This window comes from Notothenia rossii (assembly GCF_949606895.1).
Source record: "Notothenia rossii genome assembly, chromosome: 1".
Taxonomy (NCBI): domain Eukaryota; kingdom Metazoa; phylum Chordata; class Actinopteri; order Perciformes; family Nototheniidae; genus Notothenia; species Notothenia rossii.
Window position 1 is genome coordinate 29,277,434 of NC_136912.1, and position 69,865 is coordinate 29,347,298.

The 69,865-nt window shown below is 42.0% G+C and overlaps 7 protein-coding genes and 1 long non-coding RNA gene across 10 annotated transcripts in view; 2 read left to right on the plus strand and 6 right to left on the minus strand.

The window, feature by feature from the left end:
- Positions 1-944, minus strand: part of LOC307032000 (uncharacterized protein) — a 4,110-nt gene extending 3,166 nt beyond the window's left edge. The window contains exon 1 of the mRNA XM_079669660.1: positions 1-944. This exon is cut by the window's left edge and continues 90 nt beyond it. Within this exon, the coding sequence (XP_079525786.1) occupies positions 1-463 (463 nt within the window). The 5' untranslated portion in view covers positions 464-944.
- A 1,799-nt stretch (positions 945-2,743) lies between these two features.
- On the minus strand, positions 2,744-3,323 carry LOC307013313. Its single transcript, XR_013800939.1, has 2 exons — positions 3,078-3,323; positions 2,744-2,957 (listed from the first exon to the last, which is right to left on the minus strand). It is a non-coding gene; the product is annotated as an uncharacterized lncRNA (long non-coding RNA).
- Positions 3,324-11,857: 8,534 nt separating this feature from the next.
- On the minus strand, positions 11,858-19,055 carry pi4k2a (phosphatidylinositol 4-kinase type 2 alpha). Its single transcript, XM_079651729.1, has 9 exons — positions 17,549-19,055; positions 15,900-16,100; positions 15,676-15,807; positions 14,734-14,887; positions 14,470-14,531; positions 14,267-14,366; positions 13,883-14,016; positions 13,633-13,692; positions 11,858-12,989 (listed from the first exon to the last, which is right to left on the minus strand). Exons 1-9 carry the CDS (start codon positions 17,879-17,881, stop codon positions 12,828-12,830), a joined length of 1,338 nt encoding a protein of 445 aa, XP_079507855.1. The 5' UTR covers positions 17,882-19,055; the 3' UTR covers positions 11,858-12,827.
- Positions 19,056-19,294: 239 nt separating this feature from the next.
- On the plus strand, positions 19,295-22,008 carry pgam1b (phosphoglycerate mutase 1b). Its single transcript, XM_079651849.1, has 4 exons — positions 19,295-19,631; positions 20,585-20,859; positions 20,957-21,137; positions 21,382-22,008. Exons 1-4 carry the CDS (start codon positions 19,493-19,495, stop codon positions 21,549-21,551), a joined length of 765 nt encoding a protein of 254 aa, XP_079507975.1. The 5' UTR covers positions 19,295-19,492; the 3' UTR covers positions 21,552-22,008.
- Positions 22,009-22,534: 526 nt separating this feature from the next.
- On the plus strand, positions 22,535-29,273 carry exosc1 (exosome component 1). Its single transcript, XM_079653730.1, has 8 exons — positions 22,535-22,672; positions 25,342-25,457; positions 25,712-25,786; positions 25,900-25,988; positions 26,514-26,547; positions 26,646-26,696; positions 27,243-27,327; positions 28,342-29,273. Exons 1-8 carry the CDS (start codon positions 22,645-22,647, stop codon positions 28,446-28,448), a joined length of 585 nt encoding a protein of 194 aa, XP_079509856.1. The 5' UTR covers positions 22,535-22,644; the 3' UTR covers positions 28,449-29,273.
- Positions 28,993-32,983, minus strand: knop1 (lysine-rich nucleolar protein 1). Its single transcript, XM_079653719.1, has 6 exons — positions 32,888-32,983; positions 32,190-32,250; positions 30,968-32,106; positions 30,797-30,871; positions 30,342-30,404; positions 28,993-29,665 (listed from the first exon to the last, which is right to left on the minus strand). The coding sequence occupies exons 3-6, from the start codon at positions 32,072-32,074 to the stop codon at positions 29,360-29,362; spliced, it is 1,551 nt and encodes a 516-aa protein (XP_079509845.1). The 5' UTR covers positions 32,075-32,106; positions 32,190-32,250; positions 32,888-32,983; the 3' UTR covers positions 28,993-29,359.
- Positions 32,984-34,560: 1,577 nt separating this feature from the next.
- gprc5bb (G protein-coupled receptor, class C, group 5, member Bb) lies at positions 34,561-42,997 on the minus strand. The gene is made up of 4 exons (XM_079680365.1): positions 42,524-42,997; positions 40,591-41,686; positions 38,161-38,273; positions 34,561-38,059 (listed from the first exon to the last, which is right to left on the minus strand). Exons 2-4 carry the CDS (start codon positions 41,684-41,686, stop codon positions 38,015-38,017), a joined length of 1,254 nt encoding a protein of 417 aa, XP_079536491.1. The 5' UTR covers positions 42,524-42,997; the 3' UTR covers positions 34,561-38,014.
- Positions 42,998-51,604: 8,607 nt separating this feature from the next.
- LOC307018122 (lipopolysaccharide-induced tumor necrosis factor-alpha factor homolog) lies at positions 51,605-57,455 on the minus strand. Of its 3 annotated transcripts, XM_079648223.1 has the most exons (8): positions 57,391-57,441; positions 57,209-57,251; positions 56,763-57,106; positions 55,453-55,515; positions 53,323-53,475; positions 53,149-53,202; positions 52,866-53,013; positions 51,605-52,184 (listed from the first exon to the last, which is right to left on the minus strand). In XM_079648223.1, exons 5-8 carry the CDS (start codon positions 53,465-53,467, stop codon positions 52,079-52,081), a joined length of 453 nt encoding a protein of 150 aa, XP_079504349.1. In that variant the 5' UTR covers positions 53,468-53,475; positions 55,453-55,515; positions 56,763-57,106; positions 57,209-57,251; positions 57,391-57,441; the 3' UTR covers positions 51,605-52,078. The 3 variants fall into 3 exon arrangements, with proteins under 3 accessions (XP_079504349.1, XP_079504348.1, XP_079504347.1); XM_079648222.1 differs by lacking the exon at positions 57,209-57,251 and having other exon boundaries at positions 57,391-57,455; XM_079648221.1 differs by lacking the exon at positions 55,453-55,515 and having other exon boundaries at positions 56,763-57,251; positions 57,391-57,455.
- Positions 57,456-69,865: the final 12,410 nt, after the last annotated feature.

Consider the following 69,865-nt stretch of genomic DNA (forward strand, 5'->3'; position numbering starts at 1 on the left):
CTGATCTCTGCTCCTCGTGTGTTGACTGGGGGTCAGGGAACTGGTGTACACGGCTGTGAGTCTGACCTACTACAGGAGAATGATCCTTGACCCCAGTGCCACTAAACACGATGTCCACATTGGGATTAGAGCTTTTCTGATTGCATTTCAGGTGAGGTGGTTGATCTGTGCGGCTTGTGGCGTTCAAGTGCTGCTTGGTACGAGGAGAGCTACCACCTCTTTCCTCCAGCTTAGCTTCAGCTCTCTGCAGTCTTTGTTTGAGTGACTCGTTCTCTCGTTGTATCTCCACATAGGCATCTCCAGTGGCCTCACTTACGAGCTTTGTCACCTCTCGAACTGCGATTTCCACAGCCACTTCAAACGCGCCATGTATGGCTGCCACAAGCTCCTGTTGCAGAGACAGAGCCGCCTCGGATCCGGCTGCTTTCAGGCGCTTCTTGGCCCCTGCCAGCTGAGGCTTCATGGTGCATTCAAAGGCAGTTTAACCCGGTGGAGGGATATTGTTTTATTTGGAAAATCTCCTTTCGGATCACTCGATTTCTCAGCTGTAGATTCCTTGTGGCGATACCTCCTGTTTGTGAGCACGCACTTCCGCCGACAGCTTCTGACACCTACCGGTGCAGAGTCGCAACTGCACCAGACACAGCCCCCCACCCCCACACAGGCACGTGTCGAAAATGTTTGGGGGGCAGGGGCCCAAATTCAAAAAGGGAACCCTGGCGATTTCTGTTACTTTTGTATAAATCTTTCCTGGAATAGCTAATTTTGTGACAGTTTTAATGCATATTAAAAAGATATGTATTCAAAATAATACATTGGATATGTACGGTGGCCGGCAGGTGCAAACGCTGAACAACGGCTAAAAACGCATACATAAGCAGTCTGCAAATAATGAAATAAAAAACAAACAAACCCTGAAAACAAATACAACAAAAAAATGCTGCATTTACAGAAATGATGCAAGCTAAATACAACACACAAACCCTGAAAACACACGCAACAGAAAAACACTGCAAATACAAAAATGATATGCAAAGTCAAAAACACATACAAACCCAAAAACACATTAAAAAAAACATACCGGAAGTGCTCCACCTCCAGGCCTCAGACAGGGGGTGTTTCTCAATGTCAAGGAAAGCTGCTCCAGAGCCACTATTTCAAGCATACTACGCCGTCACCAGCCGCCACGACCTCGCCACTCCAGCCGGATTCTACTCCCCGCATCTCGTCCACTAATAAACACTTTTTCAACACTCTGCCGTGACCTGCGTTTGGGTCCTCAGATACCGTAACAAACGTGATATACGGCTGATACTTGCGCATTAGTTTCTGCTATGGATCAGTATCAACAGTCCTGCCCGTAACGTTAATATATTATCAATACTACTTTAATTATAGCCTGATATATGATAGCTAACTTTACAATGTTGCGATGTGACCGACGTTAGCTAACATTAACTGTAGCTAACCCCGGTCACTCACCAAGACAGCTGCCCTGTTCTCCACTGTTTCTCTTCACACCACAGCTCCATTTCTCGCGATCTTTATTTCTTCTAATCCTTGGCTGCTCCTGGTCTCTTGGACGCCTAACAGGCTCATAATTATATGGTTGTGGTCCGTCATATGCATTGGAATATTTATTTTCAACCTCTTCTGTGTCAAAACTAGCATTGTGATCCATGTTTATTACTACGTTAGACCGGCCGCTCTCCCCCATCTGACGTTACACGTGGGAGGTCACATGGGGAGGCTTTTTTTATGCGCAAGTAAAAATGTCTTACAAAAACGACGCCAGATGTCACTGTAGTGTATATTTATGTATATTTTTGGGAAAATTGATTCTAGTGTACATAATTTTCCTACACATTTATGGTTTCTCTAACCTGCAAATTGCTCTTTAAGTATTTCCATTTTATGCTACTTTGTACTTCTACTTCACTACATTTCATACGTAAATCGCATACTTTTACTTTACAGATTTGGATTAATGATGTGAAATATAATCAACACTTAAGACTTTAGACAAACCTGGAGTAAATTCACAAGCTACCCTGCAGTAAACAGTCATTACAACTATAGCTGCACCTTTACCAGCTCTGATAACACTTTAATCAGTTTAATGAATCAATAATTATAATCAAAACATATATTATTCTGAAATGGACCAATCTGCATCGTGATTACTTTTGGTTCTTTAAGTATATTTTGATGCCATTACTTTTGAACTTGTGTAACATTTTCAAAGCAGGATTTTTACTTGTAACAGAGTATTCCTACACTGGTACTTGTACTTTAAAGGTGGGCTAGGTAATTCACTTCAGAAACACTTTGTTATATTCCATGGAATGCTCTTAACATCCCGATAGGCAATGAATACATTAAATGCTTTGACAATGAACCATCAATAAACATTAAAAAAATGTCATCTGTGGAAGCCGTGGTGCTGTAAAAAGCACGACCAATCATCTGAGCCGGCTAAAATAACTGGATGGCCTACCTGCCTGTCAGCCTTCCATCTCGTGCACAAACTTATCTGGTGCCCTCATTGGTCATGTGCGCGTCCCTGTGTGTGTTGGAGGACGAGGGGAAGTCTGAAGGAAGGCGCAGATTTGTTCCGGTTGTGTACTTTCAAATTCTAGCGCACTCGAGCTGGTTTTTCCATTCTTAAAAGTACACGATATGAGTATTTGTCCCACCTCTGCTGCCAGGTAAGGACACAAATAGAAACAAACTGACAACGTGAAATTGAGAAACTACTTTTTATTATGTTTACAAAATATCGAGAGATTCAAATAGCATTTTTGACATCAGGAAATCTGGCTTTAACACATGTAGGTAAACTGCGTTCATGGCCTCGTCCATTAGCCCCGGCTTTTATAATAGTCCAAGTGCGCCAGTATCCAACCAGAAGGCCCGAGGATGGTCACAGTCATCACAGTCAGCACGAACATAGATTCCTGCGAGAAAAGAGACATTTCACAATTTTTTTAAAAAACTTCTTCAGCTACACTTGAAAGGGGGGACAGTTAGCATGTAGGCCACTGAAAAACGTATCAGGGCTAATTTAGCAAACTTACCGCAGCGCCGATCTTATCTTTCGGTGGTTTGGACTTGATATACGTTGCTCGTTGTCTAATCATCACACCTGCTCGGTTAGCAAGAGTCCATCGAGCCCTCAACAGTCCGGCAAAAAGTCCACTCATGTTTGGCTTTAAAAGACACAGGCCTGTTTCTGCTTCTGAAACCAGATAAACCACCCACCGTTGGAGGTTTTTAGGGGAATCCTCCCTCCACGCACACCTGAAGTAACAATGACTCACCTGTTAAACATCTGATTTTAATTAGGTTGCCTTCAGGCTCTATATGAACAAAACTAAAAAAATGAATGATTAGTTCAGGGTCCAGGCAGTTCTGTGTGACAGAAACGGTTCTTGTTCTACATTTTCTTAACAGCATTAGCCTGTATTCAAAGAACATATTTAAATTATTTTTTGTTTAACCTTTTACACTCGTGCCAAGCTACCTTTCCACCTTTTTTATTTTTTAAACAAATACGTCTGACACTCCCTCTACACTTTTAACTTTATTGTTTTACTTATTCTTAATGCACCATGTGCCTTAAATATATTTATATTCAGGGTACAGGCTGGAGTCTGAGTAGCCAAATTCCCAAATTAAACACATGGTCATCACCATAACAGTGATTGTAGGCTATATGAAAATGGCGCCTCTACTTGGTGGCCAATTGTTACACAGAGGTAAATGTATACTATGTATCACAAAGGCTATCTTTATTATGTGTTTTAAAAGTTCTTCCAACCTATTTGTCTTTAGGATAATAAAGTTAAGCTGTCACAAATGTAAGCCGAAACAGTGCTTTAGCTTTAGCTTACTTCTACTTATTTAAAGGGAATATAATAACAACTTTGCAAATATAAATGCTAAATAGGCCAAGAAAACTAAGATGACATTATATTTTAATTACTTTGACTTCCCTTGCATCTCTCGATGTAATTAGCTGCAGTTTTTGTAGAAAGTGAAAACAAAAATATCAGAAACCAAAAAAGTAATGTCAACGCTGACGTAATTAATGGATTACTTCTCTTGATTATTCTTTCCCTTTCCCAACCCGCTCGGTGTACCATTGACTGTTGAAAGTGGGTCGGCTCAGCATTAGCTTGTGTGAAGGTTAAACCTAAATGCTGCGTTGATGACTGTCTTAAGGTCGGTTTTTTTGCCTGTGGTACGCTACATTGTGTCATTAGTAGAAGGGAAGGGAAGCACGTTCATTATCATCACGGTGCTTAAAATATTTACACAGGTTTTTCTTTTAAAATAAAAGTTATTTTAACATAATGGTACTTGATAAGGTAGGCTACAGCTTTAAAAAAAAAAAAGGAAGAAGAAAGAAACTGAAAAGTAAAATAGCAAGGACTCTGTAAAAAAGTTAATTAAAGGAGATGTTAAAAGGAAATTACATAAAACATAAAAACTGAACATTTGCAAAACCATGTGAAGCTTCTTGTGGTTTACTTAGCCTAACAATGTAATACTTTTACTATTCTATAGCTATCCACTTGAATGTACGCCATATACTGTAAGCTACTATGCTGCGGAAAAATCTATCTTGTTTCCCTTTTATTGTCAGTATCTCCAAAAAGCTAAGTATAGATAAGTCTACCAATTTTAGCTTCTCAAATCCGACATTTTCAGTGTTGTTCTGTCCATATCGACGTTAGATTACATCTCTTTGGGTTTCGACAGTAGAACAATGTCAAAGTAAAACAATTTGGGCTATGGAAAACTGTGAAAGGCATTGCTGGTTGTTTTATACATTGTATGTCCATTTAATGGCTAAACTTTAATCAAGAAAATGGCTGACCACCTAAATAAATTACTAATGAGATCAGACTTTATCAGGGGGAAAAAAGTAATATTTTGGTTGCAGCCATGGAAACGTGCTGGGTGAAGGCTTGAGCTGTACTTGTGTCTGTGATCTCATTACTTGGACCAATTTGGTCTCTCTCCTTCCCCTCCTCAGCCACCTCCCCCTTGATATTGTCCTCCTGTCCTTAAATAACCACATGGAAGCTGTCCATCTTTGCAACATGGCCCAGTATGCACTTCCTTTGAGGTGAATTAGGAAGTCTGGATGCTCGTACATCTTTACAGCTGGTTTGGCGAGGGTCGGAAGCTATGGGATTAGTTTTGTATCATAAAGATAAAGCAACACTTTCTCAGAATAAAGCAAAACTATGAGTTTAAAAGAAAAAAAAACAGTCAAGCAAAATAAAATAAATTTCAAAAATAATACTATAAGTTGCAAACAAATCATTTGTGTAATCATGTAAACTATAAGTATTTTTTCTTTGTTTTAACATAGGTTTTTGTTTGCAGTTCTTGTTTCTTCTTTCGCAATGATCAGACTTTTGCTCTCGCTGCAGCTTTCTCGTTTGCGCTCCCTCGTTTTTTGTTTGAGATTTTGACACAAACATCCCAGGTGGGCGGGACTTTCAGGGGTGTGTCCCCATTGGCTACTCAGTTTTTGAGTGACAGCCCAGTACACCACAGATCATACAGTGCAACTCATGCAGCAAACTCCGGAGTCCACTCGGCCAGTGTCGGTGTCTCCTGGGGAGTTTCATGAACATATCGGACTTCTCTTATGGATTGCTGTGCATTATACTTGTGATGTGTAGTTCATACTTTATTCCAACTTTAAATATTTTCATACCTGAACACACTGCTGCTGTTAAATAATTCCCCAATTTGGGATTGATAAAGTGTCTGTCTATTTATTTTATAGATAAAAAAAACACATCTATGTATTTTCAAGCTAAAGGTGATACACAATATAAACTGTATACTATTATTTTTCAAAGACATGTTACATTTCAAAAGCATATATTGCTATGTTTAGGACAAACAATTAAAGACTGCTTTAATTTAACAAATTCTGCAATATAAAAGTGGCAGATTTGCTTTATTAAACAGACCAGACCTACAGTAGGCTGCATACCAACACAATTAGGAACATGCTCACATCTTACTATGTTGGTCTGAAGAGCTGAAGCATTCATACACAATGGACAAAACCGGTGTTGTTTCATTCTATATCCTGTGAGAAAATGATATACATTTAGCATTAAAAATTCGACATACTATTCCTAGCCTGAGGAAGATATGAATAATCAACAGATTTGAATGGAATCTCTAACATTTTCATGTAGAATAAAGACAAAAGAGCGATTATACAAATTACATTTATTGAAATTTGAACCAGAAGATGAAGTCTCAAAGAATGTTTTAAATAAAAGGACATAAAACAAAAAGGTGGATGATAATAAAATATATTAAATGTATATGTAAAGACATTTGGTCAAATGAAATTACACTGAGCAAGTTATAACAGTGTGGATGAAGCTGGTGCAGTTCTTTCTTCATGCCCCCCTCCATGCTGTCCCCTCAGAGGAAGTGGGAAAACGGGATAAGACCTCTGGAAGCCACGCTGTCTCAATGATCCACACTGTTAATATGAGAGGAAAATAAATGTTTTAGGAAATGAAAAATATGAAGTTAAAGTCCATGTAATGTCCAAAATAAATGTTATTCTGTGTTAATAAATCGCTTCATCACTTTCCACTGTTTCATTTGACATATCAACATCAATGATTCTTTCCATAAATACCCCCCAAATAACATGAAATGTGTGCCACTTTCCCGTGTTATTCCGCTCCGGTAGCAAAAAGCTTGCCAGCCATTAACCCAGCTGTGTGACGTCACACGTGGCAAACACCAGCCCCGTCTGGATTGTTTGTTTTGTATCCTTCCGCTATTTTCGCTCAACATATGTGTAACCGGACCTCGCTAAACTTTTTTTATCTAACAATTCATGATGGGGAAGCGATGTGTAATTGTGAGCTGTGAATGTTTCCTGATTGCTATAAACATTGATCATGGGTGCTGGAAGATTGTGCACAAAACTCGGGTCAGAATTAAGTTACTACAGGTGTTATGCCAGCTTGAGCTAAATGTCACCAGAGTACAGTGAACTTGCCTAGTGACTGAAATATATAAAAGTTGAAGTGAAATAAGTAAGGCCAAAAATGAATTACGTCTGAATATCTTTATTATTTTTACCACTTTTAATTATTTGTGGGCTCGCACATATACCAAAATAGACTAATGTACACTGCAATAAAGATAAAATGTTACAAGTGAAAAATTAACAAAAGAACCCTTTTTTATTTATCAAACAGTAAATTAATACAATCTTACAAATTTGCGATTTGGAAAATGTTGTTTTATTTACATGTTTCTTTGGAAAAATAATATTGTAAATGATGTACTTTGTAAATTATTTACATCATGCGAAACCATTTTAACCAGTTCAGCTGCATGACTTATGTCAAATTACAGATTTGGCCATTGAAATCCCTGATAGCGGCCTCCCGGTTCAGGGTAAGTCTTCCGTATCTCGGTTACAGCACATGCAGGCAGCGGGATTCTGATTTTTGGGCCGAGTACACCCCAGCACCAACGTACAAACTGTCGATAAGCTGTATATCGATACTTCCTAATGAAAAAAAAGTATACAGATTATAAATATATTTGGAGAAAAATAAAATGTTATGTAGTACTATTATGTAGCAATGGTTACAAATTGGCTTATAACATGATATTTGTATTTTACTTGTACAAAATAAATATGAGGTTTTACATGACTGCTTGACAGAATCATAGACCTCTTATATATTTCCTCACAGGTGTAGTTGTTTCTTTTCCCAAGCATACATTGAACTTGCATACACAGAAAAAATAAAAGCCAAGCTGTTTTTGACTGCTTGAAAGAGTTTAATGGTATCTTTAAAAGTGTACCATATCTGTAGCGACTAAAAGTATTATATGAAAGCAAAGCTGCAATAGGCAGTTGGGTCAATCAATATTTACTTACTGGTGTAGTGGGCCATCAACTGCTCTGTGTTGTTGTTTGTATTGAAGATACGCTATTTTCAGTGTCCAAACACTGAGACAGCCTTCTCTAAAGCCTGGGTGGCTAATAATGCACCTTGGTTTCTCGTCGGTGTCTTCTATCTGGCAGAGTCCTGCACGGGTCTGATTTTCAAGACCCGCTCCCGCCCCGCACCCGTGACGTGCAGTACCGAACCCGCCCCGCTACCCGCACATATTGCCAATTAGTTCTGCAACCCGACCCGACCCGCCGGCACATGATCCGCAACCCGACCCGAACCCGCATATATAGGCCTATAAGCAGTGACAACGTGCAATTATTAACACACGCAGTTGCATATTTGGCTCAAAAAGCCTGGGATGTTGTTTATTTTCTCCATCTAGGATGACACCAAAAGCCTCCCAGACGTTGGATTTCGCTCTTGAGGAAGAGTTATTGAAAATGCTGTATTCTCCCCTATAGAGAGCTTCACCTCAGCCATTCAGAATGTGGTGCGCTCAGCAGCAGATAGATGCACTGCAGAGGTTATGATTATGCTCGGTAACGCGGAGGAGAGGTCTGAGGATTTAAACATTAAACTAAATTATTATTGTTTAAATATATTTATTATGCAACACCCGCAACCGGACCCGCATCATCTTTGTTTTACCCAGAAGCGAACCCGGAAAAAAGCGTTTGAAAAAATACCACCCGCAAATCACCTTTTTTGCGGGTCACCCGTCGGGTACCCGCGGATACCCGACCCGATGCAGGACTCTGCTATCTGGTCAGTAGGTTGCAAACTGTCTATTTGTTCCATCACCTGCCAGATCTCTCTGCAGCATACACATTCATCTGCAGTGGGCATGCTTTCACAGCATTGACATGTACACCTGAATATTGTACATAACATTAAAAAACAAAACAATATCTGCCGGACGTGTGAGGAACAGATGACAAATTAAGATCGACATTTAGTGCAGGTCAAATTAAATAAAACAGAATTTACCATTCAGTATTGCCGACTCGAGTCTCGCCGGCTGCGGAATCCGCTTCTCTTTCACAAGTTTCTGCCTCGTTGTTCGATTGCTGGGCAGGAGGCTCGTACTTATAAGGCAAGATGCCTTGAAGTGAAAGGCTAGCTGGTTGACTCTCTACTTCTGTAACTGTATCCAGATAACCCACCGAATCTGAGCTTGAATGATCGCTGTCGCTGTCGCTGTCTGAAGTTATCGCGTTGCTTGCCATTCGGACTGATTTGATCAAATGGCAATGTTTGCCACGTGTGACGTCACCGCTCGTTCGGGAGTGATCGGGGGCGTACTCGGCAAACTTCGGAACCAACATCGGTTTTTAACGTATATGTCATTTAATTATGACGAAACTTTAAACATTTTTATTTATTTTTATTCTGGTGATATCTAAACTACATGTTAAAAAACACCTGTGTTAGATGCATTACATGGCCTTTAACAAATAAAACACAGCTCAGGGGCAGTCATGGACGGTAGGTTTTCCTACAAAGTTAACTCAGCCTCCATTGATTTTCATATCAAATTAGCGTTTTAATAAAATAAGCTATCATGGTTTATACTTGCATATCCAAACAGAATCATGAAAGCCTGTTGGTAGAGTCAGGCACGCCGCACACACGAGTCAGTTTGAGTGTGTGCGCCGGTGTCTGAACGCTCACTCACTGCTAGCTTTGTAGCTAACTGTTAGGCTACTTAGCTTGCATTGTTATGCATCTAAAGGTAGCAAAAGCTAACTTTCATAGCACAGCTTTACTTCTCACTTACCACAATAAAGAAACAGACCGTATAGTACAGCACAAACAACACAAATGATCAATACTTACATATATTTTCACTTGTAGTATTATAATAATTGAAATGCTGGTTCTTCTGCGGGTGTTCTATCCACGCTCAGGCAGCCACCGCACCGCAGCTGCCTGCACTGTACAATCGCTGGAGGACTGGGCTGTCACTCAAAAACTGAGTAGCCAATGGGGACGCACCCCTGAAAGTCCCGCCCACCTGGGAGGTTTGTGTCAGAATCTCAAACAAAAAATGAGGGAGCGCAAAAAAGAAAGCTGCAGCGAGAGCAAAAGTCTGATCATTGAGAAAGAGGAAACAAGAACTGCAAACAAAAACCTATGTTAAAACAAAGAAAAAATACTTATAGTTACATGATTACACAAATGATTTGTTTGCAACTTATAGTTTTATTTTTGAAATTTATTTTATTTTGCTTGACTCAGTTTTTTTTTCTTTTGAACTCTTAGTTTTGCTTTATTCTGAGAAAGTGTTGCTTTATCTTTATGATACAAAACTAATCCCATAAAGCTGATTTTAGAGGGGAGAAGAAGCAAAAGAGAAGGAAAGGGAGGACTGAGGGGAAGAGTAAGGGCTGGCCCAGGTCTTGGTGAGGCTCCAGGTTCGAGCAAGGAATAAAGCAGGTATCAGTTCAGAGAGAAAAAGAGAAAACAAGTGGCTCAAACCGTCAGCTTATCTCAGGTTAGCTACTGTGTCAAATGGCATGAGGCCAGCAAAAAGTAAAGAAAGGATGTGAAAAGTGAGAGGTAGAAGAGAGCTTCCTTTAATCTCTCTGTTCTCTATCCCATTATTTATCTTTCATTTTTATAAACTATCAGTTGAACTTAATAGTGTTTAAGGCCCAGTCTAACTTGATTCCAGACTCCTTCCATGTCATGAAATGCAGCGTGTAAATTTTCAATTTCCTAACACTCAGCATGACCTCACAAGACTCTCCTTTCCCACCCACACACACACACACACACTCATGCTTTCAACATTCCTCAGTGAGATGTTATTAGATTTGTCGGAGGAGAAATTAAGTGCCACAGAATGTCAAAATGGTGGTGCGAGTCTACAGGGCGGTGTGGTTATAACAAAATGGTGCAGTGAAACTATTTGTTCACCAAATTAGCTTCATGATGGCTCTACAGATGTGGCTCTTTCGCCCACAACTCTGCGGTATAATCTGAAATATTTTATCGGTTATTGAGTTCCCATGAAGCCTTTTACAAACTTTGATGTCCCCTTCAGGATTACTTTGGTGACCCATTATCAAAACATTCTGAGAAAAGCTGGCACCTTAGGACTTTGCAGTTGTTCAACGGTCTTTTGATCCTCTGGACAATGTGATTCTCCCATAGACTGTATACATAAGGTTTCTCCAGGATCATGTGAACTGATATGGCATCCAAGATGATTCATCCAATGCATTCTGGCTGCCTAAGAGAGAACCATCAGGCAATTGTACGTAGGTTGCATTCATGTAATTAGGGGTAACTTGGATTAAACTAAACAGGAAATGTTTGCTTCCATAATAACAGCTCTTACTCTAGCATTTAATTTAGAACATCTCTTTGGATTTTGAGGTAATTCAGAAAAACAGGTCAAATTGTAATGAGAAACACTAAACGGGACCAAAACAGAAAAGTTGCGTGCCATAAAACCAAAACAATACGGTGAAAGACGGCAGAACAATTCAAAGCGTTGAAGGGAACTGGGTCAAGTGATAATCCTCTCAGGTTCATCATTACAAATAGGTGTTACCAGCCACCTCTTTTTGCAAATGCTAAACATCTTGGGGGTAATCCTGTTGTTTTTTCCCCTCAAAATTCAGTAATGGAAACCTAGTTATTCTTTTTTTTTCTGAGTTGTTGATACAAAACTTGAAATGTAAAAGTTGATCAATGCAAACATGTTGGACAACTATCAGCATATGATTGTCGGATCATACCAAGACCAGCTAATGTAATAATTTTCAGTGTAATAACATATCATGTATCAACAGAATACAATAAAGTCTGGATGTATTTTCCATATTTGAGTACCAAGACTGTAAACTGTTCTCATCCATAAACACACAAGTCATCTGTATTAGCGGAATATGTTTAATTATAATCTATCATTAAATATTACATACAAATTATACAGTGCATTGTCACAATACATTTCATGTCAGTTCTGTACAGCAGTAAGTAACCTATGTTGTTGAGGTCCACTCTTAGAGCCAGAAAATTAACCAAAATCAAAATGTCCGTGAGAGAATAAAGGAGTTTGTGGACAGGGAATCACCGACCCCCCTCCACACCCCCCTCTTCCAGACGGTATCATTTTCTCATCTTCACAAATGATTTCACGCATCAGTGGAGGAAGGAAGGTCACAGTTATCTCAGCTTAAAAAAACAGTTTGTGTCTTTCACCAAAATGGCCTCTGCTTATCACCCAAAATGACTTGCAGATCCCAATCCGAACAGTTAAGAGGTGCAATGAGAAACTGTGAGGCCATGATAGTTCATTGTGTAATGACACAACTGAAATCCCAGTTCCTTAATCGTTTAGACGTCACCAAAATGAACACTTCTCTTATTTGTTATAAATATCTTCACCCCTGCTTTTGCCAGCCCCAGGCTTTTAACTGTGTGGGAGGGAATATGCAGGTGAATATTAAAAAAGGCGGAGATATGAAGACAAAACAAACATGAAATGCAAACACCTTCCATCCAAAAAGAAAGCATGATAGGCTGTTGACTGGCGTGTACGTGTGTGGGCAAACTTTACGTGCACTTACTCAGGAGTCCAAAAGAAAAGTCTGCACTGCACTGAAAATAGGAATGTCCTTGCAGAAATGTAAAGAATCTTTATCATTTAGGCGTTACCCTTCATTGACATCCACGCAAGGCACAAGGCAAACAGGACAGATATGTTTTTCCTCTTTTGGCCTCCTCTCTCCACCCACTGGTCGATAATCATTTTCATTTTCATGATCTTATTTTTCTCTGACAGTTTTTTCGCTCCTTCCCTCGCTCCGTATTCCTGCTGTTCCTCCTCCTTCCTCTTCACTTTTACCACCAGGTGAAGAAGGGTCTTCTGCTCTGGAAACTTTGTGTGTACGACTCGCTGTTGGCTCTTTGAGGTGCTCTGGCTGTTTCCACGATTACTGGGGGCATCTGGACCAACTGCAGGGGGGTTTTACCGTCCTTCAGGGCTTGGCACAGGTTCAGGATCTTGGGATAAAGAAGGGGAAGGAAAGAGTTTCTTTAACGCCACATTTCAACATACCTAGCTTTGTATGTATTCAGGTCTTTAAATTCCTATGGGGACATCCGTGATCTTTGAAGTGTTTGAAAAATGGCTTTCTTTTTATTCCTAATGACTATGATGGCAGTCAAATTTGATGTTGCTTAACTGTAAAAGAAACTAGTTAAGCTAGTTTTACCTCATGATGAATTTAGACTAAAATGGTTTACATAGCCCACGCCACATAAATAAAAATTCGAAAATAAAAATATCAAAAAAATAATGGACGAAAAATAACCAACTTTCTCCCATATCTGCCGTGCAGGGCCGCCCCACCCGACCACGCAGTTTTTCCCTTTTTCACTCATTTTGCGGAGGGAGCGAAGAGAGCCTCATCATATAACTTTGCGTGGGGCCACAAGATGGGGCCTTTTGATCCTTTCCTAATGAAGAGGCATTTCCCTTTTTTGGAAAAACTCAGGTGTGTACCTTGTTTACTATACGGAATGAAGGAAACAAAACTGTGTAGAAAGAAGCCCTAAAACATCAAGGCACATTTATGCCTGGTGAGATTCCTCTAGGGAATACCATTTAGTCACATGTGTGTCCAGAGGAGAGAAGAGAACTCACCTGCCCCCTCATTACAGCTACTTGTTTGTGAAACTGTCCTCTGTCGAAACCAGGGTCTTTCTGCAGGACACAGTAGACAATCAACATGTTAGAGATGATGTTTTACAGCCCCAGAACTGTCTCATCCTCTTCTCCATGTTGCATTTTCCCTTGTTATAATTTCCACAATCAAATCAACAATCTTATACTGCATTCGCTCTGATTATTTTAATGTCATTCTGTGCAAAAAGGCTGACGGGTCCCTTCATACCTTAAAAAGTTCGTACAAATCCTCTTCCAGGTCTTTGATGAAATTTGGGTCAGAGAGCTTGGGCAGGACCAGTTCTCTGATTTCTTGGGAGAAAGGAACTTTGGCTTGGGATAGCCACGCCCAGTAGAAAGGGTCTGGTGAATGGAAATTACACTGGTTCTTAATGATCATGGACGAGCTGGAGAGTTAATGATACAGAGGCGGAATAGCTTTAAAGAAACTTTGACTGCAATCAAAATATGATGAAAAAATGAACACTAAGTAAGTGTTAATAATGCCAAACAAATATAATGCCTTCACTTGACACAGATAGGTTTTTCAAATGCATCACCCTGCCGTGGGTGAGCAGTGATTGGTTAAAAACAATCACTATTAGATGCTTACAGGCTCTCCAGGAGTCCGGGTGTTTGAGGGGGAAGGCCAGGCCATTGTCTATAGCTGCCAGCTTGATGATGGGATCCTTTACTACCACCCAGTCTGTGTCCTACAGAGACAAATATTTAAAAAAAACACATATTCAGCCGTTACGGCCAACAGCATTGTAGAAAATGAACGTCAAGACTATGGCTGTTTCTGTGTGTCCTTACCTTACTCCCAACTGTGTCCATGGGACAGTCATACTTCAGCAACCAGTTATCATTTCCCCTGTCTAGAATGCAAAAAAATGAATAATTCAAATTTAAACAACCCAAATGATCATATACTTTAAAAGCTATGGAAAAGACTGTAATTGACTCTGTATGACAACATCTTAATAACTAACCCATTAAAGTACACATGTTTACTTTGCTGAGTGCATTGCCTGTTATGCTGTAAGAGCCCTGACAGCGCTGCGCAGAGTGACTACATGCCTGTGTTTCTGATGATGTAATCGAGGACTACGAGGCGCTCAAACTGCAGCTGCAGCTGACGGTTGGTGTTTTCAGGCAGAGGCTCCGCTTCAAACCTCCGCAGCCAGAAATCTGCATCCTTGTATCCATCGACGAAGAGCTGGAAGGAGCCGACCTGGTGGGAAAGCAACAGATCAGCGTTTTAATTTCACACATACTGAAGTGTGCAGCAACATTCTATGCATTGGTGTCATGTGTGAATGGGTGCAAGGATATTTAAATAGGAAAGTCGGTTTCTGTCAGTGTAGGACATGCAGAGAAAAGCACGTTAAGAATGACAAAAAGGCTGACAAATCTTCTTTAATGTGGAGCAAGCCAACAAATCATAACTCTCCACTGATGACTTGCTTGAATCTGCAACATATTTACGCTTTTAATAAGTAATGTAAAGTAATGTGCGAGTGATTTGACTTATCTCGCAAACTTGTAGTGTATTAAATACATTGGCCTAAAAACAGCACCTAGACCACCATGTTGAAAATAATGTTTGCTTCCACCAGACAGGTACAATAAGGTCCACACTGCGTCTTAAATGTTGTTCATCTGCACCATATTGAAGTGATTAAGACCTACAACAATTGTACTCCGTTACGTTTTTTGATGGCAGTTGGCATCGATACGAATTGTTGAGATAATACAATTTTATAATAATACAATATTAAAGAGGTACAAAATAATCCTGGATGTAGAGCATACAAGAATGATGAAAAAACATTTGCGGGGACAAGAAATTGTTGATGGAAATGTACCAAGAACTGTATGCGAAAGACTCTTTAGTTTAGACACAGCAAATGTTCTTCAAATAAATGTTTTTCTTTTATTGAAAGTCCCAGATCACTGGATGAATTAAAAATACACATTAAAAAAAATCACCTTAAGTACTACAAGATTTTATCATATTACCTTCGGTGGTAGTCCAATTCTGTGGAAACGCTGGCCCACTTTAGGCACCTTCTCCAGGGCTAGCCTCTTTCCTCTAGACTTCACCCTGTCTATGGCACTGTAGTTGAATGTTTCACTAGCCAAGTAAACCACCTAGAGTGCAAAAGAGTGATTAAGAGAGGCAGTACTTTTCCAAATGGTTAGTTTTTCTGCTGATGCAGAAGCAGCACTGTGTGTGTCCATACCTTGGTCCTCGGAACGATGTTGAGTTCCAGTTTCTGGTCAACAAGGCTGGCCCCGGCCTCCGAGAGGTAACCCTGGTTCAGGACCAAACAGTCACGGCCAAAACAACAGGGACAACACAGTTTCTGGAGCCACTTGGTCCACTTTGGATTCAGCTGGCCATAGGGCTCTTCATTTTTAGGTTTGAACACGCCAATGATTTTCTGTGGAGGGAGGCAGAGTGGGGACAATGAGACAGAAAACCAGGAAAGGGAGAGATGACAGGATCGGTATCCAAAAGGATTTAAGAAAAGGAACATTTAGGGATGGGTTTGGTCGAGGAATAAACAACTAAATATTTAAATTCCTTGTCATTACTCTCTTCTGCAAACTTGAAAACACATCTGAAACATACAAAGCTCTAAGAGGGACAGTGAATAGGCTGATTATCAGGAAGTGGTTTCAAATTTCACTTCTTAGAAAGTGAAACGTTGTCCATATAAACATTTACTGTAGCTGAAACGAATAGAAGTTGGCCAAAACCAAAAGAGAAGCTAGAAACTTTATTCAAACCGATTTGGGTTGTGGTGTCACTTTAAAAATGTACAACTTGTTCATTGAAGAGAATTATATCCTCACAGAGAGGAAGCACATGACTACTTGGCACACTGGTGACTAAAGAAAGAAAAGCAAAGAGGTGGGAGGGGCAAGGGACGTGGGTCATTGGACAAAAAGCTCCAACACGCAGATTAGAATATGTTTAATACTTAGAAAGAAAGCATACAAAGAAAGGCTCTATAGTTGTCCATGAGTTAATTCACTGATGTTTTTGGAAATGTGTAGCAGTTTGTGAAACTAAAACAAACAAGACATTTGGGATCAGCATCTTATTTTTGATTAGATACTGAAGACTTTGCCCTTTAACCCAGAACTGCAAGACTGGGGAAAGCGAGAAAAATCACGAGAGACAACGGAAATAATGGATGACATGCATCTTATCTATGAGCTATTGTTGACACACCATAGTGACAGCTGGTGGACTTTCACTTAAAGACTACCTGCCATAGACGGATCTGAACAGCAAAGCCACAGTTTCGTTGATGATAAGGTATTTTCATGGGGAGCAAAGCAACAGGATTAGGGAGTAAGGGAATACTAAAATGTGATGATGATGATGTTTCCAAACAGATGTGGAGACCTGGAGAGTGTGCACAACCTAAGCTCTGGTCATGCTACAAGATGAGTTTGACAACAATGAATACATTTAGCAAGTAATTTATCCAGCTAGTTTGCTCATTTTTTAGATAACTAATTTAAAATGTTCTTTTTGTTTAGACATTGCGTGTTGTAACTCAATACTTTAAGTGTTATAATACCTTTAGTAATAAATAACCTTGTTATAGGAGTTGGCCGTTTGGTAGTAAATCTCATTCCTCTTGTGTTGGCATCATAGACTGTGTATATAAAGTTGGCACAGCCTGTTTGCCATGTCATCCCAGGCTAGTTGGAAGAGGCCTTTGCCTTTCCTAGAAGCGGCCAATACTTTTTTCAAAACAGTCCTGCAGCCATTGCATCACACACACTTTAAACCAGTCATAAGACAGCTATCCCCGTTAGCCTGACAGCAACAGTGGGTGATCACTGTATGCAAGTTAGCAGCTTCTGCTCTTACCCCCTGTGAGTCTTTGACAAAGTAGCTCCCACTGGAGCCCTGGTAGATCCTCTCCGGGTAGATGCCCTCCTCAATGGCTCGCTCGGCCTTTCGGATGATGTCTCTGAACTCGGGATCCTCTGGGAACTCGTTCCTGTGCGGCTCCCGCGGCGAGCTGCCCCGGTCCAGGAGCGGCTGTCTCTCCCGGCTGCGCCCAGGACTGCCTGCCGGGATACGGACGACCGAGCCCGGGGTGCTTCCAAACGCGCCCCGGGGGCTGGTGGGCTCTGTGGGACAGTAGCTGAAATCACCCGAGTCCCGGAGCGGAGAGACGAGCGGACTCGTCTCGTCCATAATGTTGGAGGTAAATGAGAAGTTTTAACTCCTGGAGAAGGACAAGAAAGAGAAACTATGACGAAATGGAATAAGTCAGTGTGGCCGTTGTTTTGTTGGCTAATACTGAAGCTGGCTAACAAGGAAACACGGAGAAAAAAGAAAAGTCAGGTGACTGTCAGCTTCCGGGGAGAGGCGGGACCTGTTGAGTATTTTGATTTTTAACCAATCAGCGTTTAAAAGGTCCTGTCAACAACCTAATCTCTTCCGCTGATTCGTCACATTCATTCAACCCACGGAAGGCACGTGAGAACACACTTAATTCAATCAGTTACCTCAATAAAAATAAAAAAGCATTTAGTGACAAATGAATCACCCCTGACTTTTACAGTGTTGAAGAATAACTGTTTTGTTAGCCATTTTTAAACCGATAAATATTGACAAACTATGTTGGCCTTATGTCATTTAAAACGTTCTTTCTTTGAAGAAACTCATTCATCTCATTAAGTGTTTAATTATATTCTGTGTGTGTCCCTGGACAATTAAATACTATGTTAAAAAGCAGCTTTCCAATGAGAAACACATGACAAATGTACATTTAGTTGGCAAACTTAAATTGCCCCAATTGAAATGTCCAATGTCACCAATGTTAATATCAAAAGATCTTTAAATGCAGTGTCATACTCAGTTGGCACTTTGATTCTGATTTGAAGTAAGGGTTGTTGAAGGATGTTTAAACCACATGACTTGCTTTGGAAAGAAAATGTGTAAATCAGTCAGTGTTTGTCATAGTTGGGGAAGTCCATCTCACAAGTTCATGATGTCCTCATAAATCCTTGTGAGCAAACTGCAAATTAAGAATAAATACTCTTTGATGTCTCTGCCTTATACCGTTAAACGACAACACATTCAAACACATACTTTTCAAAGCTGTTTGTTTGTGTTTGTCAATGTTTGGGGCTATAAATATAAGTCAACTAATAAATGAATATGTATAATTATTGTTTAACCTACAGTATATGCTGTAGGCTATAAAGTAATGAAACATTGCTTCACCCACTACAAATTGGCAACAGTAACATTAAAGTGAAAAAAACATTGTCACATCACTAATTATCATCCACTGTTATTATTTTTTAAATTGGGCAATTTTGCATAATTGGTAGGCTACTTTAATTTCTTGATCTACACAAATCCTATGTCGGTGGTTAGATTTTGAATACAAGGCAGTTACTTCAAACAAACTACTTTTACACTGTACTTTAGTATTAGCCTACTATAAAATATCTGATACTACCACAAAAGGCAGTTTTCCAGGCCTCCAGGATGCAGTGCTGGGCGTGTGGACGTGCCTCTGTTCGCATCCTCCTCCTCCTCCGGCAGACACAGCTCGTCCTCTGATTGGTGGAAATCGACAGGAAGAGAGCTCGCGTCGTGAGATCTGTCAAGTTCGGACAGATCAGCCAACTCCTTACACAAAGTGCCAACAGAACCACAAAAATACTGCGCTCGCTTCTTTGTCCCCGTCTTGTGTGCTGCAGCGAAATCAGGACACATCTGCCGGCGTTGCTGCCCCATTTTAACCAGAGTCACTTTTCCCGGAAATACAGCGCAGAGGGCATCGGTGTGAGGATGGCTGCCTACAAGCTGGTGCTGATCCGCCATGGAGAGAGCTGCTGGAACCAGGAGAACCGATTCTGCGGCTGGTTCGACGCGGACCTGAGTGACACAGGAGAACACGAGGCAAAGAGAGGAGGGCAGGCCCTGAAAGGTACAAGATGATCAATGACACACGGCCTAATCGGGCTTTTTCTCTCGGTCATTGGATTAAGACAGGGCTTCTTATGCAACTCTGCTGAATAGGGAGACAACAGGTAGAAGGGCCCACTGCGACAAAGGACGAGCCAGCAGTGACCAATCATCTGTGTTTATTAAGCTATATGAAGTTATAACAAACTGGAGAATGTATACGCTGCAATTGCAAAATGGCTTGATCATACATTGATTCTGGCACTCACTTTCTGAGTCTTTATGTTCTTCGTGTCCAGACACTTGCAATATATTTTAGGAATTGCATAATATCAATTGTGTGGTGAAAATATAAAGTAAGTAAATGGGGAAGTCATGGTGCCATGCCATCCATCTATTAAGAAATATCCAAAAAGATTTAACTGGAATGTAGTTACATTTTCAAATGTAGCTACAGCACGTACACATCATTTGGATTAGGAAAAAGTGAGCAAGCCAGCAGATTCACTTCATTTTTATTGTTATTTTATCTAATTTTCCCCAGGGATAAATAATGTATACTGATTATAATGATTGTGTGGTCATCTGATGACATCATGATTATTGCTTCAGATCTGTCACTAAGAAACATGGGGCCAGATTGCAAAAAGGAGCCTAGTTATCAGTATAGATTACTGCTGTTGGCTGAGTGAAATGTTGCCATACACTGAGCTTCACAGTGTTTTATTTAATGTATTCCATTTCTTGTGACCCAAAGATCCTCTGCAGGCCCGTCCTGCAGTGCCCCCAGCCTGCCAGTGTCCCCTGGTGTAGCCCTGCCCCTGACTAAGCAAAAGCAAAAGATGTTGCGAGAGAAGCAATAAACAATGCTGATGTTTCCTTTGTGTTAAAAGACACATTTTATGTGTCTGCTGCCCTGCTCTTACACTTGAATGAAACCTCTCTCTTTTCACGTCTTGTCTCTGATCACTTCAGACGCCGGCTATGAATTTGATATCTGCTACACCTCTGTCCTTAAGAGGGCCATCCGCACCCTGTGGTTTGTTCTGGACAGCATCGATCAGATGTGGCTGCCCGTCCACCGGACCTGGCGCCTGAATGAGCGCCACTACGGTGGCCTGACGGGTCTGAACAAGGCTGAAACAGCAGCCATACACGGAGAGGCGCAGGTCAAGATCTGGAGGCGCTCCTTTGATATTCCTCCTCCATGCATGGATGAGGGGCATGACTTCTATCAGTCCATAAGCAAGGTGGGAGCACTGGAAAACATGTTCTGTCTTACATGCAGATATCTTTATCATGTCAGTGTAAGGCAACACAATTGACAACGTTCTTCTTCTGTTGTAGGACCGCCGTTACTCCGACCTGACAGAGGACCAGCTTCCCAGCTGTGAGAGTCTCAAGGACACCATCGCCAGGGCTCTGCCTTTCTGGAACGAAGAGATCGTTCCTCAGATCAAAGAAGGAAAGAGGGTGCTGATTGCTGCCCATGGCAACAGTCTCCGAGGCATCGTCAAGCACCTTGAGGGTAAGAGACAGAGCAGATACTTTTAAGCCACTTCCCAGTGCCATACGTTTATACCATAGACTGTATATATAAACCGTCATCTCTGTGTCAAGGTAATTCAATAGAATACTTTGCTGACCTCAGCTCATGTGAACCTGATAAACTACTTGAAATAAAACTGTTATGTCTAAGTCTAGGGAGATTTTTAAAAGCATTTCAATGCAAATAAACCCTAAACTCTGAATATCTGTTACTTTTGTACAAGGTATGTCCGAGGAGGCCATCATGGAGCTGAACCTGCCAACAGGTATCCCCATCGTGTACGAGCTGGACAAGAACCTGAAGCCTTTAGGACCCATGCAGTTCCTGGGGGATGAGGAGACTGTCAAGAAGGCCATGGAAGCTGTGGCTGCTCAGGGCAAAGCCAAGAAATAGACCCCCTTTCCTGATGAGCTAGAGTACAGATCAATCATGTGTTTTTCTGTTATTAATTTATTACCAAGTCAATTACTGTTACCGTCATTACAGACACACGATGTGCACTTTATTTTGATGACACCCAGCTTTGGCACACTAAATTAGTCTTTACTGTGTGAAATACTGAAACACACATGTCAGTATTACATAGTGGATTTCAGCTATAATATGGTTTAACTATTGACCAAAAAGCAAATTTCGGGACCAGCAAATATGAGCAAACATAGACTAACCCTGCAGTCACCCTGTTGTAATCATTCCTATTTCTGATCCGTGTAGGTGAAGCTCAGATGGAGCAGTATTACCTATAAAGAAACACTGGCTGTTGTTAAAAGGGCAGTTTGATATGATCTGCACTGCTGATATATGTTTTCTGTGGCATTGTGAGAAAATAAATAAATGTTGTGAACCATTATATTATGTTTAATCTGTGTCCAACATAATTTTCTTGCATAAATGTCCCCTATGTTTATGCATAATATAGTTAGAGTTGGTTGGGTTAAGTCCCTCAAAAAAGATTACTCAATAGGTTTTGTTTTAAAGGAAGACTACCTACTTACATGCAAATCTTTTCAGGTTTTTATTTGTAGGGTACTATGCTAAATTCAGAGACTTATCGATTCTGTAACTGTTCTTTGCCATGCTTCCCCCCCTAAAATAAATAGTTTTATTCCTAATCACACTTCAGTGCATGCCCCATATTAATAAGCAAAACCAATCCAATTAGAATATTGCTATTGCTTTCACAATTGTCATTAAAGACAGTACTTGATGTAATTCAAACTATGTATTATGAATGTATATAACATTATTAGTATGAATAATGTTGTAAACTGTTACCGTAGAAGTAGGTAACAGTCCTGTAATATATTTAATGTGTGGATGGTTCTGCTTTGCTGCATCTCTTGCGTTGACATGTGCTCATGTTTGCCTCAACAAAAATGGCCGACTGAGCCGTCCTGCTTCCGCTCAGCTTGACACAGACCAATCAGAATCGACTCAAGCTCTTCGTCATAGCCAATCGACTGGAGGATCTGCTCCTCTCGAAAACATGTCGCCCATGAAGCTGTGTGTTCCAGGTGAGTCCCGTAAATGTAATTTTACTAACAGGATGTAGTTAAACCAAACTTTGGAACATTTTGTCCTATTGTGTCAATGGTGCCTTTAGTCAATGTCTCTATGGTCCTAGAAAATATAGTCAACGATGCCGTTTGACAGTGTTAAACTCCGTTAATTATTCCCAGCTGCCATGAGTTGTTTGGGTTTTGGATTCTAGCACAGAAAACGTTACCTTTTAGTTTCTTGTAAAACTGTGGCTCGTATCAGATGACGGATATGGTCAGTTGGGCTCTTTAAGAAAATAAATGTAAGTATACCGTACTTCTGGCTCAGATCTGTGAGACTTATACTTTCTACAGCATTTCATCTCCTGCCCTGCCCATCGCCCCGGGCATACAGCAGCATTCCTTCTCACACTTGTTTTGACTCACCCAATGTAACATGCCGAGTCATATTGTGCAGAAGGAAATGTAAGAAAAAGAAGCTTAAAACCCAGCAATTATTTGAGGTCTGACCTTATTGAGTCTTTAAAGTTGCCTAGAAACACCAGAAATATAAAGTAGTTACATGTGTTCAGTGTGTCAGTCCCACAGGGTTTCATGTTATGTTATGCCAAAGTGGAGTTACTGAAAGAGACAAAATACGTTTTTTAAAAGATTAATAAATGTCCTCCTTTAGAGGAAGGACTGTTATGGAAATATTGTTGTATACAGTAAATAATATTTTATGTGCAGACAGTTTCTGGACTTGTTTTACTTTTATTCCTAATATCCATGTTGTTTCTTCTTCACAAAGTAAAAATATCACACATACAGTGGGGCAAAAAAGTATTTAGTCAGCCATCAATTGTGCAAGTTCTCCCACTTAAAAAGATGAGAGAGGCCTGTAATTTTCATCCTACGTATACCTCAACTATGAGAGACAAAATGAGAAAAAGAATCCAGAAAATCACATTGTCTGATTTTTAAAGACTTTATTTGCAAATTATGATGGAAAAAAAGTATTTGATCACCTACAAACAAACAAGATTTCTGGCTCTCACAGACCTGTAACTTCTTATTTAAGAGCCTCCTCTGTCCTCCACTTGTTAACTGTATTAATGGCACCTGTTTGAACTTGTTATCAGTATAAAAGACACCTGTCCACAACCTCAAACAGTCACACTCCAAACTCCACTATGGCCAAGACCAAAGAGCTGTCAAAGGACACCAGAAACAAAATTGTAGACCTGCACCAGGCTGGGAAGACTGAATCTGCAATAGGTAAGCAGCTTGGTGTGAAGAAATCAACTGTGGGAGCAATCATTAGAAAATGGAAGACATACAAGACCACTGATAATCTCCCTCGATCTGGGGCTCCACGCAAGATCTCACGCCGTGGGGTCAAAATGATCACAAGAACGGTGAGCAAAAATCCCAGAACCACACGGGGAGACCTAGTCAATGACCTGCAGAGAGCTGGGACCAAAGTAACAAAGGCTACCATCAGTAACACACTACGCCGCCAGGGACTCAAATCCTGCAGTGACAGACGTGTCCCCCTGCTTAAGCCAGTACATGTCCAGGCCCGTCTGAAGTTTGCTAGAGAGCATTTAGATGATCCAGAAGAGGATTGGGAGAATGTCATATGGTCAGATGAAACCAAAATAGAACTTTTTGGTAAAAACTCAACTAGACGTGTTTGGAGGAGAAAGAATGCTGAGTTGCATCCAAAGAACACCATACCTACTGTGAAACATGGGGGTGGAAACATCATGCTTTGGGGCTGTTTTTCTGCAAAGGGACCAGGACGACTGATCCGTGTAAAGGAAAGAATGAATGGGGCCATGTATCGTGAGATTTTGAGTGACAACCTCCTTCCATCAGCAAGGGCATTGAAGATGAAACGTGGCTGGGTATTTCAGCATGACAATGATCCCAAACACACCGCCCAGGCAACGAAGGAGTGGCTTCGTAAGAAGCATTTCAAGGTCCTGGGGTGGCCTAGCCAGTCTCCAGATCTCAACCCCATAGAAAATCTTTGGAGGGAGTTGAAAGTCCGTGTTGCCCAGCGACAGCCCCAAAACATCACTGCTCTAGAGGAGATCTGCATGGAGGAATGGGCCAAAATACCAGCAACAGTGTGTGAAAACCTTGTGAAGACTTACAGAAAACGTTTGACCTCTGTCATTGCCAACAAAGGGTATATAACAAAGTATTGAGATGAACTTTTGTTATTGACCAAATACTTATTTTCCACCATCATTTGCAAATAAATTCTTTAAAAATCAGACAATGTGATTTTCTGGATATTTTTTTTCTTTTCTCATTTTGTCTCTCATAGTTTTATTCCCCACTGTGTGTGTGTGTGTGTGTGTATATATATATATATATATATATATATATATATATATATAGCAGCATGAAGTCTGGGAATGCATAATAGCTATACATTGAAGTAGGAATACACACAATGCCCCGATGTCTAGTAAATAACATCTACATAATAGCCACACTCGTTATATTTTATTTTTTTTCCTTGTGAAAGCAGTACTTTGGTATTTTACTCCCTATGGTTGATATTATTCCTCACAAAACTGTATAATGTATTCAGATTCTAGCGGTGATGGTCCACCTCCACTTTTAGAAAGCTGACATAAGACCTTTTCTCCAACACTGTCTTTATTTTTCCCCTTTATTTTCATCCCTAGGTGACAAGCTATGCAGCACAGAAGACTGTATTCCCGGCACAGGAATTTATCTGCGACACGGCTGCATTTACTCCTCACTAACAGGCTATGTGCTTAAGAAAAATGAAGGAGAGGAGGTAAGGGGTGTGGTGGGTGTGTCTGTGTGTAGGAGGGAGGCAGGGGAAGCTGCAGAAGCAATGAGGAGTGCCAGAGTGTTGTGCAACATTTGTGAATGTGAATGAAGGAACAAACATATTTCTCTTCATTCAGAAATGATGCGCAACACTCTGGTGGAATGGCAACTATTTTTAGAATGACAGGTTTATTCCTCGGCCTGTTTTCTTACTTCAACAATAACTGAAATGCTGTTTGCAATGTGTCTCTTTTGAAGTTACCAGTGATCTCGGTTGTAAGGGAAACAGAAACACAACTACTACCAGATGTAGGAGCTATAGTCACCTGTAAGGTATGCAGTTGAATCGGATACTATTTTGTTACTTATGATCTGATTGTGATCCTTCATAGCTTGGATTAAGATCTGTGGTTTGTGTCAAGCCTAACTGTTTTTTGCTTGGACAGGTGACCAGCATTAACCCCAGGTTCGCAAAAGTCCACATCCTTTATGTGGGCTCCACACCGCTGAAGGACCGCTTCAGAGGAACTATCAGGTAAACTGCCCCTCTATAGCATAAAGCTGCGATCTAAACCTCCAGCTAAAGAAACAGCTACTGTCCTCATCAACAAGTCTGGGACAATCACTGTCACAGTCTTATCTCCTCCCACTGACACTGTACATTACCTTAAAGGGGCCCTATTGTGATCTTTTTCAGGTTCATATCTGTATTTTGTGACATGTTTCCATGCTTTAAAGTTCAAAAAGGTCTTTATTTTTCTCCTACTGCCTGTCTTTTCACCCTCTGTCTGAAACCAGAGCCCAGTCTGCTCTGATTGGTTAGCTGGCCGGCGCTGTTGAGATGGGTTTACTGCTTAGAGATGTAGTTGTATGTTAGTAATTCTATCGCTCAAAGTGGAGTCGAAAGAGATGAGTTTTCAGTCTGCGCCGGAAGATGTGTAAGCTATCTGCTGTCCTGATTTCAATGGGGAGCTCATTCCACCATTTTGGAGCCAGGATAGCAAACCCACATGTTTTTGTGTCATTCTCAAAACTGAGCCAATTCTTTCTGACTCTACAGGAAAGAAGATGTGCGTGCCACAGAGAAAGACAAGGTGTGTTTTAATCCATGATTTCAATCAGATCATTAGATTTTTACTTATTTAAAAGATGACATGCTTTTAGCGTTAAGCTTTTGTCTTTATTGTTACAGGTGGAGACGTACAAAAGCTTCAGACCTGGCGATATCGTCTTGGCCAAAGTTGTATCCTTCTCTCGGATCTAAGACGCACCCATAAGTAACAATCTCAAGAATGAAACTATTTGAGAGCTATGCAAAGTATTTAGCTCGCCTTTTGTTTTCATCCTTTAAACCAGTGGTTCCCAACCTGGGGGGGGCGCCAGGCCTCAGATGATTTGAGGCCGATTATCATATTTAGACTTTTTTCTTTTACATATAATTGTAAAGCAATACATGATTGTCACTAAAAGCCTTGTCTCTACATTACAATAACATATACAAAATAATTGGCTAATTAATTTTAATAAAAATTCAAGTTAGTATTAAAGGCATAAAAAGAAAGAAATGTATAATTCTTTCTTTAATAGAAATGATTCTTCTGCCCATAAAGTGTCCAAACCAAGCTTTTCTGGATAAGCACATTTTTAAAACATAGTCATTGTCCATGCCGGTTTCAGTTGGATTATTTGTCACAGTTGCTCCAATCAGATTGGTCTCCTCCATTTTGTAGATTATTTACGACTTTTGAATCCACATAAACACATTGGCAAAATCCTTGACCTGTGTCAGATTTCTCTCGGAGACGTGCAGTCAAACTACCTCTTGACAACAGCAGAGAACGAGCTGGGGGTGGTGGTGGCACACAGTGAAGCAGGTAACTTTCAAAAAACAACCTTTTTATTTTTTATTTTCCACTTCAAAACACAGCACTTCACAGATTGAACGTATCTTGTTTGAACACCAGGTGGTGCAAGACGACTGACCTGATCAGACTCAGAATAAGCTTATTCATCCCACAGAGGGGAAATGTACATTTGTTACAGCAAGTAAAGAGCCAAAGATAGCTTAATATCACTCAAGGAGCATGCATAACAAATATTAAACGATAGAAATTGCGCAATTTACAAAATACACATCAATTACCAGTAACTGTTTTGCAAATATAGCAGTCAGGTGAAAATAATATTAAATGTGGAAGTATATATTGTACAGCTATTTGCGGTAAATATATATTGCACATAGGTAGTATTGCACTACAGGGTTGTTATAGTCTTTGTTGTTATATGTGTGTGATAAACTTGAGACAGTTATTGTCACAAATATTTGCAAAGTGAGTCGTATTTATCAAACATTTGATAAACACTGTTACAGTTTGGCAGAAGTTTTGTAACTGTTTTTAGTAACCAAGCATGGTTTTGTGTAGAAATGTAAGAAAAGAAAATGACATGAGGAACAGCTTTCAATCCAAGGAAGTGATGCAAAAATGAGTGACATTTAAAGCTACAGAAGTGTTGAATGCCAGACCGCTACTGCAGACAGAAAAGTTTGATTCAAGGATTTAAATCAAGGTTTTTGAAAAGAAAATATGGGTCATTGTACGTGCTTGAATTTATATAATTTTGTAATCTATTGAAATTTTATTGTCTGTTTCTGTAAAGCCTGCTATGTTTCATTCTTAAAGTTCTCAGGGTTTTTAACAGTAATGAATCTTCATTCTTGTCCCAAACTATGTTATGTGAAGGAACTTTAGAGAACTGGGCCTGGAAAATTCTGAATTAGATTTTTGAAAAGGTGTATGAACCAATAATTGAATAATGTATATTGCTGTGGACACTGATTATAGAATATATTGTCTCTTATTTTACCTCACTTTGTCTTTGTGAATCAGGTGCCCAGATGGTTCCCATCAGCTGGTGTGAGATGCAGTGCCCGCAGACGCACAGCAAAGAATTCCGGAAAGTGGCGCGAGTGCAGCCGGAGTTTCTTCAGGCATGATGAGACGACAGATTATATCACAAGGAGCACACAGCTTCACCTCTCTCTCTCTCTCTCTCTCTCACTGACCTAACAGCCTCGCAACTCTGTTATAGATGTTTCTTTCTGAAAAAATGTATTCGGCTACTTCTATTTTTGTATAGCTCTCTGGACATGGTGTCATAGTTTGATTGGTCCAGCTGGAATACACTGAATCAACATCAGGCATATTCTAAACTATGTAGTGACTGTTGTTAGACATTTTTTGCTCAGTGCACGCATCAGCAACATTAAAGTTGCATTTAATTTGCTTGATCACAACCCTGGCTGACTTAGTGACATTGTAGCTGCCCAACTTTGTAAGTGTCCACTATGTTGAAAAGCATAAGTAAAGAAAGGACTATTTCACAAAGGCAGCATTTACTCAGTTTTGCTAACAAGTATTATGGTCGATCATCTAGTGACTCTGAGGATGAAGCAGTTGGTGCAAACACAGATTTGTAAGCAGAAATTCTTTAAAATGGCTGTTATTGGTCTGAAATGATGAGGATTTTACCAAAATTGCTGCACTTTGAAACTTCTTTTGCAACTTTTATTTTGTACATTAAAACGGGCACAAACATCCTTTCCAACTTCTGGAAAAGGTTGTCTGCAGCAGAGTGGAGTGATATGATTGAGGGCCTAATGTGTAATCAGCGTCACAGCTGGACTAACCGCCCATGTTAGTCAGATATTTCTCTTGGTTTACAGAAGATTGTCTAAATTAAATGAATGAGCCGACAATATGTAAGCAGACATTTTTCCATTCTGTCTGGAAGTTTGCAAAATAAAAAACTATAAACATTTCTAAGTTATAAAATTCTTTTGTGATATGTTTGCACAACCATACACACATGTTTTCAAGATTATACCCATTCACATACACATTTGGATCAATCATCAAAGCGAACTGATCGGCTTGAATGGATGTCAATGGAAAACTTCTTGTTCGAAGCTGGAGTGAACCCGAGTCCGGTGCCCCTGTTACTGAAGTCAATCCTACGCGACTGTGCACGTTCAAACTCTCCCACAAGCCCTTGCTGCAGCTGTTCCTGTGCGCTCTTCCCCAGCGCCATGTTTGCTGCCCCGCTGCTGTCCGATGCCGGCTGGAAACCCTTTTTGAAGCCGCCCATCAACCGGAGGAACTTCTGCTGCTTCTCAGAGCTGTTGAACTCTGCTGTGCTCCACTGGCCGAGGCCCTGAGAGAGAGAGAGAGAGTGAGAGATATTAAAAACGGAAGCACTAAGGAGCTCTCTACTGGTTTTACCCGTAATTGTTTGTCAGCAGGAGTAAAACTCGATCGATGAAAATGGTTTTAAATGTCTTCTGGAGGAGTTTTCTAAAGTCTGATCAAATAACCCTGATGTTCAGATATTCTCAGAGATTCAATTGGTTACATTTCAGGAAAAACACTCACACAAAAAGTCACGATAAAATCGTGAATTTGGAACAAAACTGGATCAACGTAACAATCGCACAGGAATGCCACAAGCGCACGTTTAGTAGGGAGCTGAAACAATGAGATATCCTTTTTCGTCCAATCAGTATTGTTTTTTTCTCTAAATTCACCACAGCAATAGCTTCTCCAGGTCTGAATGCTAATGAAAATGTGGTGATTATGGGCTAAAATCTCAAGTTTTCCCTCATTGTTAATTCTGATCGCAAAGTATAATTTGATTAGGTCATCTACGACAAGTGGCTTCCTCTGGTGTGTGATGAGGACGATCCAACCCTGCAAAGTAGGGAAAAAATGTGTAGGTCCTTAAACCTTATTTATGTATAACTCTAAAACACTGGAGTACCCTTTTAAAAGAAAACCAGCTAAAAAGGGACATCCCAGAGTTTAATTTCTCTACAAAAAGCTAAATGACATACCGTTGGTTTGGCTGGAGGTTGGGAGGCATTGTCGACTTCCATTTGTAAAGACTGTCTTCTTTCCTGTGACAAAAAACACTTTATTAAGAGTTGTGTTACTGGAACATCAAGTAGTTAACTGATTTCTTTTTTTTTTTTAAGTGTTATACAGACTTTTTTGCATTTACATGAGAAATTCTACTTCTCCCATGTTTGTATAAATATGAAATTCAGCCATGTTTCTCTCCAGTGGATTAAACAAATTACACACGTGTCACTATACAAATATTTATGTTTATTTAGTTTTACCTTTGGATAACAGCCAGTTAGCTGTTTTCAGTCTTTGTGCTAAGCTAACTGGCTGTTTATACTAGCTTTGTATTTACCAGCAAGAAAGTGAATAAGAGTATTCACAGAAATTCTATCCACAGCAATAAATATCAACCCACTGACAGACTAACTAGAGCCCTGTCTACCTGGTTGATGTTGACCTCATCAGCGTTTCCTGTTTTCTCGGACAGGAAGACCACGTCCAGGACGTTGTGTGGTTCCTGAAACACAACAAAACACAAAAAAGGTTCACTCCCTATGTAAAAACATAAAACATTAGAGCATGATATCAATCACTTCTAAGAACCAACACTCACATGTTGGTCTTCCGGCTCTTCTTTAATCTTCTTCTTCTTTTCGGCACTAGTTAAAGAACTCACATTCTCCACCGGGGTTTCCTCCTCAGTGGAGATTTTCTTCTTCTTCTTTTTGCTCTTCTTTCCTGCAGGTTCACTACAGTGCTCCTGAACTTCTTCACATTTGAGTTCTGATGCTTCTTCCTCCTCTCCCTTTCCCCTTTTCTTCTTCTTCTTCAGCTCTGTGTCCTCTACTTCACTGAACTCCACAGAAGCTTTTCTACGCTTTTCTTTTTTTCCTTTGGTCTTTGGCTCCGTCTCAACTTCATCGATGACAATAATCTCACTCTCTGCAGATTTCTTTTTCTTTTTTTTGTGTACCTTTTCTTCTGAAGCTTCTTTGCTCTTTGTGTTGTTAACTTTGTTTTGGATTGTTCCTAATTCACTTCCATCTTCTTTACTATCAGCCGATTTCTTTCTTTTTTTCACCTTAGACTCTTCTCCCTCTGGTGTTTGCAACATCACTCCATTTTTATCCACTTTGGACTTTTTATTTTTTTTGTCACCATCTACAGGTTCGATGGTTTTCTTTTTCTTTCTTTTAACTTGCTCCTCAATCTCCTCTGTACTTACTACTAAAATGTGTTTTCGCTTCTTGGCTTTCTTCTGCAAATTATACTTTACAGCATGCTTTTCTCCCTCCTCCTCATTTTCTGATTTAATCTGCTCAGACTTATTTTTAGCTTTCTTTTTCTTTTTTACTTCCTCTTCTTTCACTGAACTGAACTCTTCCTTTTCCACCTGCTTCTTCTTCTTTTTCTTTTTACTGATTTGATTGTCATTTTCTTTCTTGGCGTCAGAACCATTGACACCATTTAGAGTTTCAGAAACAACCTTTTTTTTTTTCTTCTTCTCTACCTTTTTGGTGGTGACATCCGAAGACTCCTCTTCTGAATCTATATCAATAATATCAGCTTTTTTACTTTTCTTTTCCTTCTTTTCTTTTTTCATAACATCTTGGATCCCATCTTCATCAGTTATGTTGTTATTTTCCAGCGGAGAGGTTTTTACTTTCTTGTTTTTCTTCCCCTTCTTAACACATTTCTCCTGACTCAGCTCTTCCTTCATCTTCTCCCCAAGGCAAAAGACCGCTCGCTTGTCTGGTGAAAGAAATACAATTATGGCAAGACAATACCTTTCAGGGATAGATTAGGCTCTGTGTAACGGAGAAATAAATACTAACCAAGGGTTTGGCTGAGCTGGAACAGCTTATCAATGTCTTTTTGCAGGGCCAGTCACTTTACCTGCAGGGTACAGAGGGGAATTGTGTTCAAATGTTTATCATTTTAGTTTGAATGCAACACATACTATTACTGTTATCCATCAGTAAACTCATTTTTCTAGATAATACATGTATGTGTCAGACAATTGAAACACTGCACATGCAACTTTTCTACAGGTTCTACTTATTTATTAACTGTAAATTGTTTATTATTAAAGATTCAGTAACGCTTAGAGTTGTATTAAAATACCTACATTCATGTACATTTCTCAGGTTGTGTAAAACCTGAACAGGTTGTTGTGTTGTTATTTTTTTTGCCTTCCCATTAAATGAACATGCTTTCAGTGAGTGAACACATCAATGCTAACAACCCTTAAATCAAGAAAGGACATCAAGTTAAGATTGAAAAAATCCAGAATAATAATATTGCAAAAACACCACTTTTAGGCAGAATAAGATCACCACGTTTATTTTTAGCACTCTCTTACTACACCATGCTAGCTGGCAGCTAACAGCAGCAACGAACGTTTAATTGTTCAAAGTAGTTAAAAGGTTAAACCGATAAAGAAAAAAACTAAACAGTCAGCCAGATGGTAAGACTATTTACCATAGCTGAACAGTTCATTATGAAACGTTAACTCGATGAGCTGTTAACTTACTTTGCACTCATTGATAATTCACGTGGATACCAGTGTCCTCTCTTCACCCGGAAGTAGTTCCCCCCGTTTCCTCTTAGCGACGAGCATGGTTTCCGTAGCAACGAGTGCCCAAAACTAAATTCAACAAGTCGTTAGTCTTCTAATGTCATTTATTTTATCTTATTTCGGTTTTATTTCTTGGTTTTACTACCATATACCATTTATTTATTGAAATGAGTAACTCGTCGTAAACGTGTGTAGCAAGTGTGTTAGTTGTTTTGCCCTTTTATCAAACCAAAAGACACACCAGGGCCCTTTCTCATTTCATAAAATCCCCCTCCTCGATTCCTCGACTCCTCGGTTCTCCGGTAGTGACCCGGAAATGAATTTCAGCGCGCCATGTTGAATGACATCTGGGTTGCGTTCGGATAGTTTACAAATCAGCTCCTAAGTTCTAACCCTATCTCCTATTCCTTGACCTCTGATTGAAACGTCACGGGGTTAAGGGATAGGATAGGAGAATTCAAAAGGACTTAGGAGAAGAGACTGCGGTACTTTAGAGAATCCGAATGCACTTTCACTATCTGACGTGTTTATGATGCGCCAGCGGACGTCATTGTATGCGTCTGCTGCTGTGGGGAAACTATGGAAACTACAGTTCTCTATACAACGGACTACAACATGGATGTTTAATAAGAACGAGGGACTCATCTAGAGACTCTGCACCGTGCTCTGATGCTGTTGCTTTATGCTTTATGAACAACAGAGAAACATATTCTTCATGACCAAAATTGGAATTGAAATAAAAAATGAAAGTGAAACTTATGCTCGTCACCCTCTCCCTCCAGTCCACATTAATACAAATGATCCCAATACGTATGATTGTATGAACTATGAAAATATCTTAAAATCAATACAAATGTATTTATTAAACGTTAGTCCTTAACACCTATCACTGTGTACATCACCATTCAAACATCTTTTAAAAGTTGAACAAACCCCACACAGCTCAGTGAAATGTTGGCTTTATTTAATCATTTCAGTAAAAACTAACGTTCATATTTCTCTTTTTGATTATAATACTGACGAACGTTCAAAACAAAGCACTTTGGCAACTTACCACGTACATTTTAAAATGTTTAATAAGCACCGTAACTTTCATGATATAATTTCTCCGTCATAATCGTTTGTTTCCGTGAACGGCCGACTGTTGTGTGATGCAAATGCTGCGGCTGCAAGGCATTGTGGGGCAGCATTTTCTCCTCTCCTTTCGGTTAGGTAGGTCCAGTGGTTCCTAAGCTAAAGGAGGTTATAAAGGAAGTTTGAAACCTGTGTGGTGTAGGTGTGTGTGGTACAGTGTGTGCGTAGATGCAGCGGAGAGACAGGTCTCAGTTGGTTTGGTGTCCTCGGCTTACTTTTAATACTCGTAAATAAAAATGTTGGCCCGTAATTTATTTTCCTCATTGTAGCGACCAGAGAGGGGGGATATATCCAGTCTCTGATAGTGTTACGTTATTATGAGAGAGCTCTGTTGGATTCTGAAATTGTATATATTTATACAAATATATACATATATATATGTATGTGTGTGTGTGTGTGTGTGTGTGTGTGTGTGTGTGTGTGTGTGTGTGTGTGTGTGTGTGTGTGTGTGTGTGTAAGTGTGTAAGTGTGTAAGTGTGTAAGTGTGTGTGTCCGCATCTGTAGCCTGTTGTTGTCTCATTATACCGCACCGTGAATGAATTAAAGTAAATATATCAGTTGTCATGAACACATCTGTCCATCAGACAGAGTGCTGCTGTGCCTCCTGTCATCATTAATGGACGTCTCTTTAAAATGAGCGCTCAGAGGAGAGGAGTTCTCATTTCTCTAACCGCCTGCTGCTTCCCCTCCTCTCTCCTCGGCTCCCCTCTTCGGCTCCTCCGCTCGCATTTCCTGTGGGCGGGACTAAGTATCGAGGATAGGAGTCGAGGAGGGGAGTCGAGGAGGGGAGTTAGAGAAATGAGAAAGGGCCCTGCAGTTAGTCAGCAAAACACCGAAGCATTGCCCAGTTATTAATAAAACTAACTATCATACATGTAAAAACAATCGAAAGGAACTGAAATTAGCAGGAAAAAACGTAAACAAACAACAATTAAATCATGTTTAAAGTGTATTATTTTAGAAAGTAGGCAGGGTTTTAACCATACTGTCCCTCTTCATTCTTAACACAACTAATTATGTCCCTTTTTGTATGTACATACAAGTACAAAATCATAAATGAATGAGAAGAGATGGTCTGAAAGTGTTCAACATGATCCCTAATACAATAATAAGTATTCTGAACACTTTTAAGATTTGGTCGTACAACACTTTTTTATAAATAGCTAGTTTCAATCATGCTCTGCCTGTAATCTAAACCTGACTTCTACCTCACCTTCAGCTCCAAAAGTCAAAGGTCAGTGGACCAACATGCCTCGACTGACTTACATTGGCTTGAACCTGCAACTACAGTACTTCCTGTCACTGGCTGCGACCCCAAAATCCTCCTGCTTCTTCTGGTGTCCAGCCAGTGAAGATCTAGCAACCACCTTGATGGTCTCCTATTTCGAGCCTTACACCTAAGGCTTTTGGAGGTGAGTCGTATCTATCCACTTAAGACCTCATCCGCTGCCTACTACTGTTAGCTTCCATACCACCCACATCTATGACAGCTATACGTCCCAATCTTTTATCTCCAGCTTCCTTGAGGACTTAAACCTATAATCTGGGCAAGCTGCAGTGCAACCACTATCTGCAGCCTCTAATATCCAAAGCTTTAGGGAGCAGTGACTTTTTAAACACCCTACATTCAATTTTGAATTTTAGAAGAGATGATTTATTACACTTTTTGGAAGAATAGAGCTATTAGGCTTACTGGGTCTCAATTCAACACACCACAAGCTCTATATACTTGGTATAAATCATTCAGACATCTTATTATTACTAGAAATAACAATGTAAATCAACCTCATTCTTTACTTTGTATAAAAATAACTACTTTTGTGATGTGTTATGGATGCACTTTTCATATTTATTTGGAATAATCTTGAAAATCAAATATGGAAATTATCTGAAGTATCAACTGGAAACCTTGCATTATTTATTTATTTGCAGCCTTTTTTATTGACATTGACACATTTGTGAGGATATCTTCTTTGTTTGTTTGCTTGCTTTTATTGCAGTGCAGTCATTTTTTTCTGTCACTGCACATGCCTCTCCTCTTTGTGTGTATGGCTGATTGTATAGCTGCATCCCTATAAAGTGAATCATGGATAATGACAAAAGACCAGTTCAATGACCAGACCGTTATTAACCGAAATATGCACTGATGTATTAGCCACTTTGTGCAAACCACATTACAGACATTCATGTTACGCTGCCATGAGACAGTGACAGGGCTATCACTATAAGAACATTTAAAAAAGGAAAAATACAATTTTCACATTTTGATATTTACACAATTAAAACTCTGGTATATAGGGTCAACACATATACATCTTGTAATGGTTATATTTGCATTGTACAATATCTGAGCACACAAAAAGGCAAATTATTTACTTTAGTTTTATATAACAAAAAGAAATGGTCAAAGAAATGGTCATAAAATAAACATAGTGAATGGCATTATAACTTGATAAATTGTCCTGGGTTGAATTTAGTGTTTCCAAGGAAATTAAAACGGATGCTTATTAGAAATCTACATGATGCCAAACTTTGCCCTTCTACTAATAAAAACAGTGTACATGTGTGTGAGTCGGTTCCAGTTATATTCACAGTGATGGATGAGTTAATGTTTTCTCTAGATAACATTTGAAGGGATCCTGAATGCCAGAATATAATGACAGTAGCAATACAATTTCTATCCAAGCATGATCAGTATAGCCTTATTGAATCCAGAGTAATCTTGGGAAAACATGAGTGAAACTGGTTGAGAAAACAGTCCGACCTCAAGGTCCATTTGGTAGCTGTTCCAGAGATTTCAGCTGAACAACATGGTCTTCTTTTGAGCACTTTAAGTGGATTTGTCAACCGCTATTTCCATTGTCAAGAACAAGCTTTGCAATAAAACACTGAAACCGTTTTTTCTCTTCTATATATATATATATCAAAATTCTATAAAACATTTAAATACATTTTGACAAAATACATTACCTCTAATCTGCGCTTTTACATGCATCTCAAATCATCAGACATCTCAAATATCACAATGCCCAGATATAATATAGTGCAAAATCACAACCTCAAACAGTAAACGTTACTGTATACACTGCAGCATTGCAGTATTAAATGGCTTTTTATCATAGGCTTATTAAAAACGACTAATCCATCCGCCGTAGACTATTTTTAGTCTTTTAAATCATCAGATTATTATTCAGAACTTTACACCAGCTCTGTTACTGCATGACAATTATGTATGAAATGTCCAATAGCACTGATAATAGAATGGATACATGGAGAGAAAAACCCGAGTGCGAGTCCTTTGGGTCTTCCACCATGCCAGCTCTGTGGGCGTATGTTTAAATAAACATCCTAAAGGCTTGTTTTTTTTAGATGTATTCTTACACCAGATAGAAGAGAAGTAAAGTTTAGTTTTTGTGAAGCAAACATCACTGAGGAACTGGCTTCAATTAGTTACATCAATCATTTAGAGCTGCTCCCACATCTCTGTACTTCTATACATTAAAATCATACTTTAATCTTTTCTTTATTATGGTTAATACCACAGTGTTCTATTAACCTAATAGCATTTGCCCTTTCTGATGCACTCCATGTTTATGTATTTATTTACATATTACAATTAAAACTCTGTGTGCCTAATTAATGCATCATTACAACTGTTCCCTTATGAAAAAGTCTCCTAGGCTATGGAAGCTGAGTCACTTCGACCCTCTCTTTTGTGATTTTCTGTCCAGTCTGCTGAAAAATAGGAACGCAAAAGGAGAGCAAAAACACTTTTAGGATTGGTTCTTAAAATGTAACATGTTGCATGGTGCATTTTTAAGGTCCCATCACATCCATTCTGTGTGATATGCGATGTTTTCAAAATCTCCTTCTTCTTCTTAGGCAACAGGAAATTCTATAATCACACACCAGCGTTACCAGCGTTTCTTTTTCAAGTATTGTCGCATATCACCATAACCGTCGCCCAGTGTAGTTTACTGGGGCTGTGGGCATCTACACCAAAGAAACAAAACATGTAGTAAACAAGTTTAGTATTGTTAGGGTTGGTTATTTTTATGTCAACAACTCACAATGTGTGTTTCTTCCATACTTACCGTTCCACCATTCATGACCAGAGCCATCTCAGTGGGTTGGTAGACGTGACCTCTGAAAGCGATGCCGGGACGCATACTCCCGTGGCTGCTGTGGTAGGTTCCAGTTCGGAGTGCTGACCCACCACGAAAGGTAAAGCACACACACGCACGTTATGGGTGTCATGGTAACAAATGTTACATCTACTAACTAGACCATAATGGCTCCAGTTTCAAGGGAACCTTACCTACTATTATATGGCATATTCACACTGCATGGTATGTCACGGCTCTACCTTTTTGTGTCATCCTATGAGCAAAATGTGTGGATGGTACCTGCTACTGTTTTGATACTACCTCCTTGGAGGTTCTTAACAAGCTGATTAGAAACTAGAAGGTGGAGTAAAACACTTTAAACTAATGATTAATCCATGAGAATATTCACCAGCGGATCATCTTGCGCAAACCTGGACCTTTCTTTATTAGCTCCATCAAAATATTTTAAAAGATGGTAGCTGGAGAAACTATAATGTACACTCCGCTGCACAACCGACAGCAATCAGCTGATCATCCCATCACACTAAGGGGGTGCTCTTACCAGAGGAAAACAAAATAAGCAGCTTGTACCAAAATTGAGTTGATTTGAGCAGAGCTGTACCATAATAGATTAAATGTATTATACCGTGCAGTGGAAGTGCAGCCATGTGATGACAGTGCTACTGATTTGTCTAAATGAAACATATATTACATGTGAAGCAACTATTGGGGGATGGTTACCATAAGGGCGCTTACAAACCATGGACACTTCTCTTTTTTTAATACATTTCAGGGCACTATTTAGCAAATACTTTTCTCAGATCTTGGAAAATGCAACTTAAATGGCGTACAATAATAAATTGCAAGCAATAAGCTACAAGGATGTCAACTGATAAGGTGTGCTAACCTTGTCATTTTTTATACTAAAGCAGATACATCATATTTTTCCAATCTTAGCTCAAATTAGCCAATAAAATAACACTGGTATGTTGCTAATCCTATTAGATCCACTTGGCATTTTTTCAGACAAAATGTTGTCATTTGGTCCTACCACTTTAAAAGGAAAAACGTTTCTGGCAACTTTGGTCTTATTTTTCTATGTATGGTCATGATAATTACAATATATAACACAAGCCCTACTGCAGTGCTCACAGTGACAGGGAATGTACTGTCCATTAAGTGAGGTAAAAAGAGACTTCAACATCCTTTTAAACCAATAGTAACTCTTCTGGAGACTTGGTGACACATTGTTACATTGCTTCCCTCTGTGTTTTCTTAACTAACTCTCTGTATGACTCTGCCATTGTGAAAGTTGGACTGCTGTCACACTTTGTGCTTTCTTACAACAGACTGCGTTCTGCCAGTCTTTGTTTGTCCTGGTTCATCGTGGTTTAGCTCTTCATCTGTGCATTTGGCTTCAGATAAATATGGACAGCTACCAAAGTGAAATGACTCATACATATCCCTATAAGCCTCTTAGATACTCAGCCATTTCATAGGGTTTAATTGGATTTTGTATTATGCTGCAGGAGTGGTTTGAGACGTTTTATTACATATTTTTATTTGTATATATTTATTTATTCCACTGAGAGAACTGAGGCCTTTTTAAAAGCATAGATTTAGGCTTAACAAATCTCCTGGGCATCTGGCTGAGTTAGGAGAAATGTATAAAGATTTAAAAACTCCTACTTCTATCAAAAGCTGCTACATTGCATTAGTGTATTAGAAAATGCAACAATAACGCAGTGTTAAAAGCACATTTGGATGACTTGCGAGTTACTGACAATCAAATTAGTCAACCTACAACCTTCAAGTCAAATTAATCCAATAGCACTGTAGAGGATACTTTGCAGATGCCTTCACTACTACTGGGAAAATGCAATTAATCACATTTTGAATAAATTAATAAAGTAAATTAAATTGTGTTAAATGTTTTAATATCCAATCTTTGCACGCACTTTTTATGTTAATGTATATTTCATTGATTCACTGACACAAACCAGTTCGCTTGTCAAACAATCTCTGTGTAAAGTCCATGAGACATGATGTCATGATGTATTTAAAAAGGTCAGACTCCTTAAAAGCTGGTTGTTTTTGTTCTCTACTCGGCATGACATTGAATGGCATGAACACAACGTTGTTTTTTGTTTAGTTTTTGAAGAGGAGACATGGCATCATCTGTTTTGTTGATAGTTGCCAAGCAACAGGGATCTCATGGCTTTGTCATGACTTACCATTAAACCAAACACATTTGTAATCAACCTTTAAATGTTGAAAATGCAACCAAATGAGATCCATTTAAAGGCAGCATTAGAAAACAGGTTGAAAATCCTTTCTTAGATTATTTCATCTTTAAAACAAACATGAACAGACACACACACACACACACACACACAGACACATGTTACATAAGCCTACTTTCACCGTGCTCCTCCATAGAAAAGGCTTGGTTCTCAGGGAAGGGTCGGTGTGAGTGTGCTGGGATCTCATCTCCAAAGTGTGGAGGCGGAGACGTATGAGTGGTGTCGAAGAAGTCTTGCGTGATGGACTGCGGAGGGTTCCGGAGACACAGGTGGGCCTCTGGAATAGCGTGGAACAGCAGCAGGATCCAGCCCTGAATGACCAGGGCCACCGCCAGCGCAGGCTCATCCAACACCTTCACATCCTTCTTCCCCGGTCCCCCAAAACGCTCCCCTTTCCCCTTTCCCCTCACCTGGCTGCCATAAAGATAAAACCCCAGCCAAGCCACCCATAGCAATGCTGATGCCAAACTGGACAGGAAGAGCCAGACGGCGTTACACTTCCATCTCCGCTTTTCACTCTCTCCTTCTCTATCTTCTTCACTCTCTCCCCCCAGCTCTCCTCCACACAGCACCACCCCCAGAGAAAGCCCCATGGCTATGAGGAGCAGCCCCAGTGTGTAGCTGCATGTCAGAGCAAAGTCTAAAGGTGGGTATTCGCAGGCTGGGTGACCCTCTCTAACGACAGTCAGCAGGACCCATTCAGCAGAGATGATTCCCTGAACCAACGCCAACGCGAGACCCAGAGCCGCCAAGGAGCTTCCTGATGGACTCGTCTGGCCGGCCACCAGTCTCCTGAGCCTCACACCCTGCACCAGCAAGCTGGAGAAGCAGAGGGCAAAAAGGGGACCCCAGAAGGCCCGGCGGACCACACAGAGCGCCTGGTTCTTCCCCACCAGGAACGCCAGGGAGATGGTAAAAATCCCCAGGAGCGTGCCCAGGAGCAGGAGAAGAGGTCCCAAGCCGGAGCGCCTGGCGGGGTCAGAAATGGAGCGCAGCTTGACCAGCAGCAGCACGGCGAGGACCAGCGAGGCGAGGCCGCCGCTGCAGGCCACCGCCTCCAGGACCACCCCCCAGACAGCCTCCAGGTCGCACAGCACTCTGTACGGAGGGTCTACATCCACACTGCAACCCCGGGGAGGAGGAGGAGAGGGGTGGGACGAGGCATAGCCCATCAGGGAAAGGAGGCAGATGATGATTGGGCTGACAGCCATCTTAGAGATACAGAAACAGAAAATGTGTAGTAATGGGGAGAAAGGTGCAGAGAGATAAACAAGAGGAGTGATACTGTGGAGGAAGATACAGAGAGGAGGGGGGCACGAAGGTGGATGTCGTGATACATAACTATTTCATAAATACTGCCTCTTCATGAGTCACAATATACAGAAGAAACAGCCGACAACATTTATTAAGATCCAGTAAGCCTGTTATACACACACACACACACACACACACACACACACACACACACACACACACACACACACACACACACACACACACAGAATAGGACTGCTTTTAGCACTGGGCAATGGTTTCCATGGGAACGGGAAACAGCGTGGGCTGACTATTGCACACTGGGCTTTTGAGAAGTCGAGTTTCAGTACCCAAAAGCACAGAGAAATGCATGAGTATACACAGACCCACACACACAAACACACACACACACACACACACACACACGCACGCACACACGCACGCACGCACGCACGCACGCACGCACGCACGCACGCACGCACGCACGCACGCACGCACGCACACACACACACACACACACACACACACACACACACACACACACACACAAACAAACATAATGCTTGTACTCACTTGTGAGAACCCCTTAATGAAAAATTCATCCACCAGCCATAAAACATTACCCTTAGTTGAATCTTCATGTAAGTTGTAACCCTCCAACAGTGAAGAGTGATCCCAAAATATCCTTACTGTCAATTTCTGACAAGGATAGAAGTATCCAAACGCAAATAAACACACATACGTACGTACATACTAAATTCGACACAAATGCTAAAACTCTTTAATAAACTCACCTCAGATTAATTCTTGCCTTGAAATGTTGATTATTGGCAGTGAGGGGGCATTATTATTTTCCGGTCTGCATCCCAGCAAGTATTTTTGTTTTATTATCCCAGTTAATTAAATCCTTGAGGCAGCGAAAACAAAACGGTTTCCATTTTGTCTTTTATGTCTCTCTCAGCTCCCACTGTTTTCAAAGTAAAAAACAAGCACACTTTGTTGCGAAATCAATAATGTCCTTCTGCTGCACTGTTACGTCCGTCTGCTCCGAGAAAGATCTACAATTATGATGCATGCCTTGATACTTCACACACCCACGGAGTCAAATATATCTTGTGTGTCTCTTTCACTCTTCTCTCTCGCTCCCTCTGTCCCCCTCTTTCTAGTCATTCTGTTTGCATGTCTCTTTTCTCGCTCCCTGCTTCACGCTGAATCTGCGGAGGTGTCAACAGAGACGCAATCCCAGCTTTACTCCTGCTCACCCACACATGGGGAGCATGATTTGCTGATGCACCTGTCTAAACAGGAAGGGACATGTGAAATAAGTACAGTACATAACCATGGTAATTCACAGCCAATCCAGTGTGAGTCACCAGCATGGTAGAGTGTTATTTCCTGCCTACTGGCTCCCACGTCTTCCTCATTATTCAATTCTTCCTCACACCCAGAGCTGGAGATTCAACTTTAACCAGCAAATTGGACCAAAATCAATGGACTCTTCAGCAGGGAGATGTTTGTGAATGGTGTGTGTCGCAGAGTGAAGGAGAAGAAGTGAAGGCTTTGGAAGAAGTGGGGCAGATGGTCAATCTAAACACAGGTGAGCCTTGTGGCCACGTGGCTGTCCTTGTAGAGAGTGTTACTTAACACTCTTGAAGACATGATTCAGCCAAGTCTCTTTAGAGTGGCGTAATCTCCTCCCCTGGAGATGGCTTCTTGCGGTGACACGACGAAAGAAAAACCCAACCAATGTACTAGCTTATCGAGTCTATTTGGATCAGTGTGAGAGAGATTGATGCTGACAGACAGTAGTGGGCTCAGTGATAGAAAAAGGCCAAAGCTGTTTTTTGTGACACAAATAAACTGACAGTTAGTGATAGTGAGTGTTTTGGACAGTCATAGCAGATGAATTACTTAATGAATGGGTTTACAATAGATACATCACTCATGACAGATGACATGATGTATTGTATTTTAAACTAAAGCAGACAACCATAGTATGCAGCCCAATTTGTAATTGCACCATTGTCCATCACAGATAACAGCAGACTTTATATAAGAAGTGGATGAGGATAGTTTCCTTTACGTTACCCATTTATTAGTCGCCTATGTTTTTAGGCAACTCAAATGTTACATTTAACTTTTATGAACTGGTAAGACTGAGAAACGATTAAAGGTCACCTATTACATTTTTCATGTCCTCTATTTGTTAAGAACTCAGGCACTTAGGAGGTAGGACCCAATTGCAGGACCCGGGAGACAGAGGTAAAGTATTGGTGAGATACTTTATTTTTCCAAAAGCAGGCAAGATGAACAAAAAAAGGGTCACTAACTAATCTCATGTTGAGATGACAAAAAATGAGAACAAAAAAAAATCGCTCAAGTGGTGAGGAACAAAACTTTTCACGAGTACAAAAAAAAGGAATAGACCTGACCAAGGCAAAAGACAAGGAGCATAGACCTGAACAAGGCAATAGACAAAACGCATAGACCTGAACATGACAAGAGACAAAAACGAACTGACACTGAACACTGGGAGACAGGGGAATGTAAACACAGGGTAACAAGACACAGGTGGGAATAATCAGGGGCGGGGCTGACGCTGATTAGAACAGGAGACACAGAAGGGGTGACAGTTGAAAACAATCAGGAAATTAGACACACCAGGGAAAACTAACGACAGACAGGAAAACAAGACAATATACAGGGAGGAAAACATGACAAGGAGAACAGAAAAACACCCACTACCAGACACACAAACTTAAAACCGTGACAGAACCCCCCCCCCTCAAGGGACGGCTTCTAGACGTCCAAAATCCAAAAGGGTGGGTGGAGGAGGTCCGGAGGACGGGTCCGGAACGAGAACCCAGAGGCAAAACACAGTCCATGATGGGTGTCTCGGGCGGACGACCCAGGGGCAAGGCAGAGTTCATGATGGAGCTCTCGGGCGGACGGCCCGGGGGCAAGGCAGAGTCCATGATGGAGCTCTCGGGCGGACGGCCCGGGGGCAAGGCAGAGTCCATGATGGAGCTCTCGGGCGGACGGCCCGGGGGCAAGGCAGAGTCCATGATGGAGCTCTCGGGCGGACGGCCTGGGGGCAAGGCAGAGTCCATGATGGAGCTCTCGGGCGGACGGCCCGGGGGCAAGGCAGAGTTCATAATGGAGTCCTCGGGCGGACGGCCCGGGGGCAAGGCAGTAGCTGGTGGAATCTCTGGCGGGTCCGGCGTAGACGAGACCCTGGACGGAACAGGACATAGGGTTGGCAGGACCCCCGGCAGAAGAGTAGTCGGCGGGGCCTCCAACGGCACAGGACATAGGGTTGGCAAGACCCCCGGCTGAACAGTAGTCGGCGGGGCCTCCAACGGCACAATACATAGGGTTGGCAGGATCCCCGGCAGAACAGTAGTCGGCGGGGCCTCCAACGGCACAGGACATAGGGTTGGCAGGACCACCAGCAGAAAAGTAGTCGTTGGGGCCTCCAACGGCACAGGACATAGGGTTGGCAGGACCCCCGGCAGAACAGTAGTCATCGGGGCCTCCAACGGCACAGGACATAGGGTTGGCAGGACCCCCGGCAGAACAGTAGTCATCGGGGCCTCCAACGGCACAGGACATAGGGTTGGCAGGACCCCGAGCGGAACCTCCAACGGACCAGGACATTGGATAGGGACTTGAGGGGGAACTCGAGAGGAGACTCGAGAGGTGACTTGAGAGGGAACTCGAGAGGTGTCACTGTTTGTGAAACAAGCAGGACCCAAATGCAGATATAAACTGAAACTTCCTTTATTTCAAGGCTATGATATATATATGTACAATGACAAACAGAACACCCACCGCAGAACTAGTCAGGGAACAAGACGAACCGACCAAGACAGACAGACAACCCAGAACTTAAATACAAACAAGACTCAATCACACAACAAGACACAGGTGAGGAGGGGGGAGAAAACACAGGGGCCCAGGTGAACATAATCAGACAATTAGACACACCAGGGAAACTAATGACAAGACAATAACCCAAAGGAAAACATGACATGGAAAACAGCAAAAACACCCAAACCTACAAAACTATAAACGTGACATAACATGAGAATCGTGACATAACCCCCCCCTCAAGGGACGGATTCCAGACGTCCCAAAAAAACAAAAATCCAGCAGGGTGGGTGGAGGGGGTCTGGAGGACGGGTCTCGGGCGGACGGCCCGGGGGCAAGGCAGAGTTAAAAAAAGGGGAATTCGGGCGGACGGCCCGAGGGCAAGGCAGAGTTCAAAAAGGGGAATTCGGGCGGACGGCCCGGGGGCAAGGCAGAGTCCATGGAGGGAATCTCGGGCGGAAGGCTAGGGGGCAAGGCAGAGTCCGAGGAGGGGTGAAGACCAGACAGCTCCGGAGGCCGGTCAGGAGCCGGTGTCTGCAAGATCCCCCATGGAAGAGGACACAGGACCGGCAGGACCCCCGGCAGGAGAGCAGTCGGCGGAATCCCCGACGCGACAGGACATGGAGTTGGCAGGACCCCCAGCGGAAGAGTAGTCGGCGGGACCTCCAACGTGGCAAGACATGGAGTTGGCAGGACCCCCGGCAGAAGAGCAGTCTGCGGGACCTCCAACGGCTCAGGACATGGGGTTGGCAGGACCCCCGGCAGAAGAGTAGTCTGCGGGACCTCCAACGGGACACGACATGGAGTTGGCAGGCCCCCCGGCAGAAGAGTAGTCTGCGGGACCTCCAACGGGACAAGACATGGAGTTGGCAGGACCCCCGGCAGAAAGGCAGTCTGCGGGACCTCCAACGACACTTGAGTGGGTTGGTTCGCCAACAGAACACGGGGAGCTGGCGTCGGACGGACAGCCAACAGGTCACGGGGAGCTGGCGTCGGACGGACAGCCAACCGGAGACGAGGTGCTGGAGTCGGCCGGTACACCGACAGGACTCGGGGAGCTGGCGTCGAACGGACAATCAACCGGAGACGAGGTGCTGGAGTCCGCCGGTGCGCCGACAGGACTCGGGGAGCTGGCGTCGGACAGACAGCCAACCGGAGACGAGGTGCTGGAGTCGGCCGGTACGCCGACAGGACTCGAGGAGCTGGCGTCGGCCGATGAGTCAGCAGGTGACGAGGAGCCGGAGTCGGGACCATGGTTACTGGAGCCAGCACTGAAGCCGGGACCATGGCTGTAAGGTCCGGTTCTGGAGCCGGAAACATGGCTGTAAGGTCCGGTTCTGGAGCCGGCCGGTTCTGGAGCCGGAAACATGGCTGTAAGGTCCGGTTCTGGGGCCGGAACCATGGCTCTTGGGGCTTGAGCTGCTAGCTTGGCCTTGCGACTCCTCCTCTTAGCAGCCGCCTGAATACTCCGTGGACCTCCATAAGCCAGACGAGTTCCAGAATATGACTCCTGGACAGGAGCAGGAACTGGGGCAGAAGCACGGGTTGACTTCAGACGGAACCCACCAAGGCGTATGGTGCCAGGTTGGGAATTGGGAGACATGGAGCTAGCATGCCTGGGGCTAGCAGGCCGGGAATCACACACTGAGAGGAAGTCCAAAATCCAGCCAGGTAAGAATTTAACCAAACCTGGTTTCTCCATTGCCCTCTGGTGTGCCTCAGCCCGAACAGCCTCTCGCTGCTGACCCCTGGATGCTCCCAACCATCGACTAGAGCAGACAGCCAAAGCAACGGTTAACTCCAATATCTCCTGCTCGAAAGGATCTGCTGTGCCCATATTTCAGGTCGGTTCGTACTGTCACGGTTTGTGAAACAAACAGGACCCAAATGCAGATATAAACTGAAAATTCCTTTATTTCAAGGCTATGATATATATATGTACAATGACAAACAGAACACTCACCGCAGAACTAGTCAGGGAACAAGACGAACCGACCAAGACAGACAGACAACCCAGAACTTAAATACACACAAGACTCAATCACACAACAAGACACAGGTGAGGAGGGGGGAGAAAACACAGGGGCCCAGGTGAACATAATCAGACAATTAGACACACCAGGGAAACTAATGACAAGACAATAACCCAAAGGAAAACATGACATGGAAAACAGCAAAAACACCCAAACCTACAAAACTATAAACGTGACATAACATGAGAATCGTGACAAGAGGAGACTTGAGAGGTGACTTGAGAGGTGACTTGAGAGGGGACTCAAATGTTTTGGGTTGTGTAACCATGAGCCAATAACCAACCAAGGTAACCCCGCCCACCTTATCACCTGAATCTCCTCCTCCATATCCCGGGAGGGAGGGACGTGGGGAGTGGCACCTTATTTTCATCTAAAGTAACAGATGATTTGTATATAACTGAGAACTATAATATATTAATGAAAAAGAGTATAACAGGAGACCGTTAAATTGATCAGATGGGAAAAAAAGGACAATAACCAAACTTGGATAACGTGATAGCGAACCTTCACAATGTAGCCACGCCCACAAACTGCATTATCGGCTTTTTAAATCTAAATGGGACCATAATTGACAATGCTTCATGGTGTTTTGAAAAACACTTGAAACTAGGAAAATGTTCACTGAGGTAATAAACTAAGTGAGAAGCATTGTCATTGTCTCATAGACTTCTATACATTTGACCTTTTTAGGTCACTTATGCATTGGCTTCACTTTTCAGAACCTTAGTTGGGCGCCAGATGGAGTGGGGTTACAGTCGGGTCACAGGCGCCAAGGCTTTTTAAAAGTCCTGGGTATTAGTAACAGAGATTAATAAAAGACATTCATCACTGTAATCACTGCCTGCCTCAGGTATTCATAAAGCAGAACTTTGTCACTGTCTTCAAAACGTTTAGGAATTCTTCTCAACTGGAGTTTTGTGTCTGGCATACCTGTATACGGTTTCTTTTCCTGTGTTGTGTTTGCGTCCCCTGAGAAGAAAGAGGTAGGAGACAACAGGGCAGAGAAGTGCTGACTAACTCAGGAAACCAGTCCTAATCTGTGTAATCCAGTGTTTACTCTGGTCACAGTCTAATAGGGCCTCATATGGCCCATCCCATAATCCCACCCTTATCCCACCTCATGTCTTCATACAGATCCCAAAGAGGGCACACACCGAGGCTCTATCTGCACGTTATTACTTTGTAACACGACTTCACACAGTAAAGACATGCACAGCTGGAGAGCTGCAGTTTTCTCCTGATGGTAGAGTACCTTGCCCAAGAGCACTGATAACAGAATAAGTTATTTGGTTGTGTTTGATCTTTAATTGAGGCACATGTTTGTACAGTTGGCTGATGTTCTTTAGGGTAGAGCAATGGTCTTTCTTAACTTATCCTTTTTTACTGTTGGATATCTGATAGTCTTAGGAAAGTGTTTAGTGACAGCCATGATAAGATAATTCTCTCAATGCTAGGAATGTGCTTTTATTCTTCCTTTGTTGTCTCTTGGTGTAGTGTAAACTGGACCATCCTTTATCTAAAATAAGTAGTAAATGCCATCCCTTCATTCCTTTACGGCTGCAAAATGTAGAGCTACACACCATTTGGACGTCAATAAAATGCGCTTTTACTGTTTAATCACTTAAATTGAAAGCATAACTCTTAGGAGGTGTGATTTGGACATGACATATTATTTCATTGTGCAGCATTTAGTTTGTCACTCTACTCATCTACTATGTGTTATATCTGCCGCTGCATAATTATATTGCCGGGTATAAGTGCAAGTAGATTATTTTTACGTAAATCCTCCCTATAAATTGTCCTTCTGATCTTTCCTTGACCTCAAAGAGGGACATTTTCCATTGGGGTAAAGGAAAAGAGGTTGGGGAAAAAACACTATTCTCTTTTTTACAGCAGTCCAAGTATAAAACAGGGCACTGTAGGAATTGTCAAGTGTAAGTGGGGGAGCGTCAAATGAAAAGCTTCAGCTCACAGTCAGTTGGCTCTATCTGCTGTCTGCTCTGAGAATGGCAGTAAGCTCCAGTCTGATATCTCATTTAACAGAACATTCAGCACATCAGCTTTGTCTTTAGTCAAGTAGACAAACAGCATAGAGGAGACAACAATTTTACTTTGATACATTTTAGCCACTTCTGATCATATAAATCAACATACACATTTACTACTGAATGACAGCACGAACATTTAAAGGCCTCTGTTTTCCCTGACCTTCCCAATAGTTGCATCATGACATTTAAATGAAGGCAGACATTATTCAGAATAACATTATTCTCAGCAGACAGTTTGTAATGGAGGTTAATAATAGCATTGCTCCAATCAAGTATTCCAGTTAACCAAGCCTGTGACCCAGTATGCACATTAACTGGTGTGCAGTCATCATTATTATAACAGTAGTGGGTGCTGGGAGAAACGCTTACTCTGTAAACACTTTATCCCTGCATCCCTTTCCTTCCAGGAGTAACTGTGCAAAGAGTCTGCCCCTCTTCCACATGCCATCATTATTTCACTGTCATTCAATTTTAAAACGTATTGTATGCAGTAGGGATTCTCCGATCGCCAATTTTGGGGCCGATCGCCGGAATCAGTATCGGCCGATACCGATTGCCGATCCGATCTAGTGGGCGGGGCCTATGGGGATCTTCCATTTGAAGCAGTGTTTCTCAAACTTTTTCATGGACCACTTAACCACCTAACTCCACAAATATCCAAAGACACATCGTTTTTATAGAACAGATTACAAATCGCCTGAAAATGGTACAAAAAAAGTGGCAACATGTGTGATGAAGGTGTTGCGCGGGGCTATATCATGCGGACATATCCCCGCGAGAGTGCTCGCTTAAATTTATTTATTTATTTCAAATGTGAAATGTTACCAATATACTCACGGACCACCAGTGGTCCGCGGACCACACTTTGAGAAGCACTGATTTAAAGTGATGTTTAAAACTCAGTTAATGGGGATCATTCGCTTCCACAAACAACAACCAACATAATTATTACATTCAAATGAAGTACATTATTGAATAATGTACTTGATTTGAATGTAATAATAAAATTAAAATAAATGTTAATGTAATGTTGAATAAAAACATTTCAACATGTTAAAATGTTAATGTAAACTTGAATAATGTATTCAAGTTTACATTAACTTTGGATAATAACATGGGAGAAATGAGCGGAAGCGCTCTCTTTTCCTCTCTCCCCCCCTCTCTCCCCCCCTCTCTCTCTCCTGACAGCCTGTCAGTATCGTCTCATGCAGCTCACTGATCCAGTAATGCGTGACCCAACAGTGAAGAATAAATATATGTATAACTAGTTTAGCTTGTTCCAGAGGTAGATAAAATAGCTAAGTGTGTTAAGCGTGTTAGGCCGATCGATCGGAGCATCCCTAGTATGCAGAGAAGAATGTATATCTCTAAAACGAACTCACCTTTTGACTCAACATTATGACAACCTGAGGACAGCTCAATGTGAACATTACAACAAGTAGGCTAATTGAACTCCGTACCCCTTCTAGATGGCACTGCAAGATTAAGTCCCGATTTTTTAAATCCTACAAAAAGTATCAAAAGTTGCTTTAAACATTATGGGCTGCTACTTTATAGTGTAGTACATATTTGCATAATAGCATACATTGACAGGGATCTACTGAAGCAGTTTAAACCTGGCTTGCTAATACAAAAAGCTATATTTCAAAGGTAATCATTTGATTTATTTTATTCATTTTAAGAAATTAATTTGTTAGTATTGCAATAAAAGGCTGGGTTGAAAGAGGTAAGTAATAGCCTTTACCAATTCTTTCATATGGTTTCATTATCATATATTCATTTGTCATCATGTTTTTAAAAGACTCAAATGTTGCAGGAAATAGTGTTCTGTACTAAAATGTTTCCATAAATAGTGCATTTTTGTTATTTAAAAAAGATTTAGTCTTCAGTAAAACAAAAACTAATAATTGTATATAAACATATCAACTTTTCAAAAAAGACTTTAATCAAAATGAAATTTAATATTATAAATGTAGGTGTCTTACAAATAATTTGACATCTAAATTGACTTTACTCACAGCCTTTGCAAGACAGGAAATATGAAATTAAAGGAAAATGGCGTGTTTACCATCCTTCATTGATACAATTTAACACAGGTATATTTCATTGAGAGAACATCATTCAGATCAAATAAAAATAATATCACAATCATTAGGTTTTTTACATGATTGCACATTTTAAATCAATTGATGAAAGAAAAGAAGATATCACAGCTCTTATAATCTGCTCCCCAGTACAGAGCAATGCTTGCACAACCCACATTTTACTCAAGAGGCCTTATTGTTATGATGACATCCGATGTGTTTGCATAGTTTGGTTGGGCTCCCGACCTGGTGTATATTCAGTCACGGCTTGCCTCTTGTTGTCGCTTCAGTGCAGTTGACACAGTACTGCTGTTTCACCTGCGTTTATGGATGTGCAGGACTCTGTTACAGGAGGGGCAGGAGTGCTCCACATCCTTGACTGAATCCACAAAGAAGGGGATTACACAGCAAGGCCAGCACCTGATGTGGAGTATCAGAATTAAGTCAAAAATAATACTACAGCAAGGCCAGCTTTTAGGTTAAAAAGCTCCCATGCTACCTTCAAAATGTGACTTAGCTCAACCTAGCATAGTTACATTAACATTAGCTGTTAACATTATTTATGAAGAATACATAATTAGTGTGTTATCAAGGCATTCATATACCATAATGTATTCATATTGCTTTATCACACTGCATGTCAACAGACAATAAAATAGTATCAACTGCAGTAAGCATGTATTATACTGTATGCTATAATATAACATTCAGTACCAGAATAAGATATCAATGTATGTGTTAAGTAAGGTCAAGAACAAATAACCTAAAATAATATCTGCCGCAAATAAAACAAAGTAGCAAAGCATCATGTAGGTTTTCCTCAAACAATAAAGAAGAGGGGCAACTGAAGAGTTTTAAATCTCAAACATGAATGCTATGAAGTATGCTAATATGCTAATCATATTTTCTTAATTACATTTATTCAACTCAACAATTCAAGTAAAACATTTTATTTATTCATTATTATTTTAAAAATAAAAGCAAGATATTCTATGCGGAATGAACTCAATATAATAAAACTGTTAATGAAGAAAGATGGTTGATCCCATAAACTTCCTGTATGGCCTTTATATGTGTGTGGTTGTTGGTTTCTCTACTCACAGGAAGACTCCCAGTATGCCACAGATCAGCCAGGTGAGCAAGCCGTTTACGTAGTTCACTTTAGTGACTACGGTGGATCGGCAGTGCGGGCACACCATCTGCCCAGGAACTTCAGTCGGCAGCTGCTGCACCACCACCACCTGGTTCACTGTAAGGGGGACACCTCGTCACACTCACTGACACCCACAGTCCTCCTCACCAACCTGCTGTCACTAAACGTCAAAGCTCTCTCTTTTTTTGCTATTATTATTCCTTGTGAGAAAAAGGAAGGAGAAACACTCACCAGGATGAACCATCTGAGGTTGTTGTTGGCTGTACTGGTAAGCAGGCTGTTGAACTGGATATGGGAAGGAGACGTTTAAATAGAGAGCAATACAAGCTACCAAAAGGCTCCACATGGACTAAAAGGAGAAGAACAATGGTAATATGACACAAATGAAGATCGCCTCTCTCTTACTGGGTTGGTGCATAGGCTCATTTTGGTAACCCATGTTCACATGGGGACCAGGAGGACGCTGGGGTCCAGGGGGACCATGGGGACCCGGGGGACCAGGGTACGGGGGGGCTGGCATTGTCGGATAAGGTGGCTGACCCTTTTCCATGATATCTGCTGAAAGACAAAATGAGATGAAAAGGATATTGAAGTTATCTTTGTAATCAGTTGTTGTAGTGTTTTTGTGTCTCTCCATGGTGATTTTTTATAATTATTTAGTTCTTTTGCACCCCCCTGTGCTTATGCTGTGTCTCTTTACATATCTTTTTTTGTAGTAGTTTCCCATTTATAAAGCTTAGTTTGTGATTATTTTTGTTTTTCTGGTCATGTTGAGTCTCTTCCTGCTTAGTATGTGTCTCTTTGTGTGGCAGTTTGTAGGTGAAGGCCTCCTTGGCCCGTTCAGTAATGCAAATGACCTTGAAATCAGTTGTGACTCTGATTGAGGCAAACGGAAGGTGTTAAGCAGGTTTGGTTGAGGAAGTGTGCTGCATACTTGGCTCCAGATTGGATTTTTTTTTATGTCAACCATCTGCTTTTGGAAACGCTTTTTGGGAAAGCATTTCAAAGCAGTGAATGGCCATTTGTCTCTCCACGACGTAGCAAGCAAACTGGCTTGGTGGCATTGCTTTCTCACTATATAATAGATTGTCCAAGGGAAACTAGATCGTTCACTGCCCTCACATGATCCAAAGTCCCATGCAACAATACAAATGATACTCCAAACGCTGATCGACAGCAAATCTGCAGTGAACATGCACCAGTGAGGAAGATATGCCCATTTAATTTAATCATCAGAGTGCACAGTGCATCACACTTACTGGTGGTGTGTGTGTGTGTGTGTGTGTGTGTGCGTGCGTGCGTGCGTGCGTGCGTGCGTGTGTGTGTGTGTGTTTTAAGAAAGCACAAGCAAATACGGATACGTTTTCCATGGGCTTTTCCTCTAGTGCTAGCATGTCAACAAATGTTTCTTCTGACTGGAGGAACAATGTGTTAATGCAAATGTTATGCAGTTTGATTTTACAGCACATACCAAACTGTCCCACAATGCATCAGTCATGTCAAATTTTGAGCCAGACCAATAGCTGTTCATCATTTTTGATATGCTTTTATGCATGAAAGATTCATTAGTAATATCACATCGATGTGGTTTCGAACACAACGCTGGCATGGAAAGCACAGGTGAAAGCAATTTATTTTAATGACAGCTCGGTGGCCTGCAGCTTCGATGGTTAATGATATCGGTAAAACCTCTGCTTACTGAGTCAAATCACAGCTGTGGGTAACATCAATGAAGTTTCTGTGGGACACTAAAACTTTATCACAGTAGCACAGCAGTAATACAAAAAGCTGGTTTGGCCAATGCAAAAAAACATTCATTAACAAGTGGTTGACATCACTTTCAGTATAAATCTGTTAGATTGGGCTCATGCCGATTCATGCTTTACTTGTAGTTTCTGCTTATGTATAGCATGTGTATATCTTCACAGAATGTGCTAGTGAATTTTTTTAAATGCTGCATACTATATGTAAATGTATTTTGTTTTTTTTCCAGGATTTTTTTTAAAGCTGCTTGGTGGAAGCTCCTGATAAACCAGAGAGTGCAGCCTGGTCAGTGAACTACTGGAAAGTAAAAGGGATTGGCCAATCTTGTTTAACCTGTCCGCCTCTTAATGAGCCATAGCCACTTTTGAACATAGTCATATTCTGCACAAACTGTAAAGTACCCGAGACAAATGGAAAATGTGTGAATTTGGGCTATATATATATATATAAACTTTAATTAATTGATTGAGCGATAACTTATACACACATTTTTAAAAAAGCAACGCATTCCAACACTAAGTGGCATTTACTGTAGGTTTCACCTCGCCAGAAAGGGTAAGACATTCATTATATAATGTTTTTAAATATTTAGCTTGGATTCCACACAAATAGATCATAAAGCTCCTATTATTACAAGTGGCTCTCCTTTGATTTTGAAGTACAAAACAAATCTGGAAAACTAAAAAACGTTCAGGTACTGCTAGTGTATATTTCCCCTCACTCCGAGCCTGTGCATGTAGGTTTAAAAAGGACAGATGTGATGCTGCTTACCTTGATAAAGACGTTTGGATGATGTTTGAGCCTAGCACTGCTTCTTCCTCTATGACAGAGCAACTGAGACACACAACCAAACAGATGTTGCTGTAATGTGAGAGAAGGTGGGGTAGTACTGTGAAAAGGTGGAGTTATTATAGGTGTGGACTGTATCTTTAGAAATGTTATTTCCTTATATTGACCTTTCTGTAGTGTCCTAACAACTCCAACGCAAATATTTAGAGACACAGTATTATATAGTTTTATTTTGTTGTGTATTTTGTGTTATAGTGGAAGATTAGTCGACTCTTTAAAACGTTTTATATTGATTCCAAACTCACAGATTTGATAAAGAATAAGTAGAAGACTACTTTTATGATAATATCAAAACAGAAATCACATTGTTTAAAAGGGTAACATATAACATCTTAAGGAAAAGAAAGAAAAAATCAACTTAACTATCAATAATTATAACTACCTTTTATATGAAAGTTGTATTCCTTTTTTACTGTCAGAAATGTTTTTTATTATTCAGGAATTTAAAAAATCACACAAAAGGCTACATACAAACCCTGAATAGATTCTGATTCTTAAAATATGTATTGTTCTAAAAATGGGTCACAAATATATATTTACTTTTTTAAAGGATTAAACAATCTCCTTAAAGGTGGGGTAGGTAATTTTGGAGAAACCAGCTCGAGTGCGCTAGAATTTGAAAATACACAGCCGGAAAAAATCTGCCACTTCCTTACAGAGCCCGTCCTCTATGGGGGTTATTCCCTATCTTTATTCAAGAGCGTGGTATTTCAATTTGCGCTCTTGAATAAAGATAGGGAATAACCCCCATACATACTCTTCCAACACACACAAATGCGCACATGACCAATGAGAGCACGAGATAAGTTCTTGCACAGATGGAAGTCTGACAGGCAGGCAGGCCATCCAGTTATTTTAGCCGGGCCGGCTAAAATGATTGGTCGTGCTTTTTACAGTACTACGGCTTCCACAGATGACATTTTTTTATGGATTTTTTGTCAAAGCATTTAAGATATTCATTGCTATCGGGATGTTAAGAGCATTCCATGGAATATAACAAAAAGTGTTTCTGAAATAAATGACATACCACACGATTAAACTGCTGGGTGTTTAAAATCAAAGCTTACTCATACAATAGTAATGCTGTGCATGAACACACATTTTGAACTTTAAAGAGTATTGAAGCAGCAGGAGAGTCTCTGAATGAACTGAAATTAAACTCAAGTGTCCAGGTTCATTGTCATGGATGAACCACATATGAATCACTGACTGGTGTGACAGCTGATACTCACAAATTCACAACACTTGGAGACGTGTAATGGCAAACAGCACCAGCAGATGACACTGGCCCTTTCTCATTTCTCTCACTCCCCTCCTCGACTCCTATCCTCGAGACTTAGTCCCGCCCACAGGAGATGCGAGCGGAGGAGCCGAGGAGGGGAACCGAGGAGAGAGGAGGGGAAGCAGCAGGCAGTTAGAGAAATGAGAACTCCTCTCCCCTGAGCGGTCATTTTAAAGAGACGTCCATTAATGATGACAGGAGCACAGCAGCGGTTATGGCTAGAAAGGATCCGTCTTGTGTGAATATGACGTCACGTTCTCGTTGTACTCTCGTTGGAGCGGCTCGGAAACACACCTACAGCAGTAACATGCAACATACACATTAATGCAGCAGTAATATTAATAGAGAAACATCAGACATAATAGTAAAACACTGAAAGGGAACATTGTATTGCACCAGGAGCTATCTTGGGACTTTTACTGCGACAACGTCCACTTGCCTGTGAATAAAAAATAAACCATAGTGTTGGTGATCTACAGTGTTGTCATTCTTCTTTGAACAGCAAGACCGCTAACACCCTATTTCAACAATCACACTCCCTGTCATTGGCATCATTAATAGATGGTTTAGCTTCTCACCATAATTTGCTGTGGCCCACTGATGTTAACGATCGTAACTGAAAGGCTTCCTGCCAAACGTAAACATTCAGCCACGTGACTTGCAAACTATCGCGAGAGTTTTACACGAGACGGATCCTTTCTAGCCATAACCCACAGCAGCCCTCTGTCTGATGGACAGATGTGTTCATGACGACTTATATATGTACTTTTAATTCATTCACAGTGCGGTATAATGAGACAATAACAGGCTACAGATGCGGACACACACACACACACACACACACACACACACACACACACACACACACACACACACACACACACACACACACACACACGTATATATTTATATAAATATATACAATTTCAGAATCAAACAGAGCACTCTCATAATAACGTAACACTATCAGAGACTGGATATATCCCCCCCTCTCCTCTCCCCTCTCTGGTCGCTACAATGAGGAAAATAAATTTAAAAAAAAATTAAAAGTAAGCAGAGGACACCAAACCAGCTGAGACCTGTCTGTCCGCTGCATACGCACACACTGTACCACACACACCTACACCACACACACGCACCTACAGGTCCTAAAACAGGCTACAGCCTTTGTGTATTTTATTATGTGAAGCATTAAATGGTTTTAGAAAAATATCGACTCTTTGTTTGTAGATATCTACTAAACTAAAGCAAATACAGAGAGTAGGACTGTTATACTGAGTGATATATATTACACTGCTCTGCTTTCTGCACAGACCTCACAGCTGTTCTCACTGTAAAATCGCGTCGCGATGAAAGAAGAATAAAATAATATCCAGGGGATGCATGCAGAGCTGTCATTGGCTGAGATAAGTCCGGCCGTGCGTCACGAGTCTTTGAAACATCTCTGTTCCCGGAAATGCATCCACGAAGGAGCCGTGGAGGACCGTGGAGGACCCATCAGTGTATCCTCGGTTATAGCTCCTCCCGAGGAGTCGAGGAGTCGAGGAGGGGGATTTGATGAAATAAGAAAGGGCCACTGTGGGACAGTGTTATAAACAGGAAGTGTGACTGTGTGTTGGATAAGAGGTCTTTATCAGACTCTTCTGAAGAGAACTGCAGCTCGTGTTTTTTGTCAGATCAAGTCTGTGGCCCTTTCTCACTTCTCTTATTTTTCATTTCCTCGCTCCTCGGTCTCACCGGAAGTTGATTTGTCTGCGCCATCTTGAGTAGCGTCCCAATAGCCTTATATTTGCCAGAGGACCGACGAACGATAATGGAGGAATGATAATGGAGGAGCTATAATCGAGGAACCATCAGACCATCCTTCGATGAAATCCTCAGACACTCGCCCCGCCCCCTTACTGTGTATCGCTCACTGATTGGGCGATGCAGTGCATGCACTGATCTGATGCTTCTTGACATGAGAGAAGAGGCTTGTTTGAGACGCGTTGCGGCTCGCCTCGAAAGTAGACGAGAATAGCCAATCGCAGCCGGGGGAGGTCTCAAAAAGCTCGCCTGAAGTCGGACAGCTCCGAGTCGGCTTCTTCTTCTTCTTCTTCTTCTTCGGTGGTGGATGTGTGTTTGAAGAGGGAAGAGGGAATTTCAACTTTAACTCTTTTGTTTCTGTTTCAATCGTTTCTTTAACTGTATGATCTTTCGTTGGGATTTTTGTACCCTTTGCAAGTACGGTTAATTTGTTAATTTAGTGTTTTTCCGTGCCTCGTGGCGGGGATGGCGTCCTCCGGGGCGCCGCCGGTGTCTCTGAGACACGGAGTGCGGCTGGTGGCTCAGGCCGCAAGCACAGTGGAGCAGGTGCTGCTGGCTGTGGGGGATCAGGTCGGTCATGTAAATATCTCCTATGCTTCCTGCATGAACAAAGCGGTCGTGGTCTTTTTGAAAGACCAGAAATATGTGATGGAACTTATCGAGAGCGGATTAATGCTAAACGAGGAATACATTCAAGTTTCACCGCTGGCGACACCGTCCACGCGGATCACTGTGTCTGGCGTTCCTCCGTTCATCCCGAATGAGGCGCTGGAACGGGAGCTGAAGCGTTTTGGTAAGTTTGCCAGTAGTCTCCGCACTGTTGCTCTGGGGTGTAAGGATGAAAAGTTAAAACATGTCCATTCTCTGCGGAGACAGGTTTTCATGTTTCTGAATTGTCCCACTCAGACACTAGATGTGTCCTTCCGGGTGAGGCACGAAGAGGGTTTTTATATGGTTTATGCGAGCTCAGGGAGCGTAAAGTGTTTTGAGTGCGGGGAGTCGGGTCACAAACGTGTTGCATGTCCACCATGGGCGAAGTTTGAACTTTAAGGTTGGGGGTGCCAAAAAATAACTACAAATGTAATGTATAGCTATAGGCTGCAACACAAGGATTAATACATGAAAATTTATCAGGATAGCCTACAGGCTACTGCAGGTGTGTTTTCATAACTAATATGCCCAATAGAGGAAATTACTATGGCAGCGGAACTCGCCGCAAAATAAAACGGCTGCTGCGGCACATACTGCTGCTATAATTAGGCTATAACACAGAGGTCTGTAGGATCAATGTTCCCCAATGCTCACACACTTTTTAATGAACTGTATAGGCATACTAACTAATAACTGTAGGATATAAGCACAGCAGTTTTATCACATTTTGACCTAATTTCAGCGATGAAAACAAAGCCAACCAACAAAGTAATGACTTTTGTTCACCGTCATCTAGTGATTATGATCTCCATGCATTCAGCGTCTCTGCCCCACAACTGTCAGCAGCGGCCGCTAGCAGGACCGAAGCATGTGAGCACAACGCAAACGGGAGGATTTGGAGGATTTTGGTTTGAGCGTGGAGCGGTGTCTGCTGCTTACTGCAGCTGGCTATCCCCGGATGCAGATGCTGCGCAATTACGCATTTAAGCTCAACAAAACGAAATAATTTGAATGAATGGCTTACCTAGTGCAGCATCAGGCGCCTCTTTTTCCGGCTGGCATAGATGTCCACTATCTTCTCAACTGACAGTTTTGCAGTCAAATCTCCCTCAATGTGCAGCAGGGCCAGATCAGAAAATCTCTCCTGGATCATTGTAGTTCTCAGCCAGTTTCTGATCCTCCTCATTGCTGAGAAACTTCTCTCTGATGTCGCTGATCCAATTGGCAGTGTCAGTGCAAGCTGGAGTAATGGGAAGAAGTTTGGATAGCTCTCCTTGCTCACTTCGTTTTGCAGGTCCTTCAGGTTAATGGGAGATTGGACAGCACATTTTATTAGGTCCATTTCTGCTGTCACCAGCTGTGGATGGACGATCTTGAGGCTTGCATATTTTCTCAGAAGTGGTTCAATGCCTTTCTTCTCACACTTTATCACAGCATCACATGCCGCTGCAAGCTCCATGGCTTCACCTGAAAACCGTCTGTCCAACTCGGCCATCATATTGTCCAGCACAGGGAGATATAAATGACAGTAGATGGCGTGAGCCTCAAATTGTCCGTCTATTTCCTCATTCCTTTCATCTCGTTGGCGCTGCCCAAGTGTGGCCCCCACTACATACTGGTAAAGCGACAAAGGGGGTCTTGAACTTCTTTTTCGCTTTGCCATGGAGGGGGGGTCACTTTCTGCAGTGGCAACTGGCATGCCGACGTCCTCGCCAAACTGCTTGATCTGGCTCCATATGTCTTGCCAACCTTCCTCCTCTCCTCTGCGTTCCCTCAAGTGTGCTCTCAGACTGTTGATCGTGGAGGCAGCATAGTGTTGTGGATTTGGACTGAAGTTTCTTGTGAACAACGTGCACAACCCGCAGTAGGTCCTCAAGGATAATGAGGCAGGCGATGAAGCCAGGTGTGGTCATGTGATTATACAACCCACTTGCTTCCACTGACCATTTCTCTCCTTCATCCACCATCTCCTTCAGACAGCGTGTGATAGGCACATAATGTGATTTAACCGCAAAGACGCATCGCCATTTGCTCGCCCAACGCGTGTCACTGGGTTGCCCAATTTCCTTTGCCTTCATCTCGAGTGTTTTCTGCATCGCCAGAAACCTGTGGTGGTTGCTTGGTTCTGAAAACACGGAGTACAGCTTATCAATAACATTTAACGTCATTTTGATGTCTCTGTTGACTGTGCATGATTCCACCAGGACCAGATTACGTTTATGGGCCATGCAGTGTACGTAGATGGCAAAGGGGTAATCTTCCTTGATACGCTGCTGCACTCCAGTTAAATGCCCAGACATAACTGAGGCCCCATCATACGACTGTGCGACTATTGGGACGTCCTGCAGTCCACATTACTCCAACCCCTTCTTGATACCCTCAACAATCCCAGCAGCATCTCGAGAGGCAGAGCAGTCAATGAAGCAGATTAATCGCTCCTTAACCTGTAGCTTTTCTGCATATCTGATACACACAGACAGTTGTTCAGACTTTGATGATTTGGCCTCATCCGCGATAACCGTGAAAAAACCAGTCTCACGTACTGCATTTGCTATTTCCTCTCTGACTAGCTCTGCACACAAAGAGATGACCTCGTTTTGAAAATCTGGACTTGTACAATTAAAGTACTTCTCATCCTGCATTTTGCGGAAACTTGGGTCATACTTGCCGAGGAAGTCGCACAGACTCAAAAAGTTTCCCTTTGTTTCATCATCATCATCCGGCTTGCTTTTATCTGTTTCTGTATCGACTGTATTTGTGTGCTTTTTTTCATTTTTATTTTCTTGTATTTCCTTTTTTCTCCATTGTATTTCCCGATGTCCACGGAAAGGGAGGCCCAGTTGAGACAGCAGCTTAACGACATCCACGACCTTTGTCAAATACTCCCTGTTTTTATCCACTGTGTTCTGGTGACTGGTTGACAAGTGGACTCTGACAGATCCATGCTTTTCAGTTTCCTTGTAGCCCTCCCACAGTCTCATGCAGGCCTTGTGTTTTTCACAAGAGCTATGCTTTATCAGCCTCTCAGTTAGCTTACTCCAATATCGCCCACCTTGTTTAGCTAGTGTGTCTTCCTCCTCTCCAATCTCCTTGGAAAAGTGGCGGCAACAAAAACAAAACACTGCGTCCCTTGAAACCGAGTACTCCAGCCACGGATGCTTGTTATAAAAGAATGCAGAAAAGCAACGATTTCTATCTCCAATTTTGTGTCTTGGGAAAACGGGAAGCACTGGCTGTTTGGGGCCCACACTTTTATCTCCTAGGTCACTGGGAAGTTGACCGCCATCAGAGGCTGTCTCACAGGGATTGCAAGCGGCGGGAGCTGCGGTACCGACCGGCGCCAAGATGTGGTGGCTGGTCGACGGGCGAGGCGGGACTGGCGGGTCCGGAGCAGGTGAAGCTTGGGTGGCAGCAACGGTGGCGCTGGAACTTGAATCCGAAACTGGAGTTGTTTTGGTTGCGAAGAACCTGCGTATATCCATTTTTTTAGTCTTCTCCTGTCAGGTTTTGGCGGCTGGCAGACTCGACTTGTCTGAATTTGAGTGCTCAAAGTGCGCATGTGCGTGCAGCGTGTGAGGGCGCAGCAGCTGCACAGATCGTCTGTGTAGACTCATTTTTGAGTAATGTTCTGTCTCTGACAGCAGTACACACTGAGACAATATGTTTGTGGATTTAAATGTATTATGTTTATTGAGTTTGCATTTATTGATATAGCGTTCCAGAGTTATATTTATCTAGGCCACCTACTATCTGTACATCATAACTACATTTTTTTTTAAAAAGACTCCGGCCACCAGGGGGTGCCGGGCACCCCGGGAACCCCCCCAAACTTCGCCTATGATGTCCACAGAGACGGCACGCCGCTCCGCCGGGTGCGGCTGGGCCCGGGGCCGCCGAGCCGGGGGCGGCCGGGCCGGGAGCCGCTGGGGCAGCCGAGCCGGGGGCGGCCGGGGCCACTGGGGCAGCCGGGGCCACTGGGGCAGCCGGGCCCGGGGCGGCCGGGGCCGCTGTGGCGGCCAAGCCCGGGGCGGCCTGGTCCGCGGCAGCGGGACCCGGTGTCGCGGGGGCTGCTGCTGCACCCGCCGGGGCCCCGGTGGCTGCGGAGGAAGTAGGGATGAATATCGTGAGAGATGAAACAGGGACTGTAGAGAGTGTGAGAGGAAAAAATGTGGAAACAGGTAAACGGGTGAGAGATGATGTAGCAGGACAGGTGAGGACTGGTGCTGTGGGACAGGTAGAGGCTGTTGGCACACAAGGAGCTGCCGTCTGGCTCTGGGCGGAAAAATGAGCTTCAACAGGCTGCAGACAATAATGAGGTGACAGAGATGGACACAGACGGTGAGGGGGATTCTGACTGTGGTTCAGTTGCAGATAGTCTCTCTCAGAACGCAGAGATATATTCTTTGGAAGAGATTAATGTCTTTTTAGACGAGTCTTTTGGCAAGTCAGTGGAAGTGAGATTTTTTCCCTGACATTGACAAGTTTCTTCATACAGTGAGAACTCTTCAGAAAGTTGAAGGGTTAGACCTGCTGGATGAAAAGAAACGTTATCGTCTCAGGAGGCATGTAACTGCTGTGAAAAAAGATACGCCAGGAAGCAAAAGAGGGAAGAAACTGAAAAGGTCTAAATAATTTCAACATGATCATGCAACACTGGGTGTCTCCTCTCTGCTGTGTGTACCTGTCTGTTCTTTCTCTCTGTCTCCTTCCTCTAATGCAGGCTTTAAGGGTTGCTTCCTTGAACATGAACGGGGGTAGAAGTGCACAGAAAAGAGCTTTAGTGTTAGAAGTCTTTAATCAGAAAAAATTAGATTTGATATTTCTGCAGGAAACGCACAGTGATAGCCTGAATGAGACGGACTGGGGGATGTGGTGGGGGGGTCAGTATGTACTCAGTCATGGCTCAAACCTTAGTGCAGGAGTAGCTGTTTTATTCTCCCCCTCTCTAAATGTAAAGATTTTATCCAGCACTGAGATAGTGGCAGGTAGAGCCTTGATGGTGAAAGTGGAACTGTTAGAGTTCAGTTTCACCTTTATTAATGTGTATGCACCCAATCAGGGCCCTGCACGTGTATCTGTGTTTCAGTTATTAAAAGACAAGCTAGACACTAGTGTACAGGGAGAGTGTGTTATACTGGGGGGGGACTGGAACGTTTGCACTAATGTCACTTTAGACAGAATAGGACGGGAGCCTCATCCTCAGTCGTCCCTTTTACTGTCACAGGTGATAAGAGAGGCTGACTTAGTGGATGTGTGGAGGATGAAGCATCCCTCCGTTAAACAATACACCTGGATGAGAATGCTAGATGGGGGCGTCAGTGCAGCCAGGCTAGACAGATTTTACATGTCTTCTTCTTTTATTACTCATGCAGTGAACTGTCACATCCAACCTGTTGGTTTTACAGATCATCAGCTAGTTTCTTTGGATTTGGTTTTATCCAACACAGAGAAACCTAGATCGTTCTGGCAGTTTAATGTTAACATTTTACAAGATTTGATTTTCTGTGAGAATTTTAAATTGTTTTGGATCAACTGGAAATCAAAGAAAGAGTCTTTTCCCTCCCTGAGTCAGTGGTGGGAGGTAGGAAAGGCTCAGATTAGAGTGTTCTGTCAACAGTATACAGCCTACTCCACTGCAAACACTAGGAGAGCTATAGAGCAGTTAGAGAGAGAGATCAGAGAGTTAGAGAGTGTGTCTGCTCGAAATGTAGAACAGTCCCTCCTAAAACAACAACAGCTTAACTGTTTTCTTCAGGAGAAAGCCAAGGGAGCTCTGATCAGAGCCCGTTTTACTTCCATGAGAGACATTGATGCACCAACCACCTTTTTCTTCAACCTGGAGAGGTCTGTGGGCCAAAGGAAGCAGATGGTATGTCTGCGTCTTCCCGATGGACAGGTAACCGCTGAACCTGCTGAGATGAGGAGACATGCAGTGTCCTTCTACACGGAGCTGTTCAAAGCCGAAGGTTGTGACGTGGAAGCCGCTGATGAACTTTTTCAGGGTCTTCCACAGCTGAGTCCAGCCGAAAGTGACACCTTGGGCTCTGACATTACGCTGGAGGAACTGACCTCTGCGGTGACACAGATGGCCTCCGGCAAGGCTCCGGGCATAGACGGTTTACCTGCAGACTTTTTAAAACATTTTTGGAGCATTCTAGGACGTGATTTGTTGGATGTATTGATGGAGTCCTTTGGGAAAGGGACTCTTCCAGCTTCCTGTAGGCGTGCAGTGATTTCACTGTTGCCTAAGAAAGGAGATCTAACCCTGCTGAAGAATTGGAGAACTGTGGCTCTCTTATGTACGGACTATAAGATACTGTCAAAGGTTTTAGCTAACAGACTGAAGTGTTTTATCGAACTTCTTGTTGGTACTGATCAAACATATTGCATCCCTGGCAGATCAATTGTGGACAATTTGTTTTTGATGAGAGACACTTTTGATGTTTGCAAACTACAATATAAATGTTGGTATTATTTCTATTGACCAAGAGAAGGCCTTTGATCGTGTGGATCACACTTTTCTGGCTGCCACATTGCAGGCTTTTGGTGTTGGGGAGCATTTTTTGTCCTGGGTGAAGTGTTTGTACAGTGATGCATGTTGTGTTGTGAAAGTGGGGGGAGGGCTGAGCAGACCTGTACCAGTTAAAAGGGGGATCAGGCAGGGCTGCCCTATCTCAGGCCTATTATAGTATTGCCATCGAGCCACTTTTGTGCAGGCTTAGAAACCGGCTGAGGGGCCTGAGTCTGCCAGTGTCAGCTCAGGCCCCCCCGGTGGTTGTATCAGCTTATGCTGATGATGTCAGTGTTTTTATCCAGGGTCAGCAAGATATCCAGGAGCTACAGGACAGTTTAGTTTTGTATAGGAAGGCTGCCTCAGCCAAAGTTAACTTGGAGAAGAGTGAGGCAGTTTTGGTAGGTCAGTGGAGTTTAGAAAATAGGCCCAGTCTTCCTGGTAACCTCAGCTGGGGAAACGAGGGTTTAAAGGTCCTGGGAGTTTGGTTGGGGTCTGAGGACATGGTGGCACAGAACTGGGAGGGATTGCTGGGAAAGGTGCGAGCAAAATTAGCTAAATGGAAATGGCTGCTACCCCAGCTGTCCTACAGGGGAAGAGTTCTTGTAGCCAACAATCTGGTTGCCTCATCTTTGTGGCACAGACTCCAGGTGTTAACCCCACCGCCGGACCTCATGAAACAACTGCAGCGGCTCCTCGTGGATTTCTTCTGGTCGGGTCATCACTGGGTGCCAGCATCGGTCCTGTACCTCCCTGTGGCGGAGGGGGGGCAGGGCCTTGTGGACATTACTGCGAGGACTGCTGCTTTTAGACTGCAGGCAGCTCAGCGGCTGCTGTATGGTGCCTCTCCCTGCTGGCTGGCTATGGCCCGGCTGTTGCTCTGGAGGGCAGGGGGCTTTGGTTTTGATAAACACCTGTTTCTGCTGAAGGCCCCTGCGTACAAGATAACTGGACTTGCACCTTTTTACTGCTCAGTCATCAATGCCTGGAAGATTCTGAGTTTTACCAGACCAACCGACCCCCGGCCTGGGATGTGGCTGTTTGAGGAGCCCCTGTTTGACACTGGTTTTCTTTCCGGAACCATTTTCTCTTCAGCCGCCCTAAAAAATGCGTTCATTGAAGCGGGAGTGGTAAAACTTGGCCATTTGACAGGGATCTCCACGGAAAAACTGGCTGAGGTGACGGGTATTCGATCAACTCGAGTTCTGGAGAACCTGGTAGAAGAGGTGTGGCAGTCGCTGTCGCCATCCCACCGGACTTTTGCTCTGGATGCAGATCTGGCCGACCAGTGGAGAAAGGGACATGATTATGTTTTTCCTGCCTTGAGGGTGGGTCCTGCGGTGGGGGAATGGAGAGAGGAGGATGGTCTCCTGCTATCACTGGGGACTCTAACACCTGGAATGTTCAGCTCCTGCAATGGGAATAAGCTATATCTTAGCTGCGTAAAGGTGCTAAACCTCAGCTCGCTCGCAGGCGTCAGAGAGTCGAGGTGGACAGATGTGTTTGGTTTGGGCTCTTCCCCTCAGGGCAGCTGGCGGATCCTGTATAAGTCTCCCGTTGAAAAACGGATGGCTGACATCCAATGGAGAATTATACACGGTGCAATAGCCACTAACAAATACAGGGCTCATTTTGACCCAGGCACAAGGGGGGGCTGTCCGTTCTGTTTTATGGCAGAAACATTGGAGCATTTAGTGGTGTCCTGTCCCCGGTTGGCTGGTCTTAAAAAAATGTTACAGGAGTGGGTGGAGGGGTTCGGAGAGGTTTTCTCCATACCACTTTTTGTCCATGGCCCCAAATACATCCTGAAAAAGAAGGAAATCCTACTATTGATCAATTTCTTGTTTGCTAATGCAAAATTAGCAATCTGGAAAAGTAGGAAGAACAAACTTGCTGGAGTAGGGTGGACGGATGCAGTGCTCTGTCTGAGGGGGCTGGTGGCAGCGCGTCTGAGGGTGGAGCATGCATACTATACGCTGATCAATCATCTACAGGGGTTTCTGGATGTGTGGGCTGTTGGGCAGGTTCTGTGCTCACTGGGAGAAAATGACTCTTTAATATTGAAGTTTTAAAGGGTAGGTGAATTTTTTTGTTTTTAAAGTGTGTAAAAGATGATGTTTTGAAATGGGTAAAACGTTTTCAAATGACATTTATTTGGTAGACGTGAAAATCTGTTTATTTATTTGATTTGTGTAATGTTTTTTGTTTTTTGTTTCGGTGTATAGTTAAAACAAATGGAAATAAAATTTTGTTTTAAAAATCAAAAATCTTCTTCTTCTTCTTCGCCTTCTTCTTCTTCGCCTTCTTCTTCTTCTCTCGGTTTTAATCATTAATGTCAGATATGTACTAAGTAAATACATTTGTTCCCGTTTAAGATTAGATTCAACTTTATTGTTATTGCACATATTACAGGTACTGAGACAACGAAATGCAGTTTAGCTTCCAACCAGGAGTGCAACAAGCAGTAAAGTGAAAAGTAATGTACACAATCTACAGAATGAAATATAGAATGAATTGAATGATGAATAAACAGTGAGGGGAAAAAGAAATATGTTATTTATCAAAACCCAGTTAGATTAACATTAATTGGATTGCACACTTTGTTTGTTTGTTTGTATATGTAGCAAATTAACATTTTAAATAGCACTTAATGACTGACTGAATGGAAATGACAATAAATGAAAATGTAAAATGAAAAAAGTGATCATGAAAATGTTTCCAAAAAATGAATAAAATGACTTTTGACCACTTTGTTGTTCAGATATATCACATATTTGTAACTAAATTATACATTAATTGAAACAAAACACGGTATAAACTGAGGAGTGACTCCCGTGAGGTTCATGTATTTTCTTCTCTCCGCTGGGAAACTAGGGTTGCGTTCCAATAGTCCATTTAGCTTAGGGACCTTCTTAACCAAGTGAAATTACCCGGAAGTACGTCAGTGGCAGCCATGTTAAGTGCCGTTCCAATTCTCCAAATGAAAGGAAAGGAGGTTTCAAACTTCCTTTATAACCTCCTTTAGCTTAGGAACCACTGGACCTCCCTTACCGAAAGGAGAGGAGAAAATGCTGCCACACAATGCCTTGCAGCCGCAGCATTTGCATCACACAACAGTCGGCCGTTCACGGAAACAAACGATTATGACGGAGAAATGATATCATGAAAGTTACGGTGCTTATGAAGCATTTTAAAACGTATGTGGTAAGTTGCCAAAGTGCTTTGTTTTGAACGTTCATCAGTATTATAATCAAAAAGAGAAATATGAACGTTAGTTTTTACTGAAATGATCAAATAAAGTCAACATTTCACTGAGCTGTGTGGAGTTTGTTCAACTTTTAAAAGATGTTTGAATGGTGATGTACACAGTGATAGGTGTTAAGGACTAACCTTTATGATAAATACATTTGTATTGATTTTAAGATATTTTCATACAATTATACGTATTGGGATCATTTGTATTAATGTGGACCGGAGGGAGAGGGTGACGAGCATACATTTCACTTTCCTTTTTTATTTCAATTCCAATTTTGTTCATGAAGAATATGTTTCTCTGTTGTCCACGTTCATAAAGCATAAAACAACAGCATCAGAGCACGGTGCAGAGTCTCTAGATGAGTCACACGTTCTTATTAAACATCCATGTTGTAGTCCGTTGTATAGAACACTGTAGTTTCCGTAGTTTCACCACAGCAGCAGACGCACACAATGACGTCCGCTGGCGCATCATAAAAGCGTCAGATAGTGAAAGTGCATTCGGATTCTCTAAAGTACCGCAGTCTCTTCTCCTAAGTCCTTTTGAATTCTCCTATCCACTATCCCTTAACCCCGTGACGTTTCACTCAGAGGTCAAGGAATAGGAGATAGGGTTAGAATTTAGGAGCTGATTTTTGGTTTATCGGAACGCAACCGGCTTGTTTGAGACGCGTTGCGGCTCGCCTCGAAAGTAGACGAGAATAGCCGATCGCAGCTCGCCAAAAAGCTCACCTGAAGTCGGACAATTCCGAGTCGGCTTCTTCTTCTTCTTCTTCTTCTTCGCCTTCTTCTTCTTCTTCTCTCGGTTTTTTGGCGGATTGCAAACAGCT

Excerpts from the sequence above, each read along its gene's own strand:
- knop1 (XM_079653719.1), bottom strand. The coding sequence starts at position 32,074 with ATGAAGGAAGAGCTGAGTCAGGAGAAATGTGTTAAGAAGGGGAAGAAA. Across the intron at positions 30,872-30,967 it reads AAGAGCCGGAAGACCAACAT|GAACCACACAACGTCCTGGA; the intron begins GTGAGTGTTGGT and ends GTTGTGTTTCAG. Across the intron at positions 29,666-30,341 it reads AACCTCCAGCCAAACCAACG|GGCCTCGGCCAGTGGAGCAC; the intron begins GTATGTCATTTA and ends TCTCTCTCTCAG.
- pi4k2a (XM_079651729.1), bottom strand. The coding sequence starts at position 17,881 with ATGGACGAGACGAGTCCGCTCGTCTCTCCGCTCCGGGACTCGGGTGAT. Across the intron at positions 14,888-15,675 it reads GAATTGGACTACCACCGAAG|GTCGGCTCCTTCCAGCTCTT; the intron begins GTAATATGATAA and ends CTTTCCCACCAG. Across the intron at positions 12,990-13,632 it reads TAGCTGTAATGAGGGGGCAG|ATCCTGAACCTGTGCCAAGC; the intron begins GTGAGTTCTCTT and ends CTTTATCCCAAG.
- exosc1 (XM_079653730.1), top strand. The coding sequence starts at position 22,645 with ATGTCGCCCATGAAGCTGTGTGTTCCAG. Across the intron at positions 26,548-26,645 it reads GTGCCACAGAGAAAGACAAG|GTGGAGACGTACAAAAGCTT; the intron begins GTGTGTTTTAAT and ends TTATTGTTACAG. Across the intron at positions 26,697-27,242 it reads ATATCGTCTTGGCCAAAGTT|ATTTCTCTCGGAGACGTGCA; the intron begins GTATCCTTCTCT and ends GACCTGTGTCAG.
- pgam1b (XM_079651849.1), top strand. The coding sequence starts at position 19,493 with ATGGCTGCCTACAAGCTGGTGCTGATCCGCCATGGAGAGAGCTGCTGG. Across the intron at positions 19,632-20,584 it reads AGGAGGGCAGGCCCTGAAAG|ACGCCGGCTATGAATTTGAT; the intron begins GTACAAGATGAT and ends TGATCACTTCAG. Across the intron at positions 21,138-21,381 it reads CATCGTCAAGCACCTTGAGG|GTATGTCCGAGGAGGCCATC; the intron begins GTAAGAGACAGA and ends CTTTTGTACAAG.
- LOC307018122 (XM_079648222.1), bottom strand. The coding sequence starts at position 53,467 with ATGGAAAAGGGTCAGCCACCTTATCCGACAATGCCAGCCCCCCCGTAC. Across the intron at positions 53,203-53,322 it reads TGAGCCTATGCACCAACCCA|TTCAACAGCCTGCTTACCAG; the intron begins GTAAGAGAGAGG and ends TCCCATATCCAG. Across the intron at positions 52,185-52,865 it reads GGCATACTGGGAGTCTTCCT|GTGCTGGCCTTGCTGTGTAA; the intron begins GTGAGTAGAGAA and ends ACTCCACATCAG.
- gprc5bb (XM_079680365.1), bottom strand. The coding sequence starts at position 41,686 with ATGGCTGTCAGCCCAATCATCATCTGCCTCCTTTCCCTGATGGGCTAT. Across the intron at positions 38,274-40,590 it reads TATGGAGGAGCACGGTGAAA|CACTCCGAACTGGAACCTAC; the intron begins GTAGGCTTATGT and ends GTGGTGGGTCAG. Across the intron at positions 38,060-38,160 it reads TGGTCATGAATGGTGGAACG|ATGCCCACAGCCCCAGTAAA; the intron begins GTAAGTATGGAA and ends TCTTTGGTGTAG.